Genomic DNA, 72,089 nt, shown 5'->3' with positions numbered 1-72,089 from the left:
ATATGTTCTGAAACATATAAAGAGAAATATCCGTTTTGCGATATTTTTTAGTAAGTTTTGAGACTGGGTTTTCCCCTCAGTGGTAATCTCCTCTTTTTTATATCTAATTTAATATGCATGGCATTGATGGTATCTTTTTATTAATTTATTATAAAAACATCACATTAAAAGCACTTAACCTGATGGTTGATTGATTCTAGGTTACGGTAATTAGCCAATACCTTGTACCATAGAACTGTTTCTTCACAAATGGAACTAGCCAGCACCAAAGTCATAATTTATCGAAGTATTTAGTAAAGTATGATACGGGCAACTTTTACTAGCAGTGCGCAATGAACAATTCTTACGAAAATAGCATAGAATTCTGATGTGCCCATAGACAGCAGATGTACAAAATAGTTTAACATGATTTCGTTAATTTTCAACTCGTTGAAATCGTATCTTGAATTTCCTAACGTTTTTTTTGTTCATACAAATACATACATATTGAAAAAAAAAAAATAGTAACGTATCCCAAACTCTATAAGCTGAGTTGGAAAACAACATAATGGACTAGAGAGAAGATGCCCAATTTCAAAAAATGCCTAAGTCTATTTTTGTAGTTCTGAGATATTTCAAGTTTATTTTATTTTATTTTATTAACATAAACGGCTGACAATCTGCCTTTGACAAACATTTATAATACGAACATATTTGGCTTTTTTTTTCTTTTTTTTAAAACGTAAATTTCCTTATACCCAAGATTTATGAAAAAATAATAAACCTAAAAATTATACAAGATTTATATTTAAAAAATTAACCTAAAAATTATACAGCATATTCAGTAGAAAGTTTAAATAATAAAACATTCTACAGTAATACAACAAGAAAATCATAAGTACTGTTTCATACAGCTGGGCAAAGTGAACAAAAAACTGTGTATATTATGAAATACATTATTAAATTGCGGTTAAAGTGCGATCTCTTAGACGAATGTGTGGGAAATCAATGTATGATAGGGTTACGAATGATGAAATCAGGCGAGAGTGTAAATCTGAGACAAGTATAATTGATAAGATTAAGAAAGGGTCTCTGAGATGGTTTGGTCACGTAGAACGAATGGACGACGAAAGAATGGTAAAACAAGTACATATGACGAAAATGAACGGCAACGTTAGACGAGGACGACCAAGGAAGACGTGGCATGATCAGATAAACCAAAATCTTAAGTCTGGTCATGTCAAAAGCAGACAGAACCGAAGGGCATGTATGACAAGATGTATGAATGTGGAAGAGGCTAGGATTGTATGCCAGGATAGACGTGTGTGGCGGTCCATTCGCTCTGCCTACCCCTACGGGGAAATGGCGTGATGGTAGTAGTAGTAGTAGCATGATTAAATAAATATAATTACCATTCATATTTGAAAAAGTTCAAAAGGTTTGTTCTATAGGAACAATACCCTACACTAAATACATCAGATACGTGGGAATAACTATTGCCGAGTTCATGAAGTCTGTTTAATACTGCATTACAAGTATACACTGTCCGTGAATTGTTGCTACAAAACGGTGGCACCTGTCTAGTCATTCTTCCAGGCACCCTGAAGTTGATGAGAGATAATAGTTCAGGGCAATCCCATATTTAATTTACAATTTTGGATAAATTTAAATGACAGAATTTTGGAAATTTAAAAACACTTGATTAATCTTAATGACCCCCGAGGGGGTGGGATCCAGTCTTTCGTCTAAGTACATTTGAACAAACTCAAATATTGTAATGAAACCAACTGGTCCTAGAAGAAGTGTATAAAAAATGAATAATTGTTTTTAGGCGTTGCCTAGTATGTGAAATAATTCAGTCAGATGAATCTCTTCACAACAATAAAGGTTCCAGCTCTTTAACTCCACTAAAATCAACAAATGGAAGAAATGAAGAAATATGGATGTTCAAACATAGGCAAAATGGTGAATGTTACACAGTGGCCACTTAAACCAGCCAACGACAGGTCATAAGCTCTGTAAATGCCTAGACTTCCATATTCCCTTATTTAAGGTATTCTCCATCCCTGTTGTTATTTGTTAACTCATTTTAAAGTTTTTCTTTTTCTTTTTTTTAAGATAAAAAAATACAAAATTGTTACATGTTTAGTTACAAAATTATTAATGTAAAAAAGTGGACTTACGCCTAAGGTCAGGACTTAGGAATTTATTTAAAGGACCAAGGGATTTTTTCTCAGGGAAAATACTCTTGGACTAAGAGATTTTTAGGACTTAGGAATTTTTTGAAATTGATATAACATTTTTAAAATCATTTTTCAAATACAAAATTCGACATGGGTATTCTTTATTGAAAAATTAATTCGGTAAATGTATAGTTCACAAAATGCTCTACACGGCAGTGTTGCCAACTCAAAACCGATAAAATTGGACTTAGGCATTTTTTTCAAAATCGAGTATTCAATTATTCTTATGCTGATATACATAGTCAATGTTAAATATTTCTAGTCTACAAAAACGTAGAATTAATATTGACTCCATGTATATGTTCGGCATACTTAATGGTATAATCGATGTGCCATCATTACTGGGACAAGTAAAATTCCATGTTCCAACTCGTGGGTTCAGAAACAATGAAGTACTGCTCATCGATTAGCATAGAACAAACTATGGCCTTATTTCTCCAATGACCTGTTTTTTTCGTATTTTTAACTCGAGACAAGATCTGGACTTATTTGGTTTTAGTTTACAGCGATTTAAACGAGCACTAAATAAATAGTCCAGATCTTGTCTCGATGTCCCTTATGTTTGTCAATGCTTCTTTTCTTTTTTCAAAATGTTTTTAACTATTCTTTTATTGTAATATTAAAACCATATATTTATTTATTTTTAAAAAAAACTTTTTTAACTTTCAACTTCCCATTGTAATTGGAGCCCTGAACATGTTTAGAAAAAAAAATGCAATTACATTATATTTTTCATTCACAAAACTTTTTTGTCTTTGTACATATCGATCTACCTACCCAAAACTTGAAGGTAGTGGGTCGGTAGTGTATCTTTGTAATCGTTTAGGGGAATTTATCTTTAACTACATCATGGTGAAGTCGTTAAAAACAAGGTAAAACATGAAAAACAAGTTGTTGTAAACAGGGTTCGAACCACGATTCTCCTGATCCGGAGTCCGCGACACGGCCCATCGGACCACAGCCCATCTCATTGAGGAACTTCAGAGTTTAAATAAGTTAAAAATAAAGTATTAATAGACGATCAAACGAAGCCAAATTTCTTAATGAATATTTTCACGTATTGTAGCATCAGCACCAAGATTTTTTTAATGTTTTACGTGTTGTAATTTCGAAATTACTCCGCCTGTGACGTCTCAAGTTCTCTACGGGGAGTCGTCCTGTGGTGGGTTGGCTTACCGGTTACCGGAAATGTATCACAAAACTCTGCCATTGGTTGATTTCGGGAACTAGTGACGTCGTTCAAAGAAGTTAGAGTTAAAGTTTCCTTTTTTAAATACTATAAAAAAATAATACCATATTATCTTTTACCGAATATTTTATTTTCTCTTTCTTATTTTACACAAAATTATTATAACTGTCTATTTATTATAGGAGCAAAAATTAATTAACATTTTCTTGTATACCCACGAACAGGCCATGCCTTTGTGGGATTTTTTGTTTACTATAAATATGTATTTCATTGCTATGTAATTATCCTTTATTTTTTTAATGCTCGTTTTTACCTCTTATGTACATTGGAAAAAAAAACTAAAAAAAAATATTTAAAAAAAGTTCATTTTTTGAAAAGCCGTTTTTATCAATTTTTTATGCATTTTCGAGAAACCTCTCGAAGAGAAAAAATGCTCCAATTATTGGCGCGCAAAAACAACCGCGAAAACATTTTTGTATCCAATTTCCCGTTGTATTGAACTTCCTCATTGTACTGTAAGTTTCCTGAATTAAATAAAATAAGGCGCTACTCTGCGTTTGACATCTTGCATTTATAATAACTATTTTCACCATAAATAACACGGAACGCTTAATTAAACCAGCTCGAATGACGTCTTTGAATTATGATAAACACCGCTTCAAGTTGTGTTGAGTAATTTCTTTGTTTACGAAGGACAAACTTGTGTTTTTTTTGTTCTGGAGTCTGATGGTGTTTTAAAAATATTGTAGAAATTATGAATAAACAAGAGTCGCATAGCCCAAGGCCCATGGAAGGTTATACTGTGAATCGTGTAAGGTTCCATTAATTAATTCGTTTGTTTTAGATTGCTCTATAATATTACATATTATCATGAGTGGCCGAAACGTCAACGGCGTGGCATACCCATTCCTAGTCGCCCGCCTGTCTGATGCGTCAAAATAAAATAAATTCGTTGGATTTCACAATATACATAATGTTTTTTTACCTCAATGAGGAATTTCACTGTTTTCTAATTTTTTTTTCTATTAGCGTACTATTTAACTAAGTAAAAAAAATATTATTTTTTTGTGCATTATTTACAAAGATATGATTTTTTAAAGTTACATTTATCAAACACCGCGCCAAATGACTGTAATCAGTATGTCGCTTTTCAGTAGTGACGCCATGAAACGGTTGACGTTCTTACTTTCACTGGCCGCGGTAAGTTGTATTTCTCCAGCCAATAACAAAACTGACAAGAATCTATGGAATATTGCTTTGATTACTTCATTTAGTTGATCGTAATTTGCTCATTTCTATGTTATGGTTGTTTTTACGAACGTTTCGATTTAGAAAAACCTAGAAAGTTGACATAATCTCTGGTTGAAAAAAGAGTATAATGAAAATTACATGCAAACATGTCCAAACCAGCGCAGAGCTTCTTGAATTTGTCGATAATGCTTATCTCAGCCTTACATAATGTACGGATTTCGACATTTGTGCATCTATCGTACATGGCTTTACCACGTATTCACCCGAGACAACGCGTGTCGACAGCATTCAGCCTACTTTAATTTCCGTTTTTCCAAGTCCATACTTCGCTCCCATACATCAGGGTCGGGACCAGGACTCCATTGTAAACAGCTAATTTTGCCTCTTGCGACAAACATTTGTTTGACAAGGTTGATTTAAGTGCACCGTTCACTCTGTTCCCGGCACTCACCTTCCTTTCAATATCTTTCTCAGTCATTCCACCCTTAGTAAACATACTTCCCAGATGCACAAATTCCTCTACCTGTTTTCGTATAACCCCATTTACAGTGATTTCACATTTAGTCATACTTTAATTTCATTCAAAAACCATCACATTCGATTTATCGACATTCATCGGCAAATTGCTTCCCTCGCATACATCGTAGACCTTTGTTACCAATAATTGCAGTTCCTCTTTGTTGCTAGCAAGAAGCACGGCATCAAAAAAAAGACAATTGACATTTAGATAACCCATTTTTGCTCCCATTCTTAAGCCTTTCAGTTCTTTTATACAGTTATCGATATACACGTTGAACAACCATGGTGACATCGCACATCTCTTTTTGACTCCTTTATGAATGCCAAACCACGATGTGTATGTGTATGGTCCTTCGAGCCGCATATTCTTCTTCATCTTAGTGTGGAAAAAAAATAGATTTTGTTTTATCTGATCATGCCACGTCCTTCTTGGTCGTCTTCGTCCTACGTTTCCAATCATTCGCCATTCCTTTGTCGTTTATTATTTCTACTTAGAAATGTTAGACAGTAGAAAACAGCGAAAATGCAAAAGACAAAGGAAAGAAAATGGAAGGGGTATAATGTAGAACCTTGCCGAACGCCGCGTTGCGTGTCCGTGCAAGGCTCTATATGTGAAGACGAGTAACAGACATCTACCGTAGAGTAGGGGGACTCATTTACATAGCGTAAACATTAACAAACTAGATGGCTGTTCAAGTAGACTATACCAACGTACTTGTAAATAATCGCATATCGACTCTTTGGCCCATTTTACATGTATCGTCTCAATTTTATATTCTACTCTTAATTTTTATTTATGAATTGTTTTATTAATCAATATATTTCAGGGGGTATATCCCCAGGGGGTTGAATCCGGTCCTTGTCTACAAAAATTTGGACAAACTCAAAATATTGTTGATAAATTACCCGGTCCATGAAGAAGTATAGAAATTGAAAAAATAACATTTTCAGGCGTTGCCTAGTACGTAGGTGAAATAATTCAACTAGATGAATCTCACCCGCATAAATAAAGGTTTCAGCTCTTTAACTTCACAAACATCAACAGATGAAAGAATTGAAGGAATATGGATGTTCAAATAAAGGCAGAATGGTGAATGTTACACAGTGTGTAAAGTGGCCACTTAAACCAGCCATTGACAGGTCATAAGCCCTGTAGATGCCTAGACTTCTAAATAACCTTCTCTTAAATGTTCTTCATCTCTGTTGATTACATATTAATGTTAATATTTCATAAATAGTACATGTTTTTTTTATTCTAAACAAATCTACTTTTATACATCTAGTAAATGTTAAAACTGTAAATCTCCAAAAAAAGACTAACTCTTGTGCTTGGAGAGTGACTTACACTGTTATAGTTATTTATTTATTAGAATTTTTATAATTTGGAATATACGAGTACATGAGAAAAAAAAACTTTTAAGATATAAAAAGAAAAACAGAAAATAATACTCCATTAAAATTAATTTTTATTTATTGCAGTTCAAAAAATTTCTTTAAATTTACTTTGAATTTATTTATTGATATATTAGTTTTAATAGTTTTTAGTTCGTTGGGGAGATTATTGCAATTTTGACACCTGTGATGACAAAGCTATTTTGACCATGACTTGTGTGGAATTTAGGGATTTTAACTGATGTATCTGAGTGACTTATTCATCTAAAATTATTTTATTTTTTCTTCTTTATAAATTTGCATAATGGAATTTATTTTATAAATAGTGTCTACTGTATGAACTTTAAATAATTTAAATGTTGAGGGTTTCTTTAAAATACGAAATAATACGGACCAAAATGGACACCAAGTCATTGGAACAAAAGGCATAATAATACTACACACGTGCGTTTCCAGAAACTATCTGCCAGCCAGCGGGCCACATGGCGACGGTACCTACCTACTGTCTTCAAACGCTTCTCTTCGGACATCTATCTCCCTTTGTTAACCATGGAGTTGAAACAGTGTTTGATTTATTTAGTTTTTTATTGCTTACTTCTTGGCATGAACACTTGACCAATTTACAACTATACTCTATTTTTTATAAATTTATTGATATTGTTTTAACTTTGCTGGAATTCCTCTCGTCCATGCGCTTTGTAGCTGCACGATGATTGGTTATCTAGCTTTAATATATCAACTTTAAAATACCTATATTTTGTAAACGGGGTCTAGAATTCCAATCGTCTATGCGCTTAGTAGCTGCAAGGCGTGTTGTAATCTTACTTCTTTTTACTATTCATATTATTATTATTTTTTAATACACTAAATTTATTTGTCAAATTTTAAAATGTGTAAATGGGGGCTAAATGTCTAACTGTCTATGCGCTCTGAAGCTGCAAGACGTCCTGTAATCTAGCTCCTATCTGTTATAATTTTTTATTGATCTTAATTGAAAACGTGGAACTAGAATCCCAACCGTCCATGCGCTCTGTAGCTGCAAGACGTACTGGGATATTTATTAATTGTACAGCGCCCTTGAGGTGATTTTCACAAAAATGGCGCTTTATAAATTATCCAACTATATATATATATATATATATACTTTAATAATTAATCTTTGTACTATTTTAAGAGGGTTTAATATATTGGAATATGCACAACCCCATCCAACAAAAGCATATTGTAACAAAGATTGTACTATTGAGTAATATGCTATTTTTAAATTATTGATTTTTAAAATATTCCTTAATCTAATAAATATGTGTATACATTTTCTAATACGTTTAACTTGTTCACTAATATGGACTTTCCATTTCAAGTTTTGGTCTGTGTATACACAAAGATATTTAATTGTATCTGTTGTATCAAGAACTAAACATATTAGATCGCACCTTTGCTATTTTGTTTAACACGTTTATTTGTTACTTCCTAAAATATGTATTATTCAATTATTTGTTCATAGTATTCAGTGTTATTTTTTTAATGTTATTCTTAATATTGTTATTGTTTGATATTCATCATTATCATCATTTCTTTTCCACACCTAATTGTACAAAGGGCACAATTGCAGCGTATCTTAATCATTTTTTGTTAAATTAAGGTGAGATGATCAGTCTTACGCTTCAGGTGCCAGTCTAGGAACTATGAAATATTCTAGTGCAAAACACCCTTCTAAATAAATATTTTATATTAACCTTTATTATATTATTATGGTTGGATAATTAACATGGCGGTATTTTTGTGGAAGTCACCTCAAGGACGCTGTACAATAAATAAATATCCCAGCACGTCTTGCAGCTACAGAGCGCATGGACGGTTGGGATTCTAGTTCCTGGTTTCAAATTAAGTTCAATGTAAATTATAGAGAGGAGCTTGATTACAGCACGTCTTGCAGCTACAGGACGCATGGACGGTAAGAAATCTTACCCCCATTTACACATTTTTAAAATTGGCAAAGAAAGTTCGTGTGTTAATGAAATTTAAAAAAAGTAAATAATAATAATAAAAAAACGGAGTAAGATTACAACAAGTCTTGCAGCTACTGAGCGCATGGACGGTTGGAATTCTAGACCCCATTTACAAAATTTAGGTAGGTAGTTTATAGTTGATGTCATTTTTTTTTTCAGTTATAAAATTTAAATTCAATATTACTACTTAATACAATTTTTACATAGATTAAATACATATATTTATATTAATGTTTCCCATTATGTAAAAGAAAAAACCATTTACATATGGAAGCTAGATTACCTATCGTCATGCAGCTACAAAGTGTGTGAAGTGGCCACTTAAACCGGCCAACGACAGGTCATAAGCTCTGTAAATGCCTAGACTTCCATATTCTCTTCTCAAAAATGTTTTCCCTCTCTGTTGCAACAAATTTAAACAATTCATTTTCTAAATGATTAATATTTAAAGCATTAACTTTGTGGTCAAATATTTTACTTAATGTTATTAAATATTTAACCAACATGCAAAACCCACTATACACCTTCACCATAGTTGTTTCACAAAAACATAAAACCAACACGACATGCATTTTAATCATGACGTGTTGGTTTTATATTTATCAGGTTTGGTTTGATATTTAGATCAACAATCAAACAAACTTTAAATATAGTCCTTTATACGATGTTTCAACGTAATGGTCACCCCATTGAACCTATTAAGCTTACCCCCTCCCTCCATCCCCTCTACTTTTTTTCAACTATTCTCAAACAACATAGAATATTTTCATAATTTAATCAGTGCATGTTTGTCCTAATCAGTGCATGTTTGTCCTAATCACTGCATGTGCTTATTAAAATGCACGTCGTGTTGGTTTTATATTTTTGTGCAACAACTATCTTCTTCTTCTTTTCCACATCCGCTTCTAAGTGGAGCATGTGGACATCAACATCAACAACTATGGTGAAGGTGTATAGTGGGTTTTGCATGTTGGTTTAAATGGTGTCCTGACTAAGAGACGAGCACGTCTCGAAAGCGGTAGACATAGAAAAGTCGGTAAGTGGTTATGTACAAATATTCAATAACATTTAGTTATTCGATTTTAAATTTATTTTATTATTTTTATTTGGGAAAAAAACAACAGTTTTTACATATATTGTATACAGAAAATAAGAATACATATAAACGAAAATTGTGAAAACAGTCAATAAAAATTTTCCACAGTGGTGTAAGCTTTTGATTAAGTACATTATCGGTATCAAAATAAAAGCAATTAACAATTGTTGCAAATAAATTAAAAATACATATACTTATATACAGTTATAAAAATAAAGTAAATAGAAACAAGATAAATTTAAACTTTAAGAATAATTATTTTATTTAATTTTCTTATCAAAACTGTGAATTTATTAAAGGATTTTCTCCAATACCCTTTTTTGTAATTTAGTCACAACGCGCCCCACTTTTTCCCTGCTTTCTAAATGCAGAGAAATCAACGCAGCGGCAATCACTGTAAAGATAAATAGGAATTGCATAGATAATAATCTACCTAAATAGACGGATTATCATGATAAAACATGACTAAGACGGTTTCACAATAATTTCATTTCAAATAAAATTGAAGCCCGAGAACGGACCAGCAGCTTCAACGAGCGTCTCGAACGTTCGGCGACTTATCTTACTGCGTATTGCTAAAACATACACGCTTTTTCAGGGCCAGACCGCGAAACTTTAGAGGAACAGTTCCCGTCAAATGGTTTGAACTTCCTTAGCACAGAGACAATACTCCTACATAGGACGAGAGCTGTATAATAATGCCAGAGCCATGGAAATGTTGCAAGAACCACAAGCTGAAGAGGTTGCTGACTACTTTCCTTGGAGAAATTGGTCGCAGAGTCTGAGGGGTTGATGGTGGCTGTAAGGTGGCCAACACATGTTTTAATTTAAATTGTTTATGTATATTTTTAGTTTTTTACTGATTTATTTTTTTAAGATGCTCATGACATTAAAATTTGTTTTAGATATGTATTTTTTTTTAGTTACATCTTTTACTTTATTATACTCTTTCCACTCGGTATTTTGCTATGTTTTTTTTTTAAATATGCTTTTTGCTATACACATACATACATTCATTTTTTACTATGACTTTAAATATGTTTCTTACTATGTATTCTGTTTTTATTTCGCATTTTACTGAGTTTTAAAATACATTTATATATTTTTAATGGTTTTTACTATGTTTTCACTTTATTTACTATTTTGTTTTTATTATGTTTTTGCTTCGTTTTTTTACTACATTTTTACTATGTTTTAACTCCATTTTTTACTTTGTTTTTCACTTTTTCCTCTATCTTTATAACTCTTTCTATATATTGATGACTGTTTTTTATATTTTTCAACTGTCTTAGAACGGGGTAAATAACCCTAGTTAGGCAGTCAAAGCAACTTTGTATAAATTATAATTTTGTGTATGTAATATAATGATAATAAATAAACAAACATTCCTCGCGGTACCGTAAAACGAGGCAATTTTGCCCAGTTTAGAAGGGAGTGACATACTGAATAGAATTCATAGTTGACCGATATAAACAGTCCGTGCTTTTTACTGTACTACGTGTTTTGCTTGCCAAAGGCAATGTGATTGACATGATGACACTTGCACCCCCCGCTGGCCATTGGCTTTCCTTTGGGGACGTCTTTTAAGCTCGGATTCGTGTTGCTTGGATGGAGTGTCATTTCTATATATCAGGGGCGAATCGTCTAAATGAGCGATTATACACAGCTTACCAATATATATGACAATAAATAATAATATTTTATGGTAACTATGTTTATGGAAAAATAAATAAAATGAGTATTATTTAACCTCCAATAAAAAAAATTATAAAGTGCGCCAAGCGCCCAGACCGTTCTCAATAAACGAAGAAACTGGCCGATTGCCTCAGCTTATTTCTCCATATAACAAGTACACTATATTTTACATCTTTAACCTTGTCGCGTTTTTTCAGTACTAAAACAAGCTTGCAGATTACAAATATTATTTGACTATTCTCTTTTTGGAAACTAGTATTCGATCATTATTTCTGAAGGGGCATTTTTCTTTGATAGGTACCGTTGACATATTGTGTATCCCATAGGACATGTGGCGTTCGAAGTGGCCGTTTTCAGCATTATTCATTTTAAAAGGAATCGGCCAGTGGTCAGTGTTAACATTTAAATCATAATGGAAATATCTGCTGGATGTCATTGTGGTTTTTTTTTAAAACTTTTGTACAAGAGTTGCATTCAAATTGTGTAGAATAAAGCTATGATGAGTAGATTTTCATAGAACCACAGAAAAAAATTGCCATTTATAATTATATTACTTATGTATTTTTTTTGTTGTTGTATGTAGGTACAAATAAATCATATTTATTTGCATATTACCTATAAAATAAATCACCGCTCGCCACTGCTATATATTATATCTCAATGATTAAAATAACTAATACCGTATTTTTCGGACCATAAGATGCACATGTTTTTTCTGAAAATTCAACAAAAAGTTGGGGTGCGTCTATCGTAAGCGTCTAATAGCCACACTTAACCCCTCGAGAAACGCTAGCAAGAATCGATTTGTATTATGGAAATGTATTGTGAGAATTACTAAGGGCTTGAAGTCGGGTCATTCTCTGCCATACAATAATGCTGTAGGTACTTCGTGGAACTTGTGACGAACGACGTTTTTGGTAAGGGTATTATATGTCAAAGGCGCATGATACTTTGAGTAAGTGATGTATAATCAAACAAACACGTCACATTTCGCGAAAAAAATTACCTTCTGCGTCTTCATTTTTTAACTCTAACAAAAAATATAGATTGTCCCTCTTTGGTGTAAAGAAAACATTCTTTTCTTTATCATGTTAGTAAGTGTCAAATATTCAATTCAACGTTCAAGAAACGATTTAAGAAAGCGCTGAGCAACAATGAAAGAGGCCTGAAGATCAATGGAGTTGTTATCAACAATAGCTGGGACAAGATTATGATGGGAAGATAAAGACGTATACCTTGACGGTATAGTTGAAGATAAATTCCCTCTAGGGATTATAAAGATATTCTTCCAACCCCCCACATTACGTCACAGTGAACATATCTACGCTCTAAAATGACAGCTTCAGTATGACGTCATAGTTGAAGATAAAAGTCTCCCGACCGACTACAAAGGTATAGTACCGATACCCCCACCATCAAGTTTTGATGTAAGTACATAATTTTATACCGACGAGTCTAGAACCCCTCGATACGTTTATCTACGCATTAAAAGTGTCAAAAGTTTTGTTCCATAGAGCTATTTTTCCTTAAATTATGATTTATTAAAATTTTTAATCGTTTTGAGATTGGCACTTTTTTTCTTAAAAGCCTATTAAAATATGAGAGAGAAATAAGTATGTTTTGAAGTCGAATTAAATTCTGACATAACTGTCACTTTAATAAAACGAACGCCTAGATGTGGAAATAATGTCACTAAGGTCTCTCCTATTAACAAATAAGAGTATCTAGGCGTCAGTCACAGATTATATGTGTCAGAAAGCTACCACTCTAAAAAAATAATTTAGTTATTACATTTTTTCCATTAGTTTTACTATCTTTCTCAGTGTATGTATCGAGACGTTATAGGAGCCGGCTTTGTAGTCGACCTGTACAGATCGGTAGATACATACAGACGATCGTTAAGTGTACCGTCTAGGTGATTTCCAAAAGTCATGCATAATTCATATTCAAGCGAGCATTTTTTGCTTGAATTGGGATTTATTGAAGTTTATAATCGCTTTGAAGTGAGCACTTTTTATTACAGAATCCTATTTAAAATTAAAAAAATGAGAACTATTTTAAATGTTAATGACGTAAGGAACGCGGACTAATTGTTTACGGTCATTCAACTGGCTTGTTTGGATCATATGATGTCGATATGACAAGTAGGTAGAACATACCGAGGTAAGATACAGATAGTACAGAAGTTAAGTATACCGTCTCGATATATACAGATGAAGATAGCGTTCATAATCGAGGCACAGGTAAGCCGACGATTATTGCTGGCGGATACCATTACCGATCTTCAGAAGCTGTTAAATAGTGTGGATGCATTTGGCAAACAACTGGGTTTAACAATTAATGTTGATAAAACAAAATGGATAACATTTGGCCGACTTGATTACTCCGCATTTTCTCTCAAATTAAAAGGTAGTGACATTGAAAAGAAAGACAAATTTAAGTACCTCAATAGCATTCTTACAGAGGCCCTCGATTCAGATATAGAAATTAAATGCAAAAATTGAGGCAGCAAGAGCTGCTTTTAACATAATGAAATCCCTCTTTTCAATGATAATCTAAACTTGAATATAAGGCAAATATTGGTACAGTGTTATGTGGGGTGTATACTGTTATATGTGAGACTTGGACTCTGAAGGTGAACACTATGAACAGGCTGGAGGCTTTTGAGATGTGGTTGCACCACAGAATGCTTAAAATATTCCTGGCAGACCTGATAACGAACGTAGAGGTCTTAAGTCGAGCTAAAACGAACAAAGATGTCTCAATCACCATAAAAGTTCATAAAACTTCGTATCCAGGGCATATAATGCGTGCAGAAAAGTACCATTTGCTACATTAAATTTTTAAGGGCAAGATTGAGGGTCATCGAGGGGCTGGAAGAAGACAGACGTCCTGGTTGCATAATATACAAGATTGGTCTGGCTCCAGGAGTATGGAGCAGATTTTTCAGGCAGCACAGGACAGAGAGACTTTCTCCAGAGTGGTTGCCAACGTTGGGGATACCTGACAAGGCACTAGAGAAAAAGAAAATATTCAAGAAAGACTCATACTTTTCCTTATTCTCTCGACAATGTTACCTTGTTGTTAAAGAAATAAATAATGAAAAACTGTATTATTCATCTGCCCGGACACAAACATGGTACATGACACGTGACTGGGCCTAAAATCAGCTGGTATTATGAGTGTTTTCATTCTCAATTTATTAATAATAAACATTTCCATATTTGTATAAAATGTGGATTAATAGCTTTTTGACCCGCGATCGAGTGAACTATTTTTGGCTGGCGTGTTTTATAGGAATTGAAATTAATTTAACTGCTTAAAATGGTAAAAGCAACCTTACTTGGACATTATGTAGTAGACTCATATAACTATACAGGGTGTTCTTTAAACCCTCTCACATCCGAAACCACGATGATCAGTATGAGCAAGAAGACATATTGGCAAATAAAAATTAATTTTTAGAACGACTAAAATATTTAAAAAAATAAAAGATAAATAAAAAACAAATGGTTGCTTACTCCTGTAGGGGAAAACAAGGAATGGGGAACGGAGGAGCCTGATACACTGTCAACCGCACGGCCGTGCCCCCCTCGTTTCTCCCCTGCACAAGTAAGAAACCATTTGTTTTTTTTTTTAATATTTTATTTTAAAAAAAAATCTTTGTTCTAAATATTTTTTAAATATGCTAATATGTCTTCTTACCTATACTGATCATCGTGGTATCGAATGTGACAGGGTTAAAAGAACATCCTGTATAATATTTCAATAATATATGACGAATTCCTTATGAATCGACCACCTAAAGGTGGCGTATAGTTAAAATTCCACCGAATTTTGGAAAAAAAAGCATTATTTCTTTTTCACCTTTGCTCCCAAGTGGAGCATGTGGAGATCACCCGACGCCTCCGGGGTCGTGATTATTTATAATTTTTTTTAACATGATTATCAATAATAAATAATAAAAATATCTGACCTCTCTAGGGTTACCCGTGCCGAAGACACTTAACACTATACTTTATTTATTTTTTTACATGTGAGAATATCCAAAGGAGACTTAGTTTTACTATTATAATATTATATATACTCGGAAAAACAATGTATGACAGGTGCCCTAATGTCGAAATTAGAGCAGAATGCAAGGCTGAGTTAAGCATTATCGACAAAATTAAGAAAGGTCTTTTGCGATGGTTCGGTCATGTGGAGCGAATGAATGATGAAAGAACGGCTAAAAAGATTTATGATGCGAATGTGTCTGGTTGTAGAAGTCGAGGAAGGCCGAGAAAGACATGGCATGATCAAGTACAACAAATTCTTGAAAGTGGTCATGTGAAAAGTCGGAATAATCGACGTGCGTGCATGAGAAGATGTATGAATGTGAAGGAAGCAAAGGAAGTGTGCCAGGACAGAGTGGTGTGGCGTTCTATCCTCTCTGCCTACCTCTCTGGGGAAATGGCGTGATGGTTAGTTAGTTATATATACTTTATATGTACTTGGTGTGCTTTGGGGCACTCGAGATAAAGTCGATTGGTTTTCAATCGACTGCGTTCGTATGGGAGGTTCAAAAATGCCGTCACTCGTCGAATTACGGAAGTCGCATACGATTCTAAAGACGAATGAGTCCAGCATGAGGCCCCTGGGCAGAACCCTTCAGTCCTATGGTCAGCGCCTAGAACACTTTGGTCTAAATAAGTTCGTGGGTATACATATATAAGAAAAACCGGTTAACTGCAAAAAGCCAGTTTTGCGTAAATTGAATTTTAAAGTTTGGTTGTTCATTAAAAATCAAGTAAGATAAGAAAAATAAAATCCGCATTTAGCTGATTTTCCTTGTGAAGAAATTTGTGCTGGTTGCGTTGGCCGGTGACATTGCCTAACTGAATTTGAATTGTACCAAATTCAATACTGTCTTTATCTTCAGACATAGCATCTATCACATTAGCGGAAGTGGAAAGACTCTTGTACCGATGATAGAATTCTTCGGGAATGACTCCTGTTTTGCATAACTTTAAAAAGTATTTTTTAACATAGTTTTTCGCTGTAGTAAGGTTTCATCAATGCCGATATTTTTACTTCAATGAAAACTAGCTAAACTCACAGAGTAGTTCGTAATAAGTTCCGTACAATCGCCATCGCTCCGATTACCCCGCCCTACCCTAATAAAAACTTTGGATGTGATATTGTTTTAGTTATGTAAACCAGACAAAGACACTTAACCGTTTTTCCTTGTGTGTTCATTATTAAAAAAAGAAACTTCAATTAAAAAATAATCATTTACGTGATTTTCTTTGTAAAGATTTGAAAAGAAATGCTACGAGTATATATACGTTACTCGCTCTACAATTCTCTGTAACTCAGTTAATGGTGGTAATATCATTGAACCGATTATACCTGTAGATAGACAATAAAAATTTGAATTTAATGGTATTCATAACTCAAATATGCCAAAAACGTAGTAAACCGGTTTTCCTTGTGTACCCACGAGTTGGAATTTGGGGGACAGATGTTAGACTTGATGTATCTTTATAATATAATTCATTGTTTTGTTGATTGAATAGTTGATTTTGTTTAGATAATGTATCCCTAAATGCTTCCAGTCGGCGATTGAGATCGTGCACTACATTTTATCTTCCAACCTTCAATAATAATATGGCCCACTCAAACGTTAATTGCGTTATCACGTATTTTAAGATTATATAATTACATAGAAAGTAATGCTGATATTGATATATTTAATCTGGGAGCAGAGCACACTTGATAATAAAAAATATTTACTGCCTTAGATCGGGGAAGCTATCCCTCGGGAACTAGTTAGCAGGGGCGAATTCTCCTTATAATCGATTATTTGCAGCTTACCATATTTTTTTTGACATCAAACGTTATTTTTAATGTTACATTATTATGAGGAAAAAATACATTGCATATCTTGAGTAAGTAAATTTACATCATATTCCCCTATTCCATACAGCAAGCGACTCTATCGGTCAAAATTATTAGTACTGGATTACACGAGATTACTCTGCTGACAAAAAATACAAATTTCAATACGTCTTAAACCGAATATTAAAGAATCTTGTTAGAAATATTACACTTGCGATTACAGTAAAATCTTGCAGCTTTCATTAATGCAATTTAGTCTTTCAACACATTTTCATAAGGGCTATTATTTTTAAAATTATATCTATTTGACTTGAGACGATCTAAGGGAGGTTACAATATACGCACTCGTTAAGTGTGAGAAAAAGATTTATTTGGCAATCATGTTTTTTTAATGCATTTTTAAAATCAAATGTTTGTGCTACATTATAAAATACTTTTACTAAAACCATAAGCTGCTAGTGCCATTTGTTATGGATTATTTATAAAATAGACTGGTTTTTATGTGCCATACTACCCCTATGGATATTTTATCAGTATTTTCGTAGCTTACCAATCTAAAGACTCGCCGCTCGCTACTGATAGTTAGTCAGTTTAGATGACTTACCAGCAAAAACAAATGTGTTTTTACTTATACTACTCAATACGATACATAAAAATAAAAATATACTTTATTGGCTTAGTTTAATAGTCTATTAACAAATGTTATTTTTTTAAATGACACTGGACTTCTTCATTGTATGGACATTGTTATATTATATTTATTAATACATTTTAGAGAAACTCGGCCGAACAATTAAAGGCTCTTATTTTTACCGCGTGCAAGAAAAACATTTTTTATGTCCAATTTTCCGTACCGTAAAACGGGGTTAAATTGCACCATCAAGGGTAACATTGCATCAAAAAAAAAAGTTTTTAGAGACACCTGTTGTCATTGCTACTAACAATAACTCATTGTTTCTCCAAATATTCAATGGATGTCACTTTTCACTCTTACCTAAGGTTATTTTCCATTCAATATGGTACTTTAGTACTGAGCGATTAGCGGTTTGGGTAGGTTGTGCAGTTTTTATGAATAATTTCTATAGGTAATTCTTATCACATCTTCAACAGTGTGTATCATTCTAAGGTGAGTAAAGTGGTTTCGTATGTTGAATTTTGTCATGTATTTGATAATACCAGTATTTCTTACTAAATTTACCAAAACATATTAATATTAATATTTCCATGTCCATGTGGAATCTATTAAGATACTGAAGGAAAAAAAAAGTGATGCAATGTCACCCCGCCCTAGGGCTTACTTTGCATCATTTTTCAAAAAATTATAGCTTGTATATGAAACTACAAAATATACTTATAACCACAAAAAAGTAAAGGAAATATATTATTTAACCATGACATTTATTGTCAAAAACACTACTCATCTCCTCGATGAAAAAAATCATTATAGCTGAAAAGTTATTAAAAAGTGATGCAATTTAACCCCGTTTTACGGTAGCCCTGAAATTCCCCGTTAAAAAGTGTGGGAACGTCGAGTATGTTGCGACGTCACACACACCTGACTCGGTGGAAAGTTTAATAACTCTTCCCTCCACTTAATTTGATTTTACCAGTCATCCCTTCGTAAACATAATAATTGGTTTACAGGGGTATACAAAACTGCATAATTTGGATATTTTTATTAATTAAAAACACCGGTTTCCATAACAATGCGCATTGGGGAAAGTCGAAATTTGTTTCCGAATTTTGAAATGAAAGGGGTCTAAAAAGTTGCCTTTTGGATTACTCTGAATACAAAAAAAATATTTGATACTACTTTTGGCTCTCAACTAAAGCTTGAAGCTTTCGAAAAAGTCAATTTTTTGTTCTAAACCGGTTGTCATTTCGTATTTAAGTAAGAAAATCAGTCCAATTAAAATTTATAATGGACCAGTTATTTTTATTTTTATTCAAATTAATAAATAATAAAATTGATTCTCCTAACCTACTAGAAAGACTTCCATTCCGTGTGCCATCTAGACCGACAAGACAAAATCTTTTGTTTTACACTGAAAACGCGTCAACAAACTATTTTAAACAATCTACAATACCTAGAATATGCGACCAATATAACAATATATTTACCGAGGCTGATATTTTTTGTCACAATGTATGTAAATTTAGGTCAAAAATTATTGAAATTTTGAGAGAAGCAGACATTTTAAATTATTATTATATATTTTATATATTTTATATATATATTTTATATTTTATATATATTTTATATATTATAACATTTTTTCATTTCGTTTCTTTTACATTTATTATATTGAACATAATTTAAATTATTGTATTAAGTGTAAACAATTTTTTTGGTGTGTGCATGAGTTTCTTACTCTAATATACAAAGAAATTGGCAATATATGTGTACATACTGTTTGTTTACCAAATAAAATAAATAAATAATGTGCATTAAACCTTATTAATAAGCATCTAAGGGCGTGAGTTGCGCTTTGTTTTGTAATAAATAAGTAGCATTGTTTTAATGAGCCATTGTTTTCGTCAATATTAGCCAGGCGCTCAACGGAATCAGTTCCGTGGAGTGTAAACTTTTTGCATTTCGGTAGTTTCAAAACGTGTTTGGATTTGTAATGTGATTAAATTATATCTTTACTAACAAAAAAATAATTTTATCAATTTTGTTAATTAACAAAATATTCAGATAGTTATAAACTTCAAACCTGGGTTAAGGGCCAAAACTAGAATGGAATATTTTTCCGTTCAATTTGATCCAAAATGCAACCATTTAGACATCTTTCACTTTGATGTCTAAAAAAATTTAAAAACTTTAGACAGCATCGGCCCACTCCAATGTGCATTATTGGCATTTCTATTGTTTACTATGTTTAAAATATACATTTATGAATCAAAATTTATTTACTAATTTAAATAGATAAAGTCTAAGAAGGAATCGTGAGCTAGAAATACCACATTGTAAAACGAGGCAAGCACAGAGACATGCATATTTTATGGGCCCAAAATTTTTAATCATTTCTTTACTGATAATATTTCGTACATCCCAAGATTTTGAAATTTTACTTCTTTCAAAAAACTCGCACTATCCTGGATTCAAACTAAAGATATTAACTCTTTCTTCCTATGATATATTTTGTTGTCCTTAAGTTATAAGTAATATTTTTATTGATGTATTAAAACAAAGATGAAGAACTCTTTAGAGAACGGAATATAAAAGACTTGGCATCCACAAGGCTTATGACCTGTCATTGGCTGGTTTAAGTGGCCACTTTACACACTGCGTAACATTCACGATTCTGTCTATATTGGAACATTTATATTCCTTCGATTCTTCCATCTGTTGACGTTTGTGAAGTTAAAGAGCTGAGAACGTGAGAACTTTACTGTTGCGGGTGAGATTCGTATGATTAAATTGTTTCACCTACATACTATGGTGAATCAAAAGTGGTCATAAGCCCTGTTAATGCCTAGACTTCCATATTCCTCTCTCAGAAATGTTCTTTCTCTCTGTTGCAACAAATTTAAATCTGAATTACTCCCTAGGGATAAAATCCATCCAGTCTGCAATCATTTGGACATACTCAAAACATTGTTGAATTAACTACCTGGTAAAAGAAGAAGAAAAAAAATTGGAAAATTGTTTTCTGGCGTTGCCTAGTAGGTAAATTGGTTCAGCCGGATGAATCTCACCCACAAGATTCAGCTTTTTTATTTCACAAATCAACAGATGTGAGTGAGGAAATGTGGATGTTCAAACATATGCAGAATGGTAAATTGTTATATAAATAAAAGTCGAGAGATACTTTAATCCACAAAATTGATTTGTGGATCAAAGTATCACTTGTCTTTTATTTCTATCATAAATTACAATGAACTTCCATCAAGAATTTTTACTTCCAAACTTAAAAGTTTTAGAATGGTGAATGGTATACCGTGTAAAGTAGCACATCAACCAGCCACTAACAGGTCATAAGCCCTATTAATGCCTCTTCTTTAGCCTTATTCTCTCCACTGCTGGATGGCGGCATATTCCAAACGTCTCCATTCCTTCCCATCACCCGCTTTCATCATCCACGTTTTACCGGCTATAGAGGCGATGTCATCGACCCATCTCTTCTGTGGCCTTCCAACACCTTTTTAGTTTGTCCACGGTCTCCACTTTATTAGTCTGGCTGTCCACCTGCCATCATTTTGTCTCGCCGAGTGTCCTGCGCGCTGCCATTTCAATTTCGCTGCACGATCCATGATATCCACGACTCCGGTTCGGCGCCTTATTTCTTCATTTCTTACTCTGTCTTTTAGACAAACACCGAGCATCTGTCTTTCCATGGATAGTTGCATGCATTTTAATTTCTGGCTACTTTTTTGTGTTACAGACATGGTTTCTAGTCCGTATGTCGTCACCGGCAATATGCAAGATTCATATATTTGTCTTTTTAAGCATACAGAGACTAGTTTATTTAACTTAGCCCTATTTTTCTTGGTAACTCCGCTGCCTGGTCACCTTTACCCAGGTTGACTTTGTCTCCTAGATATATGTATTCATCAACTACTTCGATTTTATTATTGTTAATGCCTAGACTTTCATATTCCCTTCATAAAAATATTTTCTCTCTCCGTTGAAATAAATTTAAATCTAAATAATCTTACTTTACCTAATAATTTAAAATTTGTCGGTATTTGATTTCATACATTTCCTGTTTTTTTATACACCAAAAAAAGTGTAAATTCGTCTTCAAAAAATGTTTTAAAATGCTTGTCCATAAATAAGTTTTTTGTACAAAAACTAAACACAATGTTTCCAATGAAAACAATTACAAATCACTAAATAAACGTGTTACTAAATAATATTGCGTGTGCAAATTAACGGCGTCAAATATTTCAAATAAAATCTAGCACACATTTAAAATATGTAGTTTTTGTCCTTGTGACCTAATTATTACATGAGAAAAATCAATGCATGTGTATTTATTTTTCTACACTCATATCAGTGGTCCCGCCACTCGCCAGAAGCTGATGCACGATCGAATATTGCTGGTTCGCGGATTTGCGTTATCTTCATATTTTTTGCCACGGAACCCCAATACAAATTAATGCAATTACCTACCTTGTACTGGGGACTGGTACATTATTGTTCAAATATCTCTCGCGGCAGGTTCTCTCTGATCCTTTTGTCAGGACCGGCACTTGTCGGTTTCTTGATTTTTGATATGCGATAACACGACGCAATGACTTATTGATCGCTAAAACAAATTATTTGCTATCGTGTTTAGGAATATAAAAAAATTCATGTACACTCGGTGACAGTTCAGCCGGAGAAAAAAAGGTTGTACCCACAGTAGGATAATTACAACACTTTTACTAGAGTTCGGTAGGTAGCAAAGAATTTAACACCGCAACTTAAAAGTCAATATGCAATACACAAATACATAGTACATGTGGCGCAACTATATTGTTTACTGATTTTAGGCCATTGGGCGTGGATTAGGGACCATAATGTATTGTGGAAGTGAAGCATGAAAATTAAACCTTTACTGATATATATATAGACTTATTAGACAGAGGATAGAACGCCATACTACTCCGTCTTTGCATACAGACCTCGCTTCCTCTACATTCACACGTCTTCTCATGCACGCACGCCGACTATTCCTACACTTCACACGTGCATCTTTACGTATTTGTTGCATTTGATAGTGCAATATCTTCTTGGGTCTTCCTCGTTTTCTGCAATTATCAACATTAGCATCACAGATCCTTTTGGCCGTTCTTTCGCTGTCCATTTGCTCCACATGTCTAAACCAACGCAGCACTCCTTCAAAGCTTGATTTTGTCGATAATGCATGGCTCAGCCTTACATAGTGCACGGATCTCGACATTTGTGCAACTATCAGACGTCGTTTTGCCACACATTCGCCTGATAGATCGCATTTCGACAGCATTCAACCTTATTCTTAGTGGTGGGGGTCAGTGGTATGCAAGCTCCTAACGTCACTGCGACCTGTGAAGATCTATTGTGACAGGTGCCCGTGAATAGTCCTCCCCCTCCAAGCCCAGATCCGTAAAGTATCGGGCTATTAGGTAGGGGGCGAGCTCTTAAACAAGTGTTTCCTCATCTGCACTGCAGAACCTACACCTAGAAGTTTGGAAAAGGTTCGATCTAGCGCGCTGTTTGTTCAATCTGCAGTGCCCTGGGCGGGCTCTAGTGATAACCCTCACTTGATGAGGCTGAGCTTTATTAGGTCAAAAGCAAAACTTTGCTAGAGCATTCAACCTACTTACATCATTATTTTTCCAATTTCATACATTGTTTCTGATTTCATAAGGGTCGACACCAGAAACATTGTGAACTGCTAGTTTTGCCTCCTGCGAAAAACATTTGTTTGCCAAGGTAGATTTCAGTGCACCGTTTACCATGTTCCCAGCACTCACCCTCCTTTTAATATCTTTCTCAGTCTTTAAATACCTAGTAAGCATACTTCCCAGATACGCGAATTCTTCTACCTGATTCAGAATATCTTCGTTCAGACTGATCTCACATTTAGTTATATATTCATCCCTTTGAAAAACCATTACTTTCGATTTATTAACATTCAAATTCAAATTTATTTATTCACAAAGCAACATAACAAATAACAAAGGATTTAAGACGTTAAATTGGAACTTTATATCAAACTAAGAACCCTTGAGCAATGGTTCGACATTATTAAGGTATAATACTCTCTAATAGCAAGAGTATTCTCGAGTGACCCGCCTTTGTCGTATTGTTAACTCAAGACAGGATCTGGACTTTTTTGGTTTAAGTTTACAACGATTTAAACGAGCACTAAATAAATAGTCCAGATCTTATCTCGATGTCCCTTATGTTTGTCAATGCTTCTTTCTTTTTTCTTTAAATGTTTTAAACTACTCTTTTATTGTAATATTTAAACCTTATAAATTGTATACATGGACAATGTCCGTTAATAAATAAATAAATAAATAAGAGTATTTGCCTCTTAAGCATAGTTTCACTAATGTGAAAGGTGTCCATCTCCAAAGTGATAATGTTCAGCTGCTTGACTGCTCTTCCAATCGGCATGACCAGAGGCAGGTTGGTTCTGGAAACCGGGAGGTAAAACAGTCTATGCTGACGCTGTCGGAGACAGCCATCAGGAACATAAAAATTGATACTCTCTAAAATGGCCGAGTTATCGATGAAACCCCTTAACAGTCTGAAAAAATGGGTCAGTGTAGACCCATCCCTTCTAAGTTGTAAACTATTGGTCCCAAGCATACCCAAGAGGAACCCAGTGGGATAGAGCCACGGATAACTACCATACTCCCTGATGGAGAGATACCTCAGAAATTTTTATTAACAAATCGCTTTTCCTAAATTTTCGGGGTCATTCATTGGTTGGATTCGATTATATGACGTCGAGATACCAAGTCGGTAGAACATACCGAGGTATCTAGAGATAGTACAGAATTTAAGTATTCCGTCTCGGTATACTCTGATGAAGTTTGCCCATATAATCGCGACTCAGATAGACGTTCGTGACCTTAAATCAATGTGAAGTAAGTATTGATTCGTTTTAATTGCAACATGCGTGCACATGTGCCCTATATTGGTACTAAATTTATTGCTTTATATAGCAACACATTATTCTAAATAAGCTAAGCACAATAACCCCATTAGTTGAACGCCATAATTCAATTTACCGTAAAAAGTCTATACGACTCTCGATGGGAAACATTAACGTTAATATCGTCTAAGAATAGAAAAACAATTATTGCATTATTGTTTGTTTGGATTACTTTTGTTGGAATTAGATTGTTGGGATTGTTGGAACTCCTACCCCAGTTGGAGATTGACAGAAGACACGAAGTTGAATTGAATTATTAGCGCGAGTGTTACGGCGATGAGGTGTAGAGCTGGCTGCATTCATTCTGGAACTGAGTGACTGCGTCGAGCTGACTTATCGGGCTGACTGTTCATTCTGGCTGACTGTATAAGCTGATTGGGGTTCGAATAACCCCCTGACCTGACCTGTAGATAACAGATATGCGGGAGGCATGGATCCATGCTGGTCAAAGTGCGGAACTCATGTCCGTGCCATTTTTGTGCCGATCTAAGGGAAGGTGATCGAGAAAGACATGGCACGATCGAGTACATTTAATACTTGAAGATGGACACGCCAAAGGTGGGAATAATCGGCGTGCGTGCATGACAAGATGTATGAATGTAGAGGAAGCGAGGTCTGTACGCAAAGACAGAGTGATATGGCGTTCTATCCTCTCTGCTTACCCCTACGGAGAAACGCCGTGATGGTTTGTTTTGAAATAATAATTATAAATGTTGCGGTGTCTCAGTAAAACATTATCTTTTATTTTTTTCATACTATTCCAGACACAAAATATTTAACGGAAGAAGTCTGACAAGAAACAATAAAAGTTTACGTGTGGCAGGAGAGCCATAGGCCATAGATAAATACGGATTTGTTCGTATTGCCACTTTCTCATTCGTCTTTGTTGTAATTGAATTGTCGGATGGTTTTCAAGAACCGCATTATGACAATCGAGATGCCCAATCGACAATTGTCGAGTGGGTGACAAAATGTCACATCTTCCCAGCATAAGGCTCCAGCAGGCATCCCTTTATTCTGAAATGGTTACCCTAGGAAGCGAGATATGGCGAATAACGAACGACATGACATGACGTCATGAAGTAAGATTATACGTACTTGTACCTATGTCATTGCGTTCGGGTTACAATAGATAGAAGGAAACGGGCGGACAAGATACAAAACTAGATGACAAAAAACATGCCAGCATTTCTATGAGTACTCGTAAATACTTTTCCGTTTAATTTGATATTTATTTATTTATTTATATATACGCCCAATGGACATTTTTAAGGACATATCTACGCATAGAAAATTATAATAAAGAGAAGTAGAAAGACAAAATGGTATATAGTAGACTCAGTGGGAGTGGAAGCGGGAGAGAGGAGTTTATAATTGAATTTGATTCAGTGATCGTTTGAAAGAAGACAACTTTTTATCAAAGAAATCAAGACTGGTATGTTTGTTGGTAGGCCTGAGAATTCTAGGCAGAGGGGAATGAAAAAAAAGAGTTACCATATTATCTTTTACAGAATATCTTATTTTTTCTTTCTTACGTTACACAAAAATATAATAACTGTCCATTATTTATTATAGAAGCAAAAATTAATTAACATTTTCTTAAATACCCACGAACAGGCCATGCCTTTGTGGGATTTTTTTGTTTACTATTTTTACTATTAATATGTATTTCATTGTTATGTAATTATGTTTTATTTTTTTAATGCTCTGTTTTATCATTTATGTTTATTGTAAAAAAACAAACAAAAATAAAAAAGAGTAAGTTTTGTCTGAGGTTTCTAGTTGGGATATTTAATTTTATTGGGCTCAGTAGTTCAGGCGCATCAATGAGTGAGTTGAGAATTTTAAACAGGACTAGAAGGTCGGATTTATTTCGACGGTCTTGAAGAAAATATATATTTAAGCTAGTTTTTATCTCATTATACGTATATTGGTCTTTGGATAAGCCCAACCTCAGCTTATCTTTTTGAAAATCGATGTTTAACTGATTAAATATTTTTTATCTTAATATGGAGAGCAGATAACAGAGGAATACTCTAGGTGCGGGGGAACTAGGGAACAGAAGGAAGTTTTAAGGGTATTTATATTTTTGAAGTCAGTTGTGCAATTATATATTATATTACTTTATAACATTTCGGTTGTACTTTAGTTAACATGTAATCCTACAGTCAAGTCTCTCTCTTGGTGTGGTATTTTGTTTAATTCATTTGTGCTTTTCGCCTTATTTGTATTATTTTTTAACGAAAATAATGTATATGCTAATAAAAAAATTTCATTCTCTATAAATTAAATACAGATAAACGTCGTTTTGCGCCGGTTCAATTTACGCCGATTTACAATTACGCCCGTAGGTGCAGGCGAGGGATTCCCCGCTTCGGCTGACATCAGACGACACTAGGCGCCGCGATTCTAATAGCAGACACACTTTTACATGTTGTTTTTTTCTATTACCGTGTACGCGAACAGCTTATTGTGTGTGCGAAAGTGTTTCTGAGTTTATTTTTGTATTGTTTTTAAGAAAAATAAAAAGGTATGATTATATTTTTTTATTTTATTATTATTTAAATTAAAATAATATTAATATATTTGTAGTTTATGCTATGATTCTGCAAGAAAAGAAGCAACAATCAAAGCAAGTAAAATTGGATCCTTTTTTTCAAAAAGGTATGAGAATTTAATTTAGTAACGAAGAACTGGTGAGTTACTATTTATTAGAAAAAAATAATTATTTGTATCAAGAGATTATTATTTATTTTGTAAACGAATTCAAACTGTATTTATTCAATACATTAACAATTTATTTAGAATATATATAGGATATTATGTATTAAATAAACATGTTAAATTGTTCTTAGAATTTCGACACGGAACCTAACCTTATATTTTCCATTATATTTGTGTTCACTTTACGCCGATTTTTTTTACGACATTTACCTGTATTGTATACTGGACAAAAACGACATTTACCTGTATTGTATACTGGACAAAAAATAAGCAAAAAAGCATTTTTAGCAAATGGCGTTTCTCCTTACCTTTATGTGTAATAGATAATCGAAATACTCACCATTTGGTTTGCAAATACAATACCCTATGGAGAAGAATGTTTTTTGAATATTTTTTATTTCAATTCATGATCTTCATCCAAGAAATAAAATTTCACTAAGTTATTTGAATATTTTAAATTTTTCGTGTCTAAAAAGTGTTCGTGCCAGCGAAGATCAAAATCGCTTCAGATATAAAAAGCAAAGCCATATTAAAATGTAGCGGTTTATTGTTAAGCCTGCAAGCGAAACTGCCCCAAATAATTTAAGCTATAAATAGAACACGTAATGGTTCATTACTATACAATTATTCAATCCCAACTCCCAGATTAAAAAATCCAGTTTGTCTACAAACATTTGCACGTACTTAAAATATTATTATTAACTTTACATGTGTAAGCTATCTGCCCTCAAAAAACAGCTGTTATATTAGAGAAACCAGGGCCTCGATTATGGTGGGAAGATAAAGACGTCATACCTTCACCTTGACGGTATAGTTGAAGATAAATTCTCTGTAGCGATTACGAAGATACACTACCGACCCCCCCTTCAAGTTTTGGGTAGGTACTTTGATATGAAACAAGGGGAAGCGTACGTCACGGTCCACATATCTACGCTCTAAAAAGACATAGCTTCAGTATGACGTCATAGTTGAAGACACAAGTCTCCCGACCGACTACAAAGGTATAGTATCGATACCCCCACCATCAAGTTTTGATGTAAGTACACCATTTTATACCGACGAGTCTAGAACCCCTCGATACGTTTATCTAATTTTGTTCCACCTAGCAATTTTTCCTTTGATTATGATTTATTAAAAATTTTAATCGTTTTGAGGTTGGCACTTTTTTCTTAAAAGCCTATTAAAAATATGAGAGAGAAATAAGTAAGTTTTGAAGTCGAATTAAATTCCGACATAACTATCAGTATAATAAAACGAACGCCTAGATGCAAAAAGTAATGTCGCTAGGTTCTGTCCTATTAATGTATAAGAGTATCTAGACGTTAGAAAGTTACCACTGTAAAAAAAAAAATAGTTATTATATTTTTCCATCTATCCAACTATCTTTATGAGAGAACGTATCGAGAGTCGGCCTTGTAATCGCTCAGTACTACCCCAGTAGATAAATACAGACGATCGTTACGCATATCGTTTTGGCAATGGTTAAAATTAATATAAAAATCATATTCAAGCGAGAATTTTTTGCTTGAATTGGGATTTATTAGAGTTTATAATCGCTTTGAAGTGAGCACTTTTTATCACAAAAGCCTATTTTAAATATAAATGAGAATTGTTTTTAATATTAATGAAGTAATGAACGCGGACTAATGTTTGCGGTCATTTATGGTTTGTTTCGATCATATGATAAGTTGGTAGAACATACCGAGGTAAGATACAGATAGTACAGAAGTTAGTATACCGTCTCGATATATACAGATGAAGATAGCGTTCATAATTATGGCCCTGGCCATACAATGAAATGCTCTAGTTTTTACCGCGCGCAAGAAAACATTTTTGTGTCCAATTCCCCGTAGGACTGAAGTTCCTCATAAGATTCGCAAGATAAGAAAAATAAAGCTCTCAAATATACGCATAAAAACATTGTATTGTAAAACAAAACATTAATGTACATTAATTAACAAAATGAAAATGTTATTTATGTTATACGAGTATAAATTAAGCTTAGTGCATGTTTACACATGGTGGCGTTCGCATCTCTATAAACCTGCATGTAATTTATGTATTTTTGGAAATACTGTATACTAGTATATACTACGGTGATGGTGAAGGGGAAGGTGTATTTTAGTATTTGCATGTTGGTGTAGTGAGTGTCCTGACGAAGAGACGGGTACGTCTCAAAACCGGTTGACTAAAAAGTCAGTAAGTGGTTGTATACAAATATTTACTAACATTGGTTAAAATAAAAATGTTTTTAAACCAATGATTTTCATTAACACTATTTTCAGTTTGTCCAAATGTTTGTAGACAAGAAATGGATTTCACCCCTCGAGAGTTATAAGATCATACAACATACAATCGGGTTGTGGTCTCGTAGCTAGTGTTGCAGACTCACGGATCAGAGGTCCGCGGTTCGAACCCCACTCTACCACAACTTGATTTATACTTTTAAAAGTGGCTTATTTACATCGACATCATCATTCCCTTTCCGCACATAACGGTGCATATGGCACGGCATTGGTAGACCAATCGCAGCGTAGATTGATCGTTTTTGTTACATAAAGGTAAGATGATCAGTCTTACGCTTCAGGTGCTAGTCCAGGGACTATGAAAATAATCTAATGTAAAAACACCTTTTCAAATCATGTTTCATGTTAACCATGTCGGGAATCGAACCCGAGACCTCTTGCATGGTAGGTTAACGCGTTGTCCACTACACCACGAGACTGACTTATTTACAACTCGTTAGAAATGCCCTTTAAATTGAAATATTTTTTATGTATCATGGGATCGATCACAAATTTGATTTTTATATTTTTAAAAAATTGTGTTTAATTTCTACTGATTGTGTTACATAATTTCAGGTTTAATTTTTGTTTCTGAATCTTGGGTAAAAAGTATTGTATGCGTTTTTTTATGAAACAGTGCTTTATGTTTTTTTGTTATATTAATCCTTAAAAATATTTTATTATTTCATTTGATTTTTACATTTATTTTTAATTGATTTAAACTTCTTTTGATTGTGATATATAATTTTTAGGTTTAATTTGCGTTTTTAAATCTTGGGTAAAAAGTATTGTATGCGTTAATTAAACCAAATATTTTTTTTAAATATTTTTTGTAAAAGGCATGTTTGCCGTATATGCTAATAAAATAAAAAAATAACAAATAAAAAACAAAATTTAAATTTAAAAAATAAATAAAAATAAACAAATGAAAAAATTTAAGAAATACGTATGTTCAAACATTGGCCCTGTAAATGCTTAGACTTCAATATTCCCTTTTTAAAAATGCTTAAAAATTTTTTTGTAGTATGAATTATTTTTTTTATTTAAAGTAGATGTGAATCGCAACTGGCTTAGTTAATTTGCTTTGTAGCTGCAAGAAGAATTGGGATGACGAATGTACAGCGCCCTTGAGGTGTTTGTCATGAAAATAAAGCTTTGTAAACAATATTCGTAATTGAGTAATTAAGTGTACCTGCTTTGTTTTTATAAACCTAATAATTAGTAATTTAATTAAGTATATTAAAAAATAAACAAAAATATGCAGTATTTACTTATAAAACATACGTACCTCATTCAGTGTATCCGTGAGTTTTTTTCTAAGAACAAAAGGCACTTAAAAACACCAAACAAACACTATTCAACAGCTTTTTATCGTATTTTCCCTCCAAAAAATCACAGCTCAAAAACACAACAATGAACCACTTTTTTGGCCATTTTAAACAAACGAAAATCGCCAAAAATAGCGCCCGCTTCACACTTCACGCCAGCACACCATTTTCTTCATTCGCACTTGAAGGACACGACACAAGGCCGAAGCACCCCATTGTTCGCGGAAATAAATAAATAAAGTTGGATTATTATTTAAATACTGGCGTCGCCGTGACAACCGCCGCCATTTTTTAACAAATGTCAAAATTAAACGTCAAAAAGAAGCGTCAACCGCTATTCAACTGTGGGGGAAATTTGAATTTTCACAAGGCGAGTCCATTTCCCTTCGGGACCGTCGCACAGAACGGAATTGGACCATAGAGCTGGCAATAATTATTTTAGTTGGTTTTTAAATGCTCAATATTTTATGTTTTTCAATAGGAGAATAATATTTCAAATAAAATAATAATTACCAAAGTAACATATTACAACAGAGATGAATAACATTTTAGCGAAGGTAACATAGAAGTCTAGGCATCTACAGGGCTTATGACCTGTCATTGGCTGGTTTTAGTGGTCACTTTACACACTGTGTAGCATTCACCATTCTACCCATATTTGAACATCTTTATTCCCTCAACTCTTTCATCCGCTGACGTTTTTGAAGTAAAAGGGCTGAAATCTTTATTTATGCGGGTGTATTATCACTTACATACTAGACAACGCCTGAAATTTTTATTTTTCAATTTTTATACTTCTTCACGGACCAGGTGGATTTATCAACAATATATTGAGTTTATCTAAATTTCTGTAAACAAGGACTGGATTCAACTCCCTAGGAAGTTGTTTATATTAACATATTACAACGGAGATACAATGTAGATGCCTAGAGTTCTATATTACCTTCTCTAAAATGTTCTTAATCTCTGTAGTAATATGTTAATATAAACAGCTTCCTAGGGAGTTTATTTAAGTCCTAGTCTACAAAAATTTGGACAAACTCAAAGTAATTTTGAATTATTTTGGTGTTTTTTTTTAGTATAAAAAGGAAATATAAAATACATATTTATGATCTTTCTGTGTCCGCTTCCTAGTTGGAGCATATATTATCCACAAAAAGCCTTTACGCATCTCTGTCGGCTGCCAACTCCTTTTCGTCCTCCCAAGTCAGGTTCTCATCTTGAAATTCGGACTTAAACTGCCAACGAACTGTTAGCAGTGGACGTGGATTTATCAACAATATTTTAAGTTAATCTAAAGAAATTTTTTGAACTCGTGTAAAAACAACATTAAATTTTAATTAGTATAAATGTACTATTGTTTTATGTTTTTTTATTTTTTATATATCCTATGTTTTTAGTTTTCTTTTTCATGTACTCGTATTTAAAACTATATAAACTCTTATAAATTAACAACTAAAACAGTGTAAGTCACTCTCCAAGCACAATAGTTAGTCTCTTTTTTTGGAGAGTTACAGTGATAACATTTACTAGATGTGCAAAAGTAGGAATGTTTAGAATTTTACAAAAACATGTACTTTTTATGAAATTAATGAATAAAAAAAATATATATAAAAAAATTGTAACTGTTGTAATATGTTTATATTAACAGCTTCCCAGGGAGTTGAATTCAGTCCTTGTCTGCAAAAGTTTGGACAAACTCAAAATATTGTTGACATCATGTGCATGTCTTAACCTTAAGTTTGAATTTTAATATTTAACTGATGAAGTCGTATAAATCCCTTGAATTTAGATAAGTAAAAAAAACGATAAATGGCTTATAAAATTGTTAAATAACACGTAAATATTTTCTGCAATGATGTTGTTTTCTCGAAATAAAATATACAAAATAAAATAAATAACAGAATAAAATATTTAAAAATAATGTTTATTGCCAGCTTTAGAGATTCTGTTCCGCTCCGTGCGTCGCCTCGTGGGGCTCTGGCGGCAAAAACCCGTACTAAAAAATCAAACATGGCGTGCTCAGAGCGCTAGCGGGATGAATCTATTTTCGCGTGATTTAATTATTAATAAATTATTCATGCGCGATTGTATCAGTGAGAAATGATACGTTGGGAAACGGCCGGGGTGTGATTTATCATTTATTGTTCGGAGCTCAAACATGAATTTTGCAGAATTTTTATAAATCGACGACATAAAATAGGCATAAAACTATTAATATAATACACAGATATGCCCTGAGCCATAGAATTACACTAGTCCAGGGGCGCTATTCTGAACCCCTCTCGTGGTACGAGAAAACAGTTTTTCTCGTGTATTTTGTATGTAAATACACGAGATAATACGGCCACGAGATCGTTTGGAATACCAGCCCAGGGCCTCAATTATGAACGCTATCTTCATCTGTATATATCGAGACGGTATACTTAACTTCTGTACTATCTGTATCTTCCTCGGTATGTTCTACCTACTTGCCATATCGACATCATATGATCGAAACGAACCAACGAATGACCGCAAAAATTAGTCCGCGTTCCTTACTTCATTAACATTTAAAATAGTTCTCATTTATATGTTAAATTGGCTTCTGGGATAGAACGTGCCCACTTTAAAGGGATTATAAACTCGTAACATTCACCATTCAGCCCATATTTGAACATTTATATTCCTTTAATCCTTTCATCTGTTGATGTTTGTGAAGTTAAAGAGCTGAAACTTTTAATGTTGCGTGCGGGTGAGATTAATCTGATTGAATTAATTCACCTACATACTAGGTAACGCCTAAAAAATTGTTTTCAATTTCTATACTTCTTCATGGGCCAGGTGGATTTATCAGCAATATTCTGAATTCGTTCAAATTTTTGTAGACAACGACTCGATTCAACTCCCCTCTTTAACTTCAGAAACATCAACAGATAAAGAAATCGAAGGAATATAGATGTTAAAATATAGACAGAATGGTGAATGTTACACAGTGTGTATAGTGGCTACATAAACCAGCCAATGACAGGTCATAAGCCCTGTAGATGCCTAGATTTCTATATTACCATCTCTAAAGTGTTCTTCATCTCTGTTGTAATGTGTTAATAATAAGAGCTTACAGAGTTGAATTCAGTCCTTGTCTACAAAAATTAAAACAATCTCAAAATATTGTTATGATCAATTTACCTACACTGCATTTGTTACTCCAACTCAGTGCCCTATGCACCACAGTGTGCAGATAGGGACATAATGATGACGATATCATATATTTAAAATATATTTTTTTAATAAACATACAAAATGATACGTCAATCCTTAAACCACTCTCTTACACACGTTTGTCTAATCTGTATATATATAATTCTTCTGTACCTGCGATTTACTTGCTGTTTTCAGCGAAATGTAGATCTTTGCACTACGCGTATTCGTAGATATTAAAATTTTCAATCGATTCTTTTTTAAAAAGTTAGAAACACAAACCTTTTTTTCATCGACCTACTAGGGTTACATTCATCGAGAATGTATATCCAAAAAAAATGGAAGGATGTTGTTTTTTTGTGTTTAAAAAAAATGTTTTTGAATGTTTACAAACAACATTGATCATATCATCGGATACCAATCAGATTCTTTCTTTAAATTCCTTATAATTTCTTCCCATTTGTTTATTTTTACTAGATTTTTGGTAATACTAAAATAATATTAACTGACATTCAATACATTTTTGAAAGTCGCAATCATGTATAAAGTGCACCCCTGTTCGTGAGAAGAGCCGAGTTTGACATTTGCAAAATGAATTCTATACTTGTTCTTCTTCTTCTTCTTCGTTTTTTCATGGCCTTTTCACATCTCAATTCGGGTGTTCTGGCCAGTGTCGAGTATTTTTGTTTTTTACATATATACACATGTTTTAGTAATATAATATGTACAAGTTAGTATGTTAGTATTTAATATAATATATACATATAATAATAAAACATATTTACAACTTTACACCATTTACAACTAGATATTTACATAAGATTTTAAATACACGTTTATTGGGTGGGGACAGGAGAGTTAGAATATGAATAGGGGATGGGATATTAATATCAGAGAGGTCGGATAGGAAATCCGGATAACAATCATTTATGGGGCATCCAAAAATAATATGGTTTAAATCTTCCTCATCTAGCTGACATTCGCAAATGGCAGAGTCCCGGACATGGATTCTGAACAGGTGAGAACCATTGCAGCAGTGCCCAATGCGCATTCTGCATATGGAGGATGTCTCAAACTTGTTCAGAATCACTTTGAAAAACCAAGGCTTTTCTGTTACATTTGGTTTCAGTTTGAAAAGATGTTTACCCTTGGCTTGGGAATTCTATACTTGAAAATGAATTTATCTGTGTTTTGGGATTCAACCGTAAACAAGTGCCAAGGTACCTACTTAAATTCAATATTTGAATATTAATAATTTTTGGTTGTGGAACTCAATCATAAACAAGTACCTAGGTACCTACTTATCAATAAAAAAATATTTTTTTAAGCTAATAGCAGGCAAGCCAACATTCGGGCAGGACAACGTCTGTCAGGCCCGCTAGTAATAATGTAAAAAATAAATAAAATTGAGCGGGAATTTTGCGTACCCATTATAAAACGAAGTAATAAAGACTAAAATGGATACAAAGTCATCGGAACAATAGGCATCTTCCCCCCCTCGACAATTACGTACACATGTGCCATCTTCCAGGAATTTAGCAAACAACCTGTGTTTGCCACATGTGCGACACTGCGACGGTGACTACCCAAAATCTACGAATGCTACACTTCGGATATTTTTTGTTATTCATAGTGTTGAAACGGTGCTTTATCTGTTCAGTTTTTTATTGTTTACTTTTTAGCATCAACACTTAACAAATTTACTATTATGCTCAATGTTTATTTTTGTAAATTTGTTGATAATTTTAAGTTGCTGGAATTTCACTCGTCCATGCACTTTGTAGCTGCAAGACGATTAGTAATCTAGCTTCAATAGGTAAATGTTATTAACTATCAAATATGTAAATTTAGTAAATGGGGTGTAGAATTCCAACCATCCATGCGCTTAGTAGCTGCAAGACTTGTTTTAATCTAACTTCTATTTTTATAAATTTGTTGTTTATTTTAATTTTTAAAATATCACTAAAACTTCAAACTTCATTGTCAAATAAAAAATGTAAATGGGGGCTAGATTTTTTATTGTCCATGCGCTCTGTAGCTGCAAGACGTTATGTAATCTAACTCCTAACTATCATAATTGTAATATATCATAATTGGAGACGAGGAACTAGAATCCCAACCATCCATGCGCTCTGTAGCTGCAAGACCTGCTGGGATATTTATTTACTAAACAGCGCCCTTGAGTTGATTTTCACAAAAATGGCGCTGTACAAAGTAACCAAATATAAATATATCTTTATATATATAATTCCTCTGTACGAGTGATGTAATCGTACTCCTCTTAAACGGCTTAACCGATTTACGAGCGGTTTTCAGAGAAATATAGATCTTTGCGCTGTGCGTGTTCGTAGATATTAAAATCTTCAATCGAATATGTAAAAAAGAAGTGAGGAGCATAAATGTTTTATTTATCCATCTACCAGGTTTGCATTCGAGGAGAATGCATTTGCAAAAAAATGGAAAGATGATGTTTTTTTGTGTATAAAAAAAATTGTTTTTGAATGTTTACAAACAAAATTTGTTTTTTGTAAATCTCAATCAGATTCTTTCCTCAAATTCCTTATAATTTCTACCCATTTATTGGATTTTTGGTAACACTAAAATAATATTAAATTCGAGACATTTAAAAAAATCGTATTCCTACATAAGTACACCCCTTTGTTGGTCAGACGACCGGAGTTTGATGTTTGCAAAAAGAATGCCATTTTTAAAAATATTAAAAAATCTTTTATGTTTTGGAATTCAACCATAAACAAATACCTACTTAAATTCAATATTTTTTTAATATTGACAGTTTTTCGTTTTGAAATTTAATCACAAACAAGTACCAACTTATCAATAAAAAATATTTTTCGAAGGCAAGCCAACGTTCGGGCAGGACAACGTCTGTCGGGTCAGCTGGTGTATATATATATATATATATATGGATATCACTTAAATCTGTCGATGAGATGACATTTTCCAGTTTTTGATTTCATGTTGACCTCGCCGAGAGTAGAACCCGGACCTCGTGCGCGGTGGTCAGACGCGCTGACCACTAACGTCAGCCCCTTTTGTAGGTCCCACATTAATTTCCCTTATCGCATTTTCTAGCGCGGCGATACATCAATATTATAAATTGCTTCATAGTAATGTTAACACTTTGAAACCGGCTATTGCTACCGCATTTTCAAAAAATAAAAAAATGTTTTCAATAAGTTTGCCGTCTGGCTAGATTACTTGTCATTGGCTTGTGTAAGTAGCCACTTCACACTGTGTAACAATTATCATTCTGCCTATTTCAAAATAACTTCCTAGAGAGGAAATCTAGCCAGTCTGCAAACATTTGGACATACTCAAAACATTGCTGAATTAACTAACAAGTAAAAGAAGAAGTTTGTTTTTTTGTCCTGACCCTGATCAGCCTCTCTATATTATATAATTTTGTATATAATTTTACTAATGTATAATTTTGGCACCTCACCAAAGCTCAAAACACCAAACTTCCGAGTTTTGAAAGTAAGTGCTTGAGAAGAATATTAGGTATAAGCTGGTTCGATTTTATAACCAACATTGATGGAAGGAAGGATTAGGATGGAAGAGTTGAGGTAATATGGTTGTTTAAACACATGCAGAATGATGAATGTTACACAGGGTGTAAAATGGCCACTAAAACTAGTCAATGACAGGCCGTAAGCCCTTTAAACGCCTAGACTTCCATATTCCCTTCTCAAAAATGTTTCCCCTCCTTGTTGTAACAAGTTAAGATAAAATATTTTAATTAAAACGAAAATAAGAGCATTTCTTTTTAAACAACATGTTTTTTAAAAGTGATTTTTTTATTTATGCCAAAATACATCATTGTTTACTTAACATATATATATATATTAATTTTAATTTATTTAAAAAATAAGGGGTTAAAAACAAACAAACTATCTCGCCGTTTCCCCGTAGGGAGAGGCTGATAGGATAGAACGCCAAATCACTCTGTCTTTGCATACATATCTCGCTTCCTCTACATTCATACATCTTCTTATGCACGCGCGCCGATTATTCCGACTTTTAACATGTCCATCTTCGAGTATTCATTAGATTTGGTAATGCCATATCTTTCTCGGTCTTCCTCTATTTCAGGATCCATCAACACTCGCGTTGTAAATATTCTTAGCCCTTCTTACGCTGTCCATTCGCTCTACGTGTCCAAACCAGCGCAGAGCTTCTTTCTTGTTTTTGTGGATGATGGTTATATCAGTCTTACCCAATAAAACTTCTCGTAAATGAGTAGTTTTACGTTTTGACCATTAGTTACTCTGCAGAGTCGCTAAGTACGCAACTGCCGATTTAAATTTAACTACGCAATGTTGTGTCGTTTTTAAGTGTCAAAATACTGCGGTGATTAAAAGAGAATAGGGTTGGATTACATTTCATGTGTAACTAGCGAGTTCACAAATAACAATGTTTAAGAATATAATTATTTTACCGTCTGTCAGATTGTTAAACAATACAACGTAGACATTTTGGTAATATTGCTAGGGTAATCGAATTGTTTACCCGGCTTTCTATTATTTATTTATTTATTTCACACAAATACATACATATCACAAAAAAATACAATAATATCGTCAGTCAAGGCATGTACAGGGCTTATGACCTGGCTTTAGCTGGTTTAAGTGGCCACTTTACACACTGTGTAACATTCACCATTCTGCCCATATTTTAACATCTATATTCCTTCAATTCTTTCATCTGTTGATGTTTGTGAAGTTAAAGAGCTGAAACCTTTATTTATGCGGATGAAACCCATTAATAATTTAACTATTTCTAATTGAATTTTTATTGAATTATGTTAAAAAAAAATTTTACGTTTACCATTATTTTTACGAAAAATTTAAATAAAATATTTAAAAAAACAAATTGTAGCTTTTTTTTTATTATTGAATTTTTTTTCACATAAGCATTCTTCTAAACATTTTTTTTAATTCCCACCAAACTGCAAAAGCAGTTTTCTTACAGGCATTTCTCTCTTTAAACATTTTGGTAACACAGTATAATAATGTTTACATAAAAATATTTTAAAAATCTTAAATATATCGATAAAATAAAAGTTTTAAAAAATTAAATACAAGTAAATCAAGTCTTTTTTGATACCGAAATATATAAAAAATAATAAACAAACACTTTTTTTGACACTGTTTTAAATCGTTTGGTTTCCCGATTTTTTTTTAAAAAAATTTTTACACCCTTAACTTAGAATTTAAGAAAAAGATTTTTAAAACCAATTTTACTTTGTTTTTATTTATACTTCTTGCTTATTTCTGCAGGGGAGAACCGAGGGGGGCGCGGCCGTGCGGATGACGGTGTATCAGATTCCCCCCTCCCCCTACTCGTTTCTCCCCTTCAGAAGTAAGCAACCGTTTGTTTTTTCAAATATTCTAATCATCATCATCATTCCCTTTCCGCATCTAATGCTGCATAGGGCACTGCATTGGTACACCAATCGCAGCGTATCTTGATTATTTTTGTTACATGAAGGTAAGGTGATCAGTCTTACGCTTCAGGTACCAGTCCAGGGTTTATGAAATATTCTAGTGTAAAAACACCCATTTAAATAATATTTCATATCCACCATGTCGGGAATAGAACCCGAGACCTCTTGCATGGTAAGAGGCAAATGCACTGACCATTACACCACGAGGCCTACAATATTTTAATTTTTGTAAATTATATTCGTTCTAAAATATTATTTTAATGCGCCAATATGTGTTTTTGCTCATACTGATCATTGTAGTTTCGGATGTGACAGGGTTAAAAGAACATACTGTATTGTTCGCGGCTGGTAACATTTTGCGGCCACTCCACGCATGCGCGCTGGTGGGATGTCACACTTTTGGACTCAGTAAGATGTATGCATATATGATTCTACGCGCCTTGTGGTATATTTTAATTCTATGACTCATGGTTTTCTAAACGTGGGCTTAGAAAAATGACAGCGTACTTGCCTCGAGCGTGTTAAGAAAGGCCACGTAGCGAAAGTGGGCTGATTGCTAATAGTTCGTAGGTTAAAGTATTAAGGCCTTTCTCGTGTTAGAGGTGTAATCCGACTTGACCTCATATCCTCATATCGATACACACTGGCCACTGGCCTAGCTCTGGAACATATTATTACCCTACTTCGAACGCGGAAAACACACCATGTAAATAATTATTTCATTTATTCCATAATTTATTCAGCAAATTCAATATCTTGACCGGCAGTTAACTATGGAGTCGTAGTGCCGACCCTTATATAAAGGACGGTGCATACATTACAATTATTGGTAACAAAAGTCTACGATGTATGCAAGAGGAGCGCTTCACTTATGTTAGATAATATGGGATAGATGTGTGCCGGTCCATTCTATCTGCCTACCCCTACGGAAGAATGATGAAACAGGTATATATGGCGAGAATGAACGGTAACGTTGCACGAGGACGACCAAGGAAGACGTGGCATGATCAGATAAACCAAAAACTTAAGTTTGGTCGTGTCAAAAACAGGCAGAACGTGGAATGTGGAAGAAGCTAGAAATGTATACCGGGATAGACGTGTGTGGCGGTCCATTCTCTCTGCCTACCTCTACGGGGAATTGGCATGATTATGCTACTACTACCAATTATGCCATTTCCCCGTAGGGGTTAGGCAGAGAGAATGGACCGCCACACACTTCTATCTCGGTATGCATTTCTAGCTTTTTGCACATTCCATGTTCTGCCTGTTTTTGACATGACCAAACGTAAGTTTTTGGTTTATCTGATCATGCCACGTCTTCCTTGGTCGTCCTCGTGCAACGTTACCGTTCATTCTCGCCATATATACCTGTTTTATCATTCTTCCGTCATCCATTCGTTCTACATGACCAAACAATCTTAGAGACCCTTTCTTAATCTTATAAATTATACTTTTCAAAACAATTTATTGAAGGTAATATAGAAGTCTAGGCATCTACAGGGCTTATGACCTATCATTGGCTGATTTAAGTGGCCATTTTACATACTGCTTAGCATTCACCATTCCGCTCATATTTGTTTTTTTTTTTTTTTTTGCACACATCTGTATTCCTTCAATTCTGTCATCTGTTGATGTTTGTGAAGTTAAAGAGCTAAAACTTTTACTTATGCGGGTGAGATTCATCTAATTGAATTATTTCACCTACATACTAGGCAATTTCTATACTTCTTCATGGACCAGGTGGATTTATCAACAATATTTTAAGTTTGTCTAAATTTTTGTAGATAAGGACTGGATTCAACTCCCTGGGGAACTGTTAATATTACATTTAACATATTACAACAGAGATCACATTTCGACCGCGTTCACTCGGCTTTCATCCTTCCTCTGCCAGTTCCATGTTTTACTTCCATACATAAGTGTCGGGACTAAAACTTCGTCGTGCACTGCCAGTTTAGCTTCGATTGACATATTTTTATTAATAATTACTGCGCTTAGTGCGCCGTTTATTTAGTTGCCCGCATTCACGCTCCTTTCAACATCTTTTTCTACTCGTCCATCTCTTGAAAACATGCTTCCCAGATTCCCAAATTCTTCTACTTGTTCGAGTCATTCGTTGTTTACGAATGTCGATAAATCGAATGTGATGGTTTTTGAAAGTATGGCTAAATGTGAAATCACTGTGAGTGGCGTTATACTAAAACAGGCAGTGGAATTTGTGAATCTGGGAAGTATGTTAACTAGGGATGGAACGATTGAGAAGTATATTGAAAGGAGGGTGAGTGCTGGCAACAGAGGGAACGTTGCGGTTAAATCAACCTCGGCAAATAAATGTTTGTCGCGGGGGGCATATGTCTATATATACAGAGTGGCCGGAAAAGTGCCGTCCAAAGGCAAAACATAGGTGCCTCATCTTGAGGGGTATCCGAATCACACAAGTATTTTCCGCGATTTTGCGTAGTTTTCGAATTACGATTTTTTATGGGTTTTTAAAACCGACCGGATAGGTTTTGATTTTTTATTTTATTTTTGGAAGGTTTTTTCAGGATTTTTTTGAACTCATTTTTAAAAAAAGTTACTTTTACGCATAAAATAATCCGTTTCGTAACATTAATGAAAGCTACAAAAGTTTTGACCAAAAATGCGGAACAAAAACTCAATATATCAACTTAAATTTAAAAATCTAAAAAGGCAATTCCTTAGTTTCTAAGTGATTTTAAAAACTGCGCTAGACTCTAAGCTTTTGTAAAAATACAAAAAGTTATGCCTAAGGATAATTATGATAGAAAGTGTGTAAACTAACAAGATACAACTGTTAGAGATAAAATGGCGACACGAAAAACAGTAAACACAAGGTGAAAATGACTGAGGGTTTTTCCACCTAAGTATCTTTGAAGGCTGATTTCGGCGAATAATAGCGTATTAAGAACTACTTTTTTTGTATGATTACTGGTTGCGCCACATTTACTTTGTTGGATTTATTTGCTGCCTACTGGGCCCTGGTTGAGATGTTGCGTTTCTTACTGTGGGTCGGTACCACATTTTTATCTACGGCCCAACATATTCAAAATTATTCAAATGCATATAACAAAAGAACAATTGTTAATTTAACCGAACTGTCTTTGTTCATGTGTTGAGACAATTATCACTTTTTATCGCGATCACGAATCAGTTACTTTTGCGATTAACAATTCATGTAATCCTCTGTATCGTGTAATGAGAATAATCAAGAAACCACACCCCCCTTCATGACCACAGGATCTGATCAGGTCCTGACTGCCGCGAGACAAGTTCCAAACAATAAGGTACCAGAACCCCAGTGCAAGGTTGGAACTGGATTTATTGCATTAGGGTTCAGTGGCAAAGCATAAAGATAACACATTCCGCGAACCAGACAATTGCGAGCGTTCATCTGCCAACAGGCAAGTGGCGCGATCAATTACAAAAGCTTAGAGTTTAGTGCTCAGAAACTAAGGCATTGCCTTTTTAGATATTTAATTTTAAGTTAAAAATTCAAATTTGACTGCTGCTTTGAATTGAACCTGACTTGGGAGCGGACATGGAATGACGAATATAGAGGAAGGGAGGTTTGAATATAACGACAGAGCCATGTGGCGTTTTATCCTCTCAGCTTCATCCTACGGGGAAACGGCGCGGCGTGGTGGTTTGTTAGCATTGTTACTCGCTTGTTGCAGAGGGGTTTTATTTACCCTTAACAAAGAAAAGGCGAGACTGGGTCACTTAAGTTTATAGTAATAATTAAACTGCCCGGTAATGATTAGCCATAAAGTCACCTGAACTCGGTCAAACGGGGCAACAAACGCCTGCTCTGTTGGGGTCAATCAAGATTAAACCCAGATTATGATTTTTACAGTTATGAATTATAACATATTAATAAAAACGTTTTGCGATCTCAGTCTCAAATGTAAACAAAGCGTGTACGATATCGTATTAAGATTATACAACAGATACGAAGAACATTTTAAAGACGGGAATATAGAAGTCTAGGCATCCACAGGGCTTATGATCTGTCATTGGCTGGTTTAAATAAGTGGTAAGAAGTATAAACATTAAAAAATATTTTCGTTTATAGAAATAATTCAATTAGATGAATCTCACCCGCATAAATAAAGGTTTCAGCTCTTTAACTTCACAAACATGAACGGGTAAAGTAATTAAAGGAATATGGATGTTCAAATATGGGCGGAATGGTGAATGTTACACAGTGTGTAAAGTGGCCACTTAAACCAGCCAATGACAGGTCATAAGCCCTGTAGATGCCTAGACTTCTATATTACCTTCTCTTAAATGTTCTTCATCTATATTGTATTATTTTAATATTAACAGCTCCCCGGAGAGTTGAATCCTGTCCATGTCTTCTAAAATTTAGACAAACTCAAAATATTGTTGATAATCTATATATTTGTGGAGCAGTTGATTCAACATTGGTTTGGACGAATGAGACAATCCATTTTACTTCTACCTAGCTCCACTATCCACTTTTTTATAGCCTTTTTGAACATTTTCTCGTTACTTATTGTTTTAATGGACAGTGGAAGTAGGTTATAGACTTTCAAACAAACAAACCATCACGTTGTTTCCCCGTAGGGGTAGACAGAGAGGATAGAACGCGATATCACTATATCTTTGCACACAGACCTCGCTTCCCCTACATTCATACATCTTCTCATGCACGCACGCCGATTAGTCCTACTCTTGACATGTCCATCTTCAAGTATTTATCGGACTTGATCGTGCCATGTCTTTCTCGGTCTTCCTCGTTTTCCGCATCCCTCAAAATTCGCATCGTAGATCCTTTTAGCCGTTCTTTCGCTGTACATTCGCTCTCCATGCCCAAACCAACGCAGCACCCCTTTCTTTTATTTTGTCGATAATACATGTCTCAGCCTTGCACAGTTCACGGATCTCGACATACATCGTTTTATCACACATTCGCCAAAGGGATCGCATTTCGACAGCATTTAACCTATTTTCATCATTATTTTCCAATTCCATACTTCGCTCCCATACATTAGAGTTGGCACCAGCTAGAACTCCACTGTGAACGGCTAGTTTAGCCTCCTGCGATAAAAATTTGTTTGTCGAAGTAGATTTCAGTGCACCATTCACCCTGTTCCGGCACTCACCCTCCTTTCAATATCTTTCTCGGTCTTTCCATCCCTAGTAATAGTAAACATACTTCCCAGATACACAAATTCTTCTACCTGATTCAGAATGTCTCCGTTCACACTGATCTCACATTTAGTTATACTTTCATCCCTTTCAAAAATCATCACTTTCGATTTATCAACATTCATAAGCAAATCGCTTGTCTTGCATACATCTTGTTTTAGATTTTAATTGCGTAATACTCAAAAACCTTTTGTCTGAAAGTGGTGTTAGTTTGTATTTGTTTGAGTTGTCTTTGTGTTGAGGATCTAGTGATTATATTATTTGTAAATGTTGTATTGGGGTTTAATCTGCACATTCTTAATATATGATATTTCGGCTATTGTCGCCCCTTACGGCGCCACTGATACATCTGCCTCTCTTTATCACAGCACGATACCGGACTTTAGACGAGACGGGAGATTCGGCAGAAACACCGCCAGTAATTAACATTAATGCGCTGATGGCTATCTCCCGTCAATACTGGGCTGGTCAGCTGACTGGCGCGGCGGCCACGATGGGGCGCTCCGTCCCGTATCGCCCTCCACTCCCCCACTGCGCCAGTAATAACGCCAAATGGATTCACAATGAGAAAATTCGCTTAAGAAAATGTATTGAATCTGATTTGCGTGATGGCGTTCGCTTTTTTATATTTTTATTACTCATTATCATGTTCCTATCAGCACTGATGTTGCATAGAGCACTGAAATGGTGCACGAAATTAGCGTATATAGTTCTTGAATACTCATGTTCTTGGCTTCTTTATTTTTTAATTTTTTTTTACACTTCATAAACAATAATTAATAATATAAGAATTTGACTTAACTGGGTTACCCGTGCCGAGGACACAAAACGACTTTTTTTTTAAACAATATTTTGAGTTTGTCCTAACGTTTGTAGACAAAAGACTGGATTTCATCCCCTTGGGAGTCATTAAGATTAACAAATTACAACAGGGATGGAAAATACTTTAAATAAGGTATTCTCCATTGAATTTAATTATGAATCTGACCAGTTTTAATGATTTTTAAAAATCATTTAGATTTTCTAGTGATATGGGTGCTGAGAAATGCCGTTTATGTGATGGACACCATTTTCAGAAGGTGATTAAAACAATTTTTTATATAAAAACGGTCTGGCTGTGTTTAGCAGAATTTAGAATTGACCTCACTGCACCCGATAACATCAATATCTCATTTTTCAAAAATTGTGGACTGGCTGCTTTCTGCATAACTACGTTCAAGTGGCATTCGTCAAATTGTGATTGAAAGTCGAATAAGATATTTGTGTTATTACTTTAAAGATGGTAGTCGTAGTCCTCGGGTAATGGGAGCCTATTGAGTCCATTGTAAGCCGAATGCCACAACCGTACATCAATTAAAACAAGGTGTTGAAGATCAAAATTCACAACTAAGATTTGCCTTTTAAATAAGTTGAGCTTTATTTGTTGAAGAAGTAAAAATTATGGCTCCCATTTCCTATGTCAGCGTTTAATGGGCTCTCATTACCCGCATGTATGGGGTAATGGAAGCGATTGACTTTTTTTAATGAAATCTTTATTGTACCTGCATGGCTGTAGTTAATTTAAACTGTGATGAAAAGATATTCAAATAAACGAGGTTTAAGTTAATTCAACAATGTTTGAGTATGTCCAAATGCTTGCAGACTAGCTGGATTTCCTCCGTGGGGAGTTTTTCTGTTGTGTCAATCAATATTTCCGCTTGCACAATAAAATTTTAGACAAATTAACAGATTGCTTTGTTTTACCTTACATTTGTGTTTTGATTATATTTTTTCCCATCGTGCAACATTACGTGGCGACACCACGAATGCGCGCTGCGAAAGTGGGGCATAGTGGGGGCATTTTTGGACACAGTCCAATGTATTCAAATATGATTCTACGCTCCTTCTGGACTATTCTTAATTATATGCAAATAGATTTAATATCTCAGTATATAAATAATTACTTCAAGGTGATTAGTCCATTTAAGTTGACAGTCAATGAACAGCTATTGGCATCATGATTTTTTTAAATTGTTTTATGCCAAAAAGTTCTAGGAAATATTATTTACTAATATGTTCGTAAATGAAAGAATGGAAACGTCAGATTTCGATGAAATTAGTTTGCAATTTCCTGTTTAGCCAAGCCCATCATATCGAAATTGTAGATAACCTCAGTCGATATACTATATCTGAAACATAACGCAATATTTTGTGGGTAGACGCCTACCTACAACATACCGACCACCGATTTAATGTTCTAATCCACTTTCCTGATTGCTATCGTGGATTTAAAAATTACCATTATCCATTAATGCGATTTGTACGCCTCTCTGTCTAGTATACAGCGTATGTAAAAAGTCTCGCGTTCGATCCCCGACAAGTTTAAAACTGTCAAGCTTGTCAAATGTATATTACAAGAGAGATAAAGCCGTGCTTCTTGCTAACAACAAAGAGGAACTGCAGCTCTGGGTAACAAAGGTCTACGATGTATGCGAGGGAAGCGATTTGCCGATGAATGTCGATAAATCGAATGTGATGGTTTTTGAAAGAAATGAAAGTATGACTAAATGTGAAATCACTGTGAATGGGGTTACACTAAAACAGGTAGAGGAATTTGTACATCTGGGAAGTATGTTTACTAGGAATGGAACGACTGAGCAAGATGTTGAGATGAGCCTTGGCAATCAACCTTGGCAAATTAATGTTTGTCGCAAGAGGCAAAATTAGCTGTTCACAATGGAGTCCCGTCCCTGACCCTGATTTATGGGAGCGAAGTATGGACTTATGGTAAAACAGGGATGAAAGTAGGCTGAATGCTGTTGAAATGCGATCTCTCGAAATCGAAATGCGAATGTGTGGTAAAACTATGTACGATAGATGCACAAATGTTGAGATCCGTACATTATGTAAGGCTGAGATAAGCACTATCGACAAAATCAAGAAAGGAGCTCTACGCTGATTTGGACATTTAGAGCGAATGGACAGCGAAATAACGGCCAAAAATATTCACAATGCGAATGTTGATGGATGCAGAAATAGAGGAAAACCGAGAAAGACATGGCATGATCAAATCCAACAAATGCTTGAAGATGGATATGTCAAAAGTCGGAATAATCGGCGTGCGTGCTTGAGAAAATGTGTAAATGTAGAGGAAGCGAAATCTGTATGGAAAGATAGAGTGATGTGGCGTTCTATCCTCTAAATTATTCTACTTGATTCAGTATATCTCCGTTCACACTAATTTCACGTTTAATTATACTTTCATCCCTTTCAAAAACCATTACTTTCGGTTTATCAGCATTCAACAGCAAATCGCTTTGCTTGTATACATGGTAGACTTTTGTTACCAAGAATTGCAGGTCTTCTTCGTTGCTAGCAAGAAGCACGGCATCATTAGGATACAAAAGACAATTTCACCCATTTTTGCTCCCATTCTTAAATATTTATTTAACCTAGTTTATTTTATCAATAATGCTTGTCTCAGCTTTGGATCTTAAATTTTGTTCACCTATCGTACATTTTTATACTATAACAATTATTATGTAGTACATAATTTTATTTTATTTTTTGTTATATCATGACGAAAGTCCTTTAGAAAATAAGACACGGAAACACCCACAAATTAAAATGCCGTCGATTACGCACTACTTATAAAGTGTTTATTTAATTACACCATTGCAAACACCTAATGATTTTGTAAAATAAAATCAAAACAAAATTGTTTTGTTGCAAAACTCTATTCAAATTTGGCGGCATCCGATTACTTGGTTATCGTAAATTTGTACATTTACATCCGTTAGAAAATGCGGAATAAATATTACTTATAGCTTAATGAAATTCAGATCAATTTTTTAAATATCGCTTATTGTATTTTCACAACAAGTATTATTTGATATTTTAAATTTAAAATCTGCCAAATCTGATTTCAATTTTGCCGATATTTGACATTTGCGCAAAAGTGCGCTAGTGAATTCATCTAGCGGTAAAATGTTGAACTAAAATTGTTCAATACTGTAGGTGTGTCAAATACTTTGCTGCGTCAAAATATGTCTTAACGTTATTTAAATAAGAGTCATTTTAGCGTCACGGAAGAGCGTACATCCAACATGAGCCCGGCTTGAATTTGTCATCTCAGATTGTTGATGTCGGGATATGTCACTTAGGGACAAGTTTCACATGAATTTTACTTGAAAAGTTAGTTAAAATACAGAAAATGGACAGCCAGGGAAGAAAAGTCATCGTTTGTGATAACGGCACGGGGGTGAGCGATATACTCTAAGCTGAATTCTTTATTTTCTTGTAAATCTCCGGGGCGAATCGCGTTGAGTTTGTGGTTATGCTCGCGTTGATTTTACGATTTTTTTTTACAAATCTCGCTGTTTCTTTACAGTTCGTGAAATGCGGATATGCAGGGAGCAACTTTCCCGCTCACATTTTCCCTTCCATGGTTGGGAGGCCGATAATCAGGGCGGAGAACAAAATAGGAGACATTGACATACAAGTAAGTGAACTTATACGAAAAATCTTCTATTCCATTTGAAATATGTATAATATTATACCAACGCGGAGATCTTCCGACGCCAGACATATCGTTCATTGATTTTCACTGTTAATTTTATTATAAATAGTAATTTGAAGGCATAATTCCTTATCTCCTGTGAGTCATTATTTGACAGATATCACTGAGTAGGTATCTCGTTGTAAAGTAAATATTATACTAAAGAACAAATTGACTACATGTCTTTGTTAATTTTTTAAAATATACCTACTCTTGAGGAACGCAGGACAAAAACTGACCTAATATTTTTATATAAAATCATTAATTCTAAATTCTATTGTTGCGAACTCCTGGATTTAATAAATATTAATTTACCAACACATAGAACTAGACAAAATAGTCTATATTATTGTCACCCTTCTCAAACCAACTATCTTTGTCACTCACCTATACCGCGTATAACCAGACTAGGAAATGAATGGAATTCGCCACTAATAAATATGACATATTTGTTCATACAACACACTGTTTAATCAAAACACATTTTTTTATTGCAGTAACATTAAGACTAAATTAATATTTTGTAATTAATAATGTGAAATAAATTGTTATTATTACATTTTATTATGAAATCAGTAACCGAAATATACTTATTTATGTCATTTTTATGAATGAAGTTATTGTCATCCAGGTTTAATGTAAAAAAAATCACTTCAAAGACAAACCGGCGAATCGCCGGCTTTGGGGGTCAGTGACAAATTGACCATGGCCGGCGATTCGCCAGCTTTGTGTTGCAATGGGTTAAATCGACATTTTTAACTCGAGTCTCCGTGAATTCAAGTCATATTTTTATAAATATTTTATGGTGTTCTATAGTAACGATTAACTAATTATTTTTATTTTATTTATTAAAAGAAAACAACAGCCATTACAACAAAAAAATATATATTTACAAATAAACCAATATTATGGGCCAATTATAGTTTTCTATACATTACTAAATACAATGTCAAAAAAAGAAGAAAAAAAGCGCACATTGAAATAGCCACTCCGCATCATTCCACACGTAAAAAATAAATAAAATATTACTATAATCACCAAATTCCTCCACGGACTGGCGGCGGACTTCTTCAAAGCTGGATTCCAAAAGTGGATTAGTCGTCAACAAAAATGCGTTAAAAAATCTGGTGATTATGTTGAAAAATAGTTAAGAAATTAAGCTTTCCAATGATTTATTTTTCAGTTCAAATAAAAAATGCCTTAAACCTGAAAAAAAATTGAGAACCTTATTTTTTACACAACCATCGTATATATATTTTTGTTATTTTTATTTATCTTTTTATACCCATGTATTATTATTGTTTTAAAATTTTTGTATATCTAACTAACTCATCAAGAATTGTTCGTAAATAACTAAATGAATAAATATAATTGATTATTTATTTTACAATGAGAAACTTCAGCCCTACGGCAAATAGAAAAAAAAGTATCAATATATATCTATATATTTTGTGTTTTTAAATTAATAATTATACTTTTTTATGTATTGCAGGAATTGTGTATCGGCGTAAGTATATTTGTATCTGTACTGTTTTGTTAGAGTTCACTGCACCATTTTACATAACATGTTTTCTCAAAAAAAATTTTCTCTTTGTACTAAGTTGATTCTTGTACGAGGGTTGATTGATACGCTCCATCCCTGACCTGGGCTGCCATACAAACGCTGAGGGGCGTGGGTTTAATAGGTATATGGCAACCATTAAAATCGAACATCGTATAATGGTATCTCGCCTAGACAAATCGGGCTGCTCTTGGAAAGCTGAAACACGATTTCAGAAATAAGGAAATCCCAAACAATCTGAAGGCCTGAGTGTTCTGCCTGTGACAACATACAGTCTCGAAACCATGTCGCTCACTGCCAGAAGTGTTTGCAAAATAAGCGCACTCCATGGAAAGACAAATTTCGGGGTCTCCTAAAGATACCGTACAAAGGTGACCGATATCGCAGAAAGAGTGCGGGTCATGTGGCGAGAGAAGTTGATAGGTGGACTCCCAGAATACTCAATCGGAGACCCTGCGAAAATAGAAGGAAAGTAGGGAGACTACAGAGGAAATGGACTGATGATATCGTCGAAATCGTGGGCCATGGATGAAACAGAGGCCTATATCCAGCAGTGGAGAGAAACGAGCTGATAAGAAGAAGAAAAAGACTCACAAAAATAGACATTCCATACATTATTTATTTATTTCAAAGAAACAAACAGTCGACAATGATATAATAACATTTTTTTAATATATGGTTTAAAGACAGACCAGCGAAGTTTCTAAATAAGAATCATACATATTATTAAATTGTGTTACAACAAAAGGGTGTGTTTATGTGTATTTGTATCAGAGTAAGTGTGTGTAAGTGTGAGCATCATTAAATAGAATGTGGGATCGTATTGCAGCCAGAAATAGTGAGTCTTAATTTATTTAAAAATAAATTAAGGGTCATGTAAAATATATCAATAGATGAATAAAAAGCATTATAGTTAGAGCAAGAACGATAGAGGAAAGAGTGTTGTGCATAGTTAGTGCTACAGACTGGCAGATGGAATAAATACTTATTTCTTGTCACGCGAAAGGGGACATTAAGATTAATTTTGGAGAGTAGGTTAAAAGAGTCTACTTTATTATAAGCCCTAAGTGTCATGGCGGCCGTTATTTTGTCATCTTTTGACAGAGAATCAACCACTCTCAGGAGTGTCGTTGTCATTTTTAGAGTTTAGAGAGTGTTAGGTACTAGTAAAAATTTAAAATAAAAATGTATTTCTATACACTGAACAAGAACTCCCTTTAGCATTGTTTTCTGAATCTTGACCTTAGAGTAATAACCTAATTGAGTCGCCTATATTGAGAAAAACCATTCTATGACCATGAACTTAGCTACAGATTACAGCAATACAATGGGCCGTAGGCACTCGCGTTGAGAATTGCAAGCGCAAACCGAAACCATCCATTACACGTTTGTTCTTGTAAAAAACAAACTAAAACCAAATCAAAAATTTGGAACGCTTTTGATTTATGCAATAGAGCTTAAGTTAAGGGCTCCTCTGGAGAATTATTGCTCCGAGATCTTGACCGTAGTAAACATTGTTTTAAAAATGGACACTTGCAGTTTCATCGGTGTTAAAAACGGACAACTACATGTTTTTATTTAAAAAACAGACGAAGGCCTTTTAAAAATGTGTTTTTTTATTTGAATAATAATTATCTTAGATATTTGAAGTGCACAAAATGCATTTCTATCCGTTTTTTAATGAAGGTATAAAAATATATTTTATATTAGTTTCTTGTATATCAGAAACAGAAAATCATCTCTACTCACTTACTTATCGGGTCCAGACTTCAGACCTTGCCACTCCAGTGTGCAGCGACAGATATCATCCTCAAATCACTATCATCACAAGTTAACTGCATTTGTGGACACCGCGGCAGATGAGGATCATCCTGCACCTCTCCACAATCGCAGTTCATGTCATCTCTCTCCAGAAAACCCCACCTCCGTTGGTTGTATTTGCACCTAGACACCCCTACCCTTAGTCTATTGAGAACTTTCCACGTAGGGAAGTCCAAACTGCGGGCGGTGTTTGTGCTTTCAGATGGCATTATCCAGAGCCTATCGCCGAGTTCCTCTCTCCACAGACCCTCTCTGCGTTTTTCTGCAGAGGTCTCCGAGTCAGTTGTGACTTTGAGGAAACTCCTTTTCGATCCCAGTCTCGGAGGAGCCATTCGATGGTCGTAAAGGTGGGGTCTGGAGTCATGGATCTGTTTGTGTCTCTCTGTGTCCGCTGCTACGTTTCTCCTAATATTGGGTGGAACGATTCCTATTATAGGATAAAGTCTACAAAAAAATTATGAAAATGGCTACTATCCCAGTTTGGTACTAAGGTCCTCAAATGTTCTACCGGGAAACTATAGAAATGTCGGAGTGTTGCCCGAAGAAGTGCGTACAATCCCTCCTGGACTACATCGAAAAGCAAGGTACAAATACATTACCCGACCACTTTGAAATGCGTCAGGAGTGGAGCATATCACCGACCCTCGTAAACGTCTCTTTGTCTCCCCTCTGTGCTGTTAATTAAAAAAATGGCTTATTTTGCATGCTCCTAAAAAGGACAAACCCTCCGAGCTATTGCAGGTAAGTTGAATAACAAGACAGCAAAAATTCTATGCAATAAAATTAATATTTGAAGCACTAACTGTGAGTTTTCATGCAAAATAATATACATAACTGCGTATTGATTTTTTGCAAAATTACTAAATTATAATTGATATGCCAAACTGTTTTGGAACCCAAATTTCCCTTTTTCATATTTGCATACAAACCATCACGCCGTAGTAGGCAGAGAGGATAGAATGCCACACCGCTCTGTCTTTGCATACAGACCTCGCTTCCTCCACAGTAATACGTCTGCGCATGCATGTCCGCGGATTATTCCAACATTTGATATGTTCATCTTCGAGTATTTGTTGGATTAGGTCATGCCATGTCTTTCTTGTTTTCTACATCCATCAAAATTTGCATTGTAAATCCTTTTAGCTGTTTGTCTGATTAAAAATACTCTCATTAAAAATTCAGTATTATCAAAATTTCTCTGTCTCATTAAACAATAAATCTAGTAGTAACATTCGACAAAACCCATAAATCAAAATTTTATAACGTACTAAAAATAGTCGAGAATTCCTTAAAACCATACCAGTCTGACATTGTCGCGAAAGCGATGAAACCAATTTTTGGTCTATTAAGGTAGTGGATTAGACTGTGTGTGATGTTCGCCTCCTAGGGTAATGTTTGGCGTGTTCGCCTACCATGCTCGAGGTCCTGGGTTCGATTTCTGGGAGAGTCAACATGAAATATTTTACTATAAGGTGGTTTCTCACTGTATTTAACTGTCTCTGGATTAGAACCTGAAGCGTAAGACTGATCATCTTGCTTTCCCGTAACACATGATCGAGATACACAGCATGTGGTTTTCCACCATCAGGTGCTAATTAATTAATTAGGTTTCCACTTAGAAATTTGTTCTACAATATTTTGAGTTTGTCCAAATTTTTGTAGACAAGGACTGGATTCAACTCCCCGGGGAGCTGTTTATATTAACATAAGCATAAATAAAGGTTTCAGCTCTTTAACTTCACAAACATCAACAGATGGAAGAATCGAAGGAATATAGATGTTCAAATATAGGCAGAATGGTGAATGTTACACAGTGTGTAAAGTGGCCACTTAGACCAGCCATTGACAGGTCATAAGCCCTGTAGATGCCTAGACTTCTATATTACCTTCTCTTAAATGTTCTTCATCTCTGTTGTAATATGTTAATATTGTTAACTTTTAAATTTTTTGCTAACCAGGACCTAATGGTTGGGGACGAGGCCTCCAAACTGCGATCTATGTTAGAAGTCAACTATCCAATGGAAAATGGGGTAATTATATTATTTATTAAATTATACGTCATAAAAAACAAACCTTTCCCTCCAACCAATTATTTCAGGATGCTGAACTTTTGAAGCTACGAGAAAACTAGTTCCATTGTTACGTACTGTATTTAAATTTTCCATACTGGCAACTCATATTTATTCATATTTTCTATACTGGCAAAAATAACTCAATCAGTTTTGGAATATGGGATAGCTGGATGGGGATGTGCAAATGACACACTGATCAAGCAAATAATAATTGCACAAAAAGCTTTAATAAAAATTATCTCAAGAGTCCCAATCAGAACTAGCTCCCTCGGTATATTTGAAAATCTTAATGTCAAATCTATTAAACAACTTTATGTGAAAACTTTGTTACTATACGCACGTAAACATTATTCCCTACCTTCCGTTACAAATACAAGAGTTACTAGATACTCCACCCTGATGCTGCAAAAAAATAAAATAATAAATACAACCTTCGGTCAAAGAGGATTGACCTACTACTCGGTTAAAGTGTACAATCTACTTCCATTATCCATAAGGACAATTAGTAAGTTCTCACAATATAAAATTGCTATCAAGAAATGGATAGTGGAGGTGGGTTGCGCACGGATCGATGAGTGGATCAAGCCAAATATGTAAAATGTATGCACTGTTTATGATTTTTTTTGTTTTTTATTGTTTATTATACAAACAAACAAACCATCACGCCGTTTCTCCGTAAGGGTAGGCAGAGAGGATAGAACGCCAGAACACTCTATCTTTGCATACAGATCTCGCTTCCTCTACATTCATACATCTTCTCATGCACGCGCGCCGATTATTCCGATTTTGACATGTCCATCTTTAAGTATTTGTTGGATTTGGTCATGCCATGTCTTTCTCGGTCTTCCTCTATTTCTGCATCCATCAACATTCGCATTGTAAATATTCTTAGCCGTACTCTCGCTGTCCATTCGTTCTATGTGTCCAAACCAGCGCAGAGCTCCTTTCTTGATTTTGTCGATAACGTTAATTATAATTAGGTTAATTGGATTAATTACGTTTTTTTTATTGTTTTTATTTTGTTAACTTTGTTAAATAGCTAATCTTAGGCATGTTTCACATTTTGTAAAATGTTTCCCTCGGCACGGGACACCCCAGTGAGGGAACATTATTTTGTATAAAAAAAGAATACAAACAATGTAAAAGTATAAATAAATAAAATATATAAGACTAAATAGGAATCGAGAATGAATTTTAGGAAAGAATTTATATTAATCCGTCTCGAATAGGACCAAAAAGGAATGTTTGGTAAGTTCAATGCCTCTCAGGCATTGAGCTCTGATAACAGCGGGATTTTATTGTTACTCACTTTTAAAGTTCTTCCGGTTGTTTCTTATATGGAGCACTTCACTATTGCTGCAGCACGGATACCGATATCGTGTAGATGATGATGAACTGTATAATTTAGCTGTTTATATTTGTACTAATATGCTGACGCAGGATATGATAAAGATTTATCAGAGAAGCAACTTTTCACATGTGACTTGCTCACAGGACGGTAGAAGCACAAGAGTTTTGAAATGGGAAGGATTCGGGAAGGAATAGGATCTTTACAATCTTATATGAGTTGCCAGTATAGAAAACGTAAATTCAGTACGTAACAGCCATCAATGTCTAAACTATGTTTTTATGTGCCAACATTTTATTTCCTAAAAATTTTAGTTTATCTAGTCGAAGATTGAATAGTTTACTTGAAATCCCTTATTGTAAATCCAGACTCGGGCAAAGACACCCATTTTTCATAGCTCCGAAACCGTTCAATGCATTTCATAAGGACAATATTATTAGAATATTATAGAAAACAAGAAGTTTTAAGGATCGTAAAAGAAAGTTTAGTGTCAAGTATAATACCCAAATCTCGTATTCTAGACACAGATGATAATATTTCATCGTTCAGTGAGTAGTCGTATATGATTGGATTTCCCAGACGAAAAAATCTCATAACCTTGCACTTACTTAAGTTGAGATGTAGATTATTGGATGAGCACCAGGCGCTAAAAGACAATAAGTCAGATTGTAATAGTGAACAATCGGAAGGGCATCAATCTGTTTGAGAATTTTAGTGTCATCAGCAAACAGCCAAATCGATGAAGTAAGGAAAGCATTTTTTATATCATCGATGAACAGATTGAATAGCAAAGAAGCAAGGTGAGCACCCTGTGGTACACCCGAAGATACTGCTGTTTACTAAGTTAGTCTTCTTTGTTTATTCTCAGATGTAAAAATATTTTTTTTAAAGTACGAGTATATTGTTAAGTGTCCTCGGCACGGGTAACCCCAGTGAGGTTACTGCATCTGCCCATGGATCAGTTTATATTTTATTTTATTAGGAAAACCAACAGTTCTGCATATTTATTGTTAACATTAAGAATGATTGTGTGGACTCAACCAATAATATGTTTGTATATTCAGGTGGTGCGCAACTGGGAGGATATGTGTCACGTATGGGATTACACATTCGGTCCCAGTAAGATGGACGTGGATCCTTCGCAGACCAAGATCTTGCTAACCGAGCCGCCCATGAACCCAACCAAGAACAGAATGAAGATGATCGAGGTATCTTCCACTATGCTTTCAATACGTTTTAAAATTAATAATTTTAGGTGTGTCAAAACCTCAGAGTAATAATTCTCTAGAGAAGCCCATAAGCTCTATTACATAGAACAAAAGCTTACAGTCCTTAAAATATAGCTTGATTAGAATGACAGTTGTCAGCAAAAGTGACAACATAACTTTGTAGTGACGTCTAAGCAGTGATTTATATTGACACACGAAAAATCATTCATATCTGGCATGTTAATTTATTTTTTTAATACAATGCTTGACATATAAATCAACATAATTATATCAAATCAGCTTTAAAACTTAACCAAACTAAATTATTAACGACGTTCTTACAAGGTTACACCATTTTGCAAAAATGTTAGAGATGGGACAAATTGATGAATGTAAATCGATCAAATAAAAAAATATTCATTTGTTGCTGTTCATGAAAAAAACTATTTAATGTCTTATTTTTTAGTAAATAATTGTCTTAAACACACTATAATAAGCAATTTTCGGAAACAGAGTTTCATGATTGCACAAAAAACTGATAAAATCAATTTGATCGGTACATGATCAGTGATCAGTAATTTCCCATCACTAGTTTGGCAGCTGTCATTTGAATCGAGCTATATTTTAAGGACTATAGTTAGTTTTTTTAGTAGTTTTCCCAGACTGCAAAGATCATCAATATAATTATTCTTTCAGTCAGAGGCTTTGCAGTCCTATCTGTCGCACACAAATAATCCAAAAATGCCCAGTTCTTTCTATGATTCCTTCCAGCAGTACAAACTTTATCTGCGCGAGAATTGCTATCCCGGTAATTTAATCACCGTAGGCTTAAACTGTGATAACGGATAGTCAAATAAACTTTCAAATCGAAAAGTCTAATACTTGAATTCAGTATTTCAAATGAAGCGTTGACCTTTTTTTTTACTTATTACCCTTTGTTGCATGTGTGCGATCTGCGGTGTTCACTTTAATATTAACAATTATTTTTAGTATTTATCTCTCATTTTAATTTTTTGACAACATACAAAAATTAATCCCGATAAAGTATTATTATTACAATAATAAATTTATCTCTAAATTATTTTTTTAGACATGTGCTATGGCGCACTTGGTTAGACGGCTAACTGTGAAACTGGCGTCGCAAGTTCGATTCCCGCCAGTTGCAAGAAAAAATCCATGAAAGATTTTTTCTCAATTGGTCTGGGCGTTGTGGTGTATTTTTCATTACCTCCTTCCATATCTCTTCCATCCCACCCGCTGACAAGCCTCAAAATAGAGGCTTAGCGGGTTATTCCTTTAATTAAATTTTTCTTAATGAATTACTTAATAAATTTTCACAGACGATGTTTGAGAAGTACGGGTTCGACGGAGCATACGTAGCCATACAAGCCGTTCTCACCCTTTACGCACAAGGCCTGCTGTCTGGGGTCGTGGTGGACTCAGGTAACCTAACTGTTGTTTTTACATTTTTATTAAAGCCACATTTACTGTATAGCATAGTCAATGAAGAAATTGGTTTGATATTTCTGCACAAAATAATATCTAACTAATTATATAGTTTATTTCTTAACTAACATTGACGCAGCAGCCTCCTATAGGAAGTGTTTTGAGGGTACAGCGGTGAACCAGGCTTGGACACCCGCTTCGCATGTCCACGGGAGAACCTTAACCAATGTTGCCTCTTCAAACCTGCGGGCTTCCGCCGTCTTGAAAGACCGTCGATGACGATCTTTCAGCTTTCTTCGGCGGAACCTAGTGACGCGGGATTGACACGGGAGGAGGCGAGAGTGTTGGCTAGTGTTAAGACCTCCTGGAGGCGTTCGGTGATGTCCACAGATGTGGAAAAGGAATCGGCCAGTGCTGAGTGTTGACATTTCAATCATATTGGAAATATATCTAATGAATCTCTTTGTGGTATTTTTCAATATACTTTTATACCAGTATTAAAATACTATTAAATATAGCTACATTTCGCGAAGTTAATAATAATAATTATTTTCTAAATTACGTTTTTTAAGGGACTGACAAAAATAATATAAATGGAGGTTAATGTAAAAAATCCATTCAATTTTTTTTATATCGTATTCATAAATAATAAATGTTTTTAAAACACAAGAAACCATTTTTTAAATTACAACAAAAACACGAAGATGGCGGCAATAATTTCAATTATCGATTTAACTTACCAACAAATTGGTATAATATGATAGAGACTAACTTCAGACTCTTGTGCTGTCAGTTTTCAGTGGGGATTGCAATTTTTTCCGACCAACAAGTTAGTATAATGATCAGAGACTAACTTCAGACTCTTGAGTTGTCAAAAACACGAAAATGGCGGCGATAAATGTTCGCAAAACACACTAAACTGTATTTAAAATTACAAAATTCTATAAAAAAGTTGGTATAATGATAGAAACTGACTTCAGACTCTCAAGCTGTCCGTTTTCAGTGCGGATTGCAAATTTCTCCGATGTTTATGTAAATCGCGGGAAAATGCAAATTGCGGGGATGTTATTTCGGGGTTGCACTGTAATTACTATTTATACGAAATACTCTTTACCAAGTAGAGAATCTTCAAAGTATATCTGTTTTCCACAAGCTTACTTAAGGAGGAAATAACAGCAACTGAGTTTTAAGAATTGAAATACAGCAAACATTTTTGTATGAAGAAATAAGCTGAAGTAATCTGCTAGTTTCTTCGTTAGGCTGGGCGCTGGTTTATATTTATTTTTGGGGGAAGATATTTACGATAACTGTAATTTATAATAAATAACAATTATTTTATTGAATTTACAATAAACTATAAAATATTATTATCGTTAGTCAAATACAATGGCAAGCTGCCCACAATCACTTAATTGGACAATTCGCCCTTGCTACGTATGTCTGGGAGGAAACAGTGTGAAAATCTGTTGATTTATATTAATAGGAGACGGAGTGACACACATCTGTCCCGTATACGAAGAGTTCTCCCTGCCTCACCTCACTCGGAGAATGGACGTAGCCGGCCGGGACATAACCAGGTATCTCATCAAGGTAAGACGTAACTGTCAATATTTTTGTTACTATAGGATGGGACGCGTGAGTTGATTTGAGGTTAAATGAGAAAGATGGATTACAATTGAAGTTATTTATTAAGTAGTTACACACGAGTTACGTCTTATTCTTTCGTACAGGAGGAATTTACAATAGCGGAGAGCTGGTGGCCGGGTGACACGAAATGCCAAGATGAAATGTAATGAGTTCTTCCGATGCACGACGTTTGATATCTTGTCCGAGCTGACGTTGCAGCGGACTATGCGTTGCCGGCCCAAGCGGAGTTCGACCTGTCAACCTCACGGCTGTTGGTGTCGCCCTCCACATTACTTCAGGCTCTTTTGAAGTTAGCACTTGAGACTATTAGACAGCCAGGCTGGGATCTCCTTCAATTATAAGGCTGTTTAGTGGACCGTACAATAAAGTTGAATTGAATGAAAAGTTGAACACGTAATCGATTACGTGAATTTAGATCTGTGATGATACGTCTGAACTGCGGCCTAGTGATGCCTTTATACCTCAGTCTGGCACCAACAAACGAATACTTGAAGTTAAGAACTTTATACAATATCAATAAATCAATATAGTTGCATTGATTTTGTAAAATTTTCGCAGTTTAATGAATATTAGGTATTTTGACTGGATAATAAAACTAAGCCGGCTCCTGGATACTTCCCACATACCCATTTCATCTCTGATGGGTTTGGGTTTTCTTTATGATTTAAGTTGCTCCTGTTGCGAGGATACGCCTTCAACCACTCGGCCGACTTCGAGACGGTGCGCATGATGAAGGAGAAGCTCTGCTACATCGGGTACAACATCGAGCAGGAACAGAAGCTGGCGCTCGAGACCACCGTGCTTGTGGAGCCCTATGTGGTAAATCTACATTATTAAATCTATGTTTTCCACTATACTCGAGACCGTGAATCTGGCTATTATTTTTTATCGGATAGGTAGAAGAGGCGTCGAGGGAGGAGATGCAAGCAATAAACGGCAGCTTTAAAAAAGAGCCCCGCATTCAGCAGTACGAAGGCTGTCTGGAGATCAGATATTTATTTCACCATTATCATCGTCACATGGCCATTTCTGTCCACTGCCGAACGCAAGTGATGTCCCATCTCTGTTGCAATCAATATCTTTTCATGCACATCATAATCTCGGGATTATCGACGTACCGCGCAACACTGGATGAAAATGTGCAGTCAAATACACATTCCTTCTAGTCTCTAAACTGTTGCAGTCGAGCATACCCCGGAGAAACTCGGTCGGGTAGAGCCGAGGATAATACCCCGTGTATATCTTTTGTTAATTCCAGTTGCCAGATGGGAGAGTGATCAAAGTGGGCGGTGAGCGGTTCGAGGCTCCTGAGATCCTGTTCCAACCTCACCTCATCAACGTGGAAGGTCAGGGTATTGCGGAGATGGTCTTCAACACAATACAGGTAATATACAGGTCTTACCTTTTAAGGTATATATTGTGCGCTAGTTTAGGAGTGTGAAAAAAGTTAAAACATTCGTCATCGTGACAATATGAGCTAGTGGATGCAGCCAACAATCTATTAGAAATGTACTCAGACCAGAGAAAATCTGACTAACCTGGTGTTGAGTCCTCTTCCTTGTCGGCGATCAGCTCGCGCTGTCAGGGAAATTGGTGATCCAGGAATGCTGCAGGCACACAATTTCGTCTGGAGACAGCGAATGGTGTGAACGGCGATGGATTGATGATAAATGTTTACGACGTTGTGCGATTATAGGCGAAGTTATAATAACTTCAACGGAATAGCGAAAATACTTTTCAGCAATTCGAAATGCGTGCGAGCGAAGCGAAGAGCGGGGGGGACAAGCAGTGTAGCCAAACCAACAATGTCCCGTCAGGCGTGGGAACCTCACAAAACCAAAATTAGCCAGTATCTACTTACATATGATTCTTCTGGCTAAAATAAATTAAAACAAAGTATCGGCTCAACCAATACCCCCACTTTTTATAACTTCTGTTTTTTTTTTGGTTTGATCATGAAGAAATATAAAATTTTTGCTAAAATAGTTTTTTTTTCAAATTGATAGTGAGTCACTAGTCTTTAAAAACAGTTTTAGGAAAGGGGCGGGCGCTTTAATTGTAGCGTAAAGGAGTTGTTCTAGATCGATATATTAAGATTTTTTTGTGTTACCATTGCAGGCGGCCGATATCGACATACGCAACGAGCTGTACAAACATATCGTCCTGTCCGGAGGCTCCACGATGTACCCGGGCCTGCCCTCGCGCCTCGAGAGGGAAATCAAACAGCTGTATTTGGAGCGAGTGCTGAAGAACGACACGGACAAGCTAGCTGTGAGTGAATTCGCGTATATTATTTTGAACAGAATGTTCTTCTCCGGGTGGACGTCGTGAGCGTCCGTCCATGGATGAGAAGGAACCACCAGGAAAACGGAAAAGCTCGTTGTGAGAACAGGTGGCTGAGAAAGTTTGACACTTAGCCTCACAATGGCGGTTAATAACTAAAAAAAAGGCAGGAAAAATGTATTGCCACGCCGCAACAATAATATTACATATGTGTTCTTTCATTTAGTAGCTCAACTCCTCACTAGAATTCATTCATATTTCAGTTTTTATATTTTTCTGACCGTAAGATGCACTGCACTTTCTTGCTCTTAAAATAGTATTATCGTCCAAAACATTTTTTTTCTAATGATTGATTGATAAATTTTGGGGCGCGTCTCATGGTCCGATGCGTCTTATCGTCCGCAAAATACGGTATCAGGTTTTTTAAGCGCGTGTTTGATTGGACCAACCACCAATGTGGCTTGGGACCATAGTTCTGTAAAATTGCGGTACCCCGGCTGGTATTCTGAACGGAATTGCGCGCAAAGAGATCTTTCTGTTAGTGTGTATTTAGTACGTAAATACGTGTTTAAAATGTGATTTCTACAAACGCTTTTACATTCAGAATACCACCCCTGGTTCGATTTTTATTAAGTCTAATTAAGAACTGATTTATGATTATATTAGTTTTCTCGTATTGCTAACTTGAGTTATTAATTTTGTTTTTTTTTTGTTGGTAGGCGCAGATGTTATTATATCTTTTTTTTGTGACAATTTTATTCAAACTAAATTTCCTTGATTTTAATATTGGCTCCTTTTTGTAAATATATATATTTTTTAATACAGTCGTTCTTATTGTTGTGTCCCAGAAATTCAAGATTCGTATAGAGGATCCCCCGATGCGGAAGGACATGGTGTTCATCGGCGGAGCAGTTCTGGCCGAGGTGATGAAGGACCGCGACACCTTCTGGATCTCCAAGGCGGAGTACAACGAGAAGGTGAGCCATATTTCAACAGAGACGGAGAGGGTCATATGGAACCCCGTAGGATCAGCTCTATCATAACTCGATTCCCATTTTATAGTAAGCTATGTCACTCGCCGAAGAGGAAGTCTGTTGCCGGGTTGAGGCGCAATCGGAGAGGATAGCTTCTTTGAAATCTTAGAGGCGAATCATTTTTATCACCACTCTGTACAGATAGTGAAATGATGATGATAATGGGGATCCGCTGCGGCTACACATCTTAAACAAATTATTAAAATTCAAAAAGGTATTGCAAATTCAAATCTGGTTTGAGTAACTGGTTTGCTCGAACGGGAATGGATTTCTGCGATCAAATGTGGACTAACTGGTAAATGATTAATATGTATTTATAAATGTAAACTGTAATAATGTATAAAGTATCAATGATGTGAATAAACTTAATATATATGTATATGTATGTATAAAATGTAATATAAATGTGTATGTGCGAATATATATGTATATATGTGTGTGAATGTATGGTTATGAATGCATTACAAGTGCCCCGACTCAACACGGATTTTCTAGCGAGTCGGAGCAAGTTCACAGACATGGGTCGTTCCTGATTGTGTCGCTATAAACTGTGTCTCTGTCCTTAACAAATGTATGTATAATGAAATTAATAAATAAAAAAATATATAAAAAGGGCAAGAAATAATATCACTGTCAATATTCCTCTAATACACGAACACTCATCTAGTGGAACGGCAGGCCTGTTGACTGCTGCCAACAGGCCGGCTTCTCCTGAAGAGTTTTAAGTGGTTTCCTCTCCACGTGAGCAAATGCTGAGAAGTTCCCGATTGGTCCACATAAGTATATCCCCCCTGATCCTAACAGTTTAGATAAATTTAAAGAAATTTAATTGCAGAAAAATCCACCTTTTTATATATAAACCTTGTATATTATAAGCAAGGTAAATAATAAAGCAACTCCCATATAAAAAAAATATATATTAAAAAAAATATTCCTCTAATATATAAAAACATACATGAGCATCGTTTTAAAATTAAATATTACGTTTCTGAATTCGAAAGTTGAAAAAAATTACACACCCTACTGTACAGTCCTTAGAACAGGTTCCCCTCGCTAGGAGGACTCTTAAATTACCTTTGCATATAAAATATTTTATAGAGAAACTAAAAAATGACGAGTAACTGACTGATGTTTCGGTTTTGGTCAAAAATATTGTTACATATAATTTTTTCGTTTCAGGGATTCAACTGTTTGAAGAAACTGGGACCTCGCGCCAGCTAATTCCCTCTCTACATTATTACTAATGCAATTCTTCTACCGTAACTATATCGTAATGTTCTCTACCCTCGGGCGCACTTGTCTCCTCTCACGCGGGCGCTAACACACTAACAGATCACCGATTGCTCAAATCCGTTCTGCGGTAGATACGCCCAGTGGCCCGGCTCTTCAAGGGCCTGGGCTCGCAGGGCGAGATGTAATTTACGGGGACCCGTCACGATAGATCTACGCAGTGACGCCGGAGCTTATCCAGCACTGAACTGAACATCTACGAGAACAAGATACGCACGTTAGTCAATGAAGGAGTAAAAAAGCAAAAGTAGATGGTTGTCGGTGATACTGCCATAGAACAATTATCATTATTTGGAGTCAAAATATCAATAATTGAAAACTATAGTCCTTAAAATTTAGCTTCATTAAAATGACAGCTGCCAAACTAATGCCAATAATGATTTTTGAAATTATTGATCACTGATCATGTACCGATCAAATCGATTTCATCAGTTTTTTCAATCAAACATGAAACTCTGTTTCCGAAAATTGATATAAAAACGCAAAAACAAGCCTATTATAGTGCGTTTAATACAATTATTCACCAAAAAATAAGACATTTATACTTTTTTCGTGAACATTATCAAATATTTATTTTTTTATTCGATTAATTTACATTTTTCAATTTGTCCCATCTCTAACATTTTTGCAAAATGATGTAACCTTTTAAGAGCGTCGTTCATAATTAGGTTTTAAAGCTGATTTTATATATTAATGTAGATTTAGATGTCAAGCATTGTATTAAAAAAATAAATTAACACACCAAATACGAATGATTTTTTGTGTGTCAATATAAATCACTCCTTAGACGTTACTACAAAGTTATGTCGTCACTTTTTCTGACAGCTGTCATTCTAATCGAGCTATATTTTAAGGACTTTATAATGGCTTTTAGTCCCTAGAACAAATTTATGCAGTTAAAACATTTTCGTAATAATTGAGGCAATGCGGTATTACAGTATCACTGACAGATTCTATTTTCTGAATATTTTGTTTTTTATATTTTAATTTATAACATCTTACAATTCACATTTTTTTTTAAAGAGTAGAAAACAATTGAGGGCACTGGCATTCCTAAGGTGACACATTAAAAATAGCAGCAAGTACTGTAATAAAATATTGTGTCTCAGTTGTAACCAATCACAAAATAAGCCACTTATAATTTGGTATTGCCAGCGTTAAAATCAGTTGTAATTTGATTGATTATACAGCAAAAGCTATGTCACCTATACTGAATACACATCATTGACCTTAATGACTGGCCATTTCGTCTTTATTAGTTATTTTGACTATTGATTTATTATAGTTAGTGGTTATTTTAACTATTCATTAGTTGATATACTGGTTGTTTTGACTATTCATTAGTTAAATACTTGTTATTTTGACTATTCATTAGTTAAATATTGGCTATTCATGAGTTGAAATACTGGTTATTTTGATTTGCCTTAATTATTGGATATTTTGATTACTACACAGAACTGGGCTATGGTTCCGTGGCTAGTGTCACAGATTCGCATATCAGAAGTCCAAGGTTCGAATCCTTCTCTACTACAACTTGATTCCCATTTTTTAATACTGAGTTATATATGAGTGGCAAAGAGCCAAACCAGCCTATACAACAATTTTTTTTTAAATGAGTTAGTGGTAAAATTTGAGTCAAATTGTGTTCCTTTATAAGCCAGAAGTGCCTACACTTCAAAATTCTAAACAGTATTACTACTGCTATCTATCGTTTTTTTGGCGTAGCAATTTTTTCATTAAAAAAATCTATGCCACATGTGCCTATCAAACAATAAAATGGCATCCGCTGAAATATCAGATGAATCGCTCCACTCGGATTTTGGTGATGGCAGTGTTGAAGACAAGGATTATGTGCCAGATGCAGTTGATTTTGAATCGGAAGGTAAGTGTTTATGGATCACAATAACTATTTTCTCCAAAAATTATTTTTTTATGTCCAAAAAAATCGATTTTATTTGAATGTTGCTTAGGCATATTTGGCTTTAACGGTTTTAGTATGAATCTAAATGCATTTTTATTTGTTTAGATATTGAAAACTTGCATAATTCTACTGTGGATGCGGCAGCCGTGACAACTTCCTTCCACAAACAATCTGAAGAGGTAACAGAAAACCCCAGAGGAAGAAATAAATAACCCAATATGAAGATATGGAAAAAAGAAATTCGTAGGCAAAATTTTTTACGAGGACTGCAACATTTTTCTAAAGGAGGGAACATAATTAGAGCAAAGAAATGTATTGCAACAGGAGCCTGCAATAGCGATTGCAAATTAAAGTGCAGCACTACAATCTCAATCGAGCAACAAAGAAAAATATTTGATAAGTATTACTCTTTGGATTGGTCATTAAAAAATGCTTTTATAGTGGGTAAAGTTAGTACAAAACCGTCAAATGAAAATATACCAATCAAGCTTTATCTCGCAGGAACAAAACTAGAGTCTACCGCCTCCCGGATGAAAACGGTGATGATGAGAACACTATTGACATCAGCGATGGTAAAATAACACTCACTCTAAAACGAAATATTGAAGAAAATGTAGCCTTACCGGATGAAAGAGGCAGACACGAACCTCACAATAAAACTACTTCCACAGATGAATCATTTGTAATGAACTTTATTGAGAAAATTCCAGCGTACGAATCACACTACTCTAGATCGCATTCTTCAAAAAAGTATTTGTCTCCGAGCCTAAATATAAAGATTCTGCATGATCTGCTGCTGAAGAAAGAAATTAGTGAAAGGTGACAAGGTGGATTGGCTAAAAATAACTTAGATCAAATTTTTGAAAAGTGAACCGAAAAAAGAGTTTTACAAACATAACTATTCAGAGGATTCAGGTTTCGAAGAAGTTGATTAAAAATAAAAAAGTGCGAGGGCGTCCCTCTAGTTCTTTCGTCAACCAAGACCAAGACCTACTATATACTGGATATCCAGATGGAAAAACAATAACTGTTGAAAAGAAAAAAGATTTGATATCATTATTTGAATTCATCCCTCCCAAGTTGTCAGGCTCTACACGGGTTTAAAAACCAATAATGATGTTATTGGCGATGGACTTGACATCTATGATCAAGATATCGAAGATTTACTAGTTTTATTTTACTTTCATGACTGGATTTCTACTTTGGAGTAAGCCAAATGTGCCTATACTTGTGCCTATGCCATAAATATTGGATTGTTTTGTCATTTCTTTAAAGCCAAACATGCCTATGATTTTCATCAAGCATTATCTTGCCATGGTAACATACCTAATTTTTTTATTTTAATTGTATTTGTTAAAGTATGTATCTGTTCAATTAATAAAAATATTAAAAACCTAAAAAACACAACATTTAATTTATGATTAGCCATACGCTGTTAGTCCCATTATCTCACTTGAACATATTTGCTGTATAGGCTCCTTTGGCTCTTTGCCACTCATATAACTTGTTGAAAGTGGCCAAAAAAATAATTATGGCCGGGCATTTCATATTTATTATTTATTTAAAGTATTAATACAATGATTGTGTTATTATCGGTCGTTTCAAGTTTCGATTGATTATCTCGATTAGCCGCATTTATCGGTCCCCCCGACTGTCGCCCCGAAGCGTAAGACCGATCACCTTACCTTCAGGTGTAGGAGGAGCATACGGCACCGGAGAGAGGATGTATCCATTCCGGTAATGATGAATATTTGTATGACAAGCTAAGCGGGATGTACGTATAAAGATGAATGAAATGTTTGTTCTACTGTAAAATATTATAATCGTAATTATTATGTAATAAATATTTTATCTTTACCGATTTGTTTTATTTATTTTATCTGCCTTTAGATAAAAATTCATGTCCGCTCGTCCAGTTCGTTAGCAAAGATATGGTTTTCTAAGAAAGCGATGCCATTATCTAGTGGCCATTAGCCGTGATGCGGTGGGCGTAACAAGATGGCCGTCTTAACTGTGACCAGAGATGTCGATATAAAGAGCGCGGTGCTGTTATCTATCGATTGTGATCATCTCATTTTTTTAAGGTTATTTTTATAAAACTGAGACGTGTACGTCTTTGTCCATTTTCCGCCAAAGTAGTGGCCAACGCCACCCACCCACTGACAAACTTAGCATTATTAGTAATTTACATTTGTATTTGGGGACGGGGTGTGTATTTCAATGTTTAGTCCAAATATCACCGTTTTTGTCGGTCCAAATCATGTTTGGGCTAACTTTCAGATACAAAAAGTTCACCGAACATAAGAAAAACCTTCCACAACTGTTTCTACTGACAGCATATGTCATAGGACAGCTGTCCAGCAAATGATGGCACCACTGCTTGACGTTCTGCTCACAATCAGCGCTCTAGGAAACCTGAATGAGGACGTTTTGATTAAGTCATCCACCGTTACATGACGAAACTGCTCTTTTAGGAAACCATAGCTTTCTTAAATTGGTACGAAGGTTTTCACGGTCACTGTTATCAATCTGTCTCTTTTTTGGGTGATACCGTGTGTTGGATTTCACTGGATCACTCAGTTTATCCTGAAGATGGCTCCTGCAATGGTAGCCAAAACGTCGGAACAAATCCAACACAAACGGTATCACCCAAAAAAGAAACAAATTCATAGCTTTCTTATTTTCCACATCCATTCCTAAGTGGAGCATGAGGACATCGCCAGATGCCTCCAGGAGACCTTCTCGCCAGCCAGCACTCTCGCTTCTTCCCACATCACTCCTGCGCCCCTTAGTTTCACCGAATAAAGGCAAAAGATCATCATCCACAGCCTTCTAAGACAGCTTAGGTGTGAAGATGAAGGGTTATATTTTATAGCGCGTGTCCGAGTCAAGCCCATCATCGCATCCTCTTGAGGATGCAGTGGTGGGTCTCTAGCTGGGGTCTCTCTAGGTGGGGCTCTAGGATAACTAGCTAGAATCCCCAGTATATGTACGACTGAGCGCTAGGCTCCCAATAAAGATAAATTAATTCACTTTCGAGCCTGGCCTCAGTAGTCTTGACTCTTCTTATAGGCTGCAGCGTCCGTCCTCAGACTGCAATGTTGGTAAAAGTTTGCAGTTTTAAGTAAAATTTGGATAATTGCAAATAACTACCAAAAAAAATAATGACAAAAATACATATATACATATTTTTATCTATAAAACAATATCACTATCACTGGTTCTACAGCCTGCTGTGGGCCTTGGCATCTTCTATCCAGTCCTTCATCCACATCCCACTGCACTGCATCCAACCATCGAAGTTCAGGTCTACTTGGGCCACTGTGTGAAATATCTTATTGGGCACTCTCTCTTCAATCATTCGTCCCTAGTGCCCTGCCCATCGCAGCCACCCTATTATGTCGGATTCACTATGGATATTGTAGACCTCTTCGATTTACCATATTCAACTCCGTTTACCTTCACAGCTCCAAATGTCTTAATATAATATAGAGGAAAATATTTATATTTATTATTATTAAATATTTTCCTCTCATATATGAGGAGAGATATCTCATCTTTTTTACTCAATACCCAGCATTCAAAGCCATAAGTGAGTGAGTACAGGGCGCAATAATACATCAAAACTCCGTATTCATCGCACTCGCAAGATGTTATCCAGATATGCCAAAATCCGGGTAATTGGGTTAACTGTCAAAGTAAGTCGATGTCTTGAAAGAAAATACAAAATTTACTCTTTTATTGCTTTTGAAATAATACAGCAAATTAGAATCACGTTAAAAACTTACTTTAACACGTCCAGCAAAGTAAATTACTTTGACGAAGATTGTCACTAAAACATATCCTTTATTTCCTGACAACCGAATCCGAGAGGACGTTCGGTGTTTTACAACCTTTTTGAATACGTGACCTACTCACGAGTAGAAAAATAGCTAGCAACCCCCTCCAAGACCAACATTTGCCTGGCTTGAGGGGTCTTCTCATCGGGGGACACTTCTCAGGCTGGTACACCCCGGGACCCGGTACAGAGAAGGGACGAAGTCCTGTTTTAAGCCCAAAACTCCACGCCGGTTCAGTAACTGGTCCATGTTGTGTTATTTTCTTGATTTGATATGCCGGACCACGAACAATGGAAAAGATAAATGAAATTAAGATCTAGAGGGAGCACGCGTAGTGACAAATCTTAAAAAATCTGGCGCTACTCCCCCCCCAGGATGACCCCTGTATTTAGTAGCCTTACGTAATGAGATGTTTGATTACTGATTTTGGTTTATTACCTTTATGAGTCCAATCACCATTGTTGCAAAGTTCAAGAACAATGGCGCGTGATAACTACTTTTGACTACAGTGTGGATATCTGTTAAGGATATTCCATCTTTCCTGCAGAAGCTTCAAGATTATGGCGTTGAACTGAAAAATGGGCACTGAAATAACAGATGTTCGATACTCTGCGAAGAAATATCGCATGGACAATAGTCAACAAATACAAATATGGGAAGAATGGCGAATGTTACACAGTGTGTAAAGTGGCCACTTAAACCAGCCAATGACAGGTCATCAGCCCTGTAGATGCATAGACTTCTATATTACCTTCTCTAAAATGTTCTTCATCTCTGTTGTAATACGCTAATATAGGTAACTTCCTCGTAGCTTCGTGTCCGGTAAAGATTTGGGTCGTTTCGAAGGTACTTTGGTGATGACGACGGAAGTTCGCTGCATCAGCCATCGTCGGAAAAAACCTTTTAGTTTTATGATGCCAGTTTTTTATCTCAGGGTACAAACCTGCGAGGCCTAACGACCCTCAGATCTACACTATTTTACGCGATGCGGGGAAAATCAAAAACATTAAAATTC

The 72,089-nt window shown here is 35.0% G+C and overlaps 1 protein-coding gene across 2 annotated transcripts; it reads left to right on the top strand.

Moving 5' to 3' along the window:
• The first annotated feature begins 49,138 nt into the window (after window positions 1-49,138).
• On the top strand, window positions 49,139-67,704 carry Arp2 (Actin-related protein 2). Of its 2 annotated transcripts, XM_088235491.1 has the most exons (12): window positions 49,139-49,307; window positions 49,437-49,547; window positions 51,097-51,111; window positions 54,945-55,016; window positions 57,471-57,614; window positions 58,955-59,057; window positions 60,544-60,650; window positions 61,377-61,526; window positions 61,966-62,091; window positions 62,826-62,978; window positions 63,839-63,967; window positions 65,204-67,704. In XM_088235491.1, exons 1-12 carry the CDS (start codon window positions 49,260-49,262, stop codon window positions 65,243-65,245), a joined length of 1,200 nt encoding a protein of 399 aa, XP_088091617.1. In that variant the 5' UTR covers window positions 49,139-49,259; the 3' UTR covers window positions 65,246-67,704. The 2 variants fall into 2 exon arrangements, with proteins under 2 accessions (XP_088091617.1, XP_088091618.1); XM_088235492.1 differs by lacking the exon at window positions 51,097-51,111.
• The last annotated feature ends 4,385 nt before the right edge of the window (window positions 67,705-72,089 follow it).

The sequence above is a fragment of the Micrasema longulum genome, unplaced genomic scaffold (genome assembly GCF_059751315.1).
Source record: "Micrasema longulum isolate JH-2025_06_02 unplaced genomic scaffold, ASM5975131v1 h1tg001381l, whole genome shotgun sequence".
Taxonomy (NCBI): Eukaryota; Metazoa; Arthropoda; class Insecta; order Trichoptera; family Brachycentridae; genus Micrasema; species Micrasema longulum.
Note: the sequence above shows the minus strand (reverse complement) of the source record. Positions and strands in the feature narration are given on the sequence as shown.

Bases quoted from the DNA above. Each gene is read 5' to 3' on its own strand.
- Arp2 (XM_088235491.1), top strand. From the start codon at position 49,260: ATGGACAGCCAGGGAAGAAAAGTCATCGTTTGTGATAACGGCACGGGG. The intron at 49,308-49,436 runs GTGAGCGATATA...GTTTCTTTACAG, and splicing joins TTTGTGATAACGGCACGGGG to TTCGTGAAATGCGGATATGC. The intron at 61,527-61,965 runs GTAAATCTACAT...TGTTAATTCCAG, and splicing joins TGCTTGTGGAGCCCTATGTG to TTGCCAGATGGGAGAGTGAT.